The sequence below is a fragment of the Petromyzon marinus genome, unplaced genomic scaffold, assembly GCF_048934315.1.
Source record: "Petromyzon marinus isolate PM22_M1 ecotype Great Lakes invasive population unplaced genomic scaffold, UKy_Petmar_22M1.pri1.0 PM_G_Scaffold_102, whole genome shotgun sequence".
NCBI classification, from domain to species: domain Eukaryota; kingdom Metazoa; phylum Chordata; class Hyperoartia; order Petromyzontiformes; family Petromyzontidae; genus Petromyzon; species Petromyzon marinus.
In genome coordinates this window covers 184388-256476 of record NW_027422654.1, presented here as the reverse complement: position 1 = coordinate 256476, position 72089 = coordinate 184388, and the positions used below count along the sequence as shown (strand labels likewise).

Sequence of the window (72089 nt, the reverse complement as noted above, 5' to 3'; positions counted from 1 at the left end):
GACCTGACCATACTTCACCACGCTGGTCAATGTGTACTGACCATACTTCACCACCCTGGTCAATGTGTACTGACCATACTTCACCACCCTGGTCAATGTGTACTGATCATACTTCACCACCCTGGTCAATGTGTACTGACCATACTTCACCATGCTGGTCAATGTGTACTGACCATACTTCACCACGCTGGTCAAAGTGTACTGACCATACTTCACCACCCTGGTCAATGTGTACTGACCATACTTCACCACCCTGGTCAATGTGTACTGACCATACTTCACCACCCTGGTCAATGTGTACTGACCATACTTCACTACTCTGGTCAATGTGTACTGACCATACTTCACCACGCTGGTCAATGTGACCTGACCATACTTCACCACGCTGGTCAATGTGTACTGACCATACTTCACCACTCTGGTCAATGTGTACTGACCATACTTCACCACGCTGGTCAATGTGGACTGACCATACTTCACCACCCTGGTCAATGTGACCTGACCATACTTCACCACCCTGGTCAATGTGTACTGACCATACTTCACCAACCTGGTCAATGTGTACTGACCATACTTCACCACCCTGGTCAATGTGTACTGACCATACTTCACCACTCTGGTCAATGTGTACTGACCATACTTCACCACCCTGGTCAATGTGTACTGACCATACTTCACCACCCTGGTCAATGTGTACTGACCATACTTCACCACCCTGGTCAATGTGACCTGACCATACTTCACCACTCTGGTCAATGTGACCTGACCATACTTCACCACGCTGGTCAATGTGTACTGACCATACTTCACCACGCTGGTCAATGTGACCTGACCATACTTCACCACGCTGGTCAATGTGTACTGACCATACTTCACCACGCTGGTCAATGTGACCTGACCATACTTCACCACGCTGGTCAATGTGTACTGACCATACTTCACCACCCTGGTCAATGTGTACTGACCATACTTCAACACCCTGGTCAATGTGACCTGACCATACTTCACCACTCTGGTCAATGTGTACTGACCATACTTCACCACGCTGGTCAATGTGACCTGACCATACTTCACCACCCTGGTCAATGTGTACTGATCATACTTCACCACCCTGGTCAATGTGTACTGACCATACTTCACCACCCTGGTCAATGCGACCTGACCATACTTCACCACGCTGGTCAATGTGTACTGACCATACTTCACCACCCTGGTCAATGTGTACTGACCATACTTCACCACCCTGGTCAATGTGTACTGACCATACTTCACCACACTGGTCAATGTGTACTGACCATACTTCACCACTCTGGTCAATGTGTACTGACCATACTTCACCACGCTGGTCAATGTGTACTGACCATACTTCACCACGCTGGTCAATGTGTACTGACCATACTTCACCACTCTGGTCAATGTGTACTGACCATACTTCACCACAGTGGTCGATGTGGACTGACCATACTTCACCACCCTGGTCAATGTGTACTGACCATACTTCACCACGCTGGTCAATGTGTACTGACCATACTTCACCACGCTGGTCAATGTGACCTGACCATACTTTACCACCCTGGTCAATGTGTACTGACCATACTTCACCACGCTGGTCAATGTGACCTGACCATACTTCACCACGCTGTTCAATGTGTACTGACCATACTTCACCACGCTGGTCAATGTGACCTGACCATACTTCACCACGCTGGTCAATGTGTACTGACCATACTTCACCACGCTGGTCAATGTGACCTGACCATACTTCACCACGCTGGTCAATGTGTACTGACCATACTTCACCACCCTGGTCAATGTGTACTGACCATACTTCACCACCCTGGTCAATGTGACCTGACCATACTTCACCACTCTGGTCAATGTGTACTGACCATACTTCACCACGCTGGTCAATGTGACCTGACCATACTTCACCACGCTGGTCAATGTGTACTGACCATACTTCACCACTCTGGTAAATGTGTACTGACCATACTTCACCACCCTGGTCAATGCGACCTGACCATACTTCACCACGCTGGTCAATGTGTACTGACCATACTTCACCACCCTGGTCAATGTGTACTGACCATACTTCACCACCCTGGTCAATGTGTACTGACCATACTTCACCACTCTGGTCAATGTGTACTGACCATACTTCACCACCCTGGTCAATGTGTACTGACCATACTTCACCACGCTGGTCAATGTGTACTGACCATACTTCACCACGCTGGTCAATGTGTACTGACCATACTTCACCACCCTGGTCAATGTGTACTGACCATACTTCACCACAGTGGTCGATGTGGACTGACCATACTTCACCACCCTGGTCAATGTGTACTGACCATACTTCACCACGCTGGTCAATGTGTACTGACCATACTTCACCACCCTGGTCAATGTGTACTGACCATACTTCACCATGCTGGTCAATGTGTACTGACCATACTTCACCACCCTGGTCAATGTGTACTGACCATACTTCACCACCCTGGTCAATGTGACCTGACCATACTTCACCACGCTGGTCAATGTGTACTGACCATACTTCACCACGCTGGTCAATGTGACCTGACCATACTTCACCACCCTGGTCAATGTGTACTGACCATACTTCACCACCCTGGTCAATGTGACCTGACCATACTTCACCACGCTGGTCAATGTGTACTGACCATACTTCACCACGCTGGTCAATGTGACCTGACCATACTTCACCACCCTGGTCAATGTGTACTGATCATACTTCACCATCCTGGTCAATGTGTACTGACCATACTTCACCATGCTGGTCAATGTGTACTGACCATACTTCACCACGCTGGTCAATGTGTACTGACCATACTTCACCACCCTGGTCAATGTGTACTGACCATACTTCACCACCCTGGTCAATGTGTACTGACCATACTTCACCACCCTGGTCAATGTGTACTGACCATACTTCACCACTCTGGTCAATGTGTACTGACCATACTTCACCACGCTGGTCAATTTGACCTGACCATACTTCACCACGCTGGTCAATGTGTACTGACCATACTTCACCACTCTGGTCAATGTGTACTGACCATACTTCACCACGCTGGTCAATGTGGACTGACCATACTTCACCACCCTGGTCAATGTGACCTGACCATACTTCACCACCCTGGTCAATGTGTACTGACCATACTTCACCAACCTGGTCAATGTGTACTGACCATACTTCACCACCCTGGTCAATGTGTCCTGACCATACTTCACCACTCTGGTCAATGTGACCTGACCATACTTCACCACGCTGGTCAATGTGTACTGACCATACTTCACCACTCTGGTCAATGTGTACTGACCATACTTCACCACCCTGGTCAATGTGACCTGACCATACTTCACCACTCTGGTCAATGTGACCTGACCATACTTCACCACGCTGGTCAATGTGTACTGACCATACTTCACCACGCTGGTCAATGTGACCTGACCATACTTCACCACGCTGGTCAATGTGTACTGACCATACTTCACCACGCTGGTCAATGTGACCTGACCATACTTCACCACGCTGGTCAATGTGTACTGACCATACTTCACCACCCTGGTCAATGTGTACTGACCATACTTCACCACCCTGGTCAATGTGACCTGACCATACTTCACCACTCTGGTCAATGTGTACTGACCATACTTCACCACGCTGGTCAATGTGACCTGACCATACTTCACCACGCTGGTCAATGTGTACTGACCATACTTCACCACTCTGGTAAATGTGTACTGACCATACTTCACCACCCTGGTCAATGCGACCTGACCATACTTCACCACGCTGGTCAATGTGTACTGACCATACTTCACCACCCTGGTCAATGTGTACTGACCATACTTCACCACCCTGGTCAATGTGTACTGACCATACTTCACCACTCTGGTCAATGTGTACTGACCATACTTCACCACCCTGGTCAATGTGTACTGACCATACTTCACCACGCTGGTCAATGTGTACTGACCATACTTCACCACCCTGGTCAATGTGTACTGACCATACTTCACCACGCTGTTCAATGTGTACTGACCATACTTCACCACGCTGGTCAATGTGTACTGACCATACTTCACCACGCTGGTCAATGTGACCTGACCATACTTCACCACGCTGGTCAATGTGTACTGACCATACTTCACCACGCTGGTCAATGTGTACTGACCATACTTCACCACCCTGGTCAATGTGTACTGACCATACTTCACCACCCTGGTCAATGTGTACTGACCATACTTCACCACGCTGGTCAATGTGTACTGACCATACTTCACCACCCTGGTCAATGTGTACTGACCATACTTCACCATGCTGGTCAATGTGTACTGACCATACTTCACCACCCTGGTCAATGTGTACTGACCATACTTCACCACCCTGGTCAATGTGACCTGACCATACTTCACCACGCTGGTCAATGTGTACTGACCATACTTCACCACGCTGGTCAATGTGACCTGACCATACTTCACCACCCTGGTCAATGTGTACTGACCATACTTCACCACCCTGGTCAATGCGACCTGACCATACTTCACCACGCTGGTCAATGTGTACTGACCATACTTCACCACGCTGGTCAATGTGACCTGACCATACTTCACCACCCTGGTCAATGTGTACTGATCATACTTCACCACCCTGGTCAATGTGTACTGACCATACTTCACCATGCTGGTCAATGTGTACTGACCATACTTCACCACGCTGGTCAATGTGTACTGACCATACTTCACCACCCTGGTCAATGTGTACTGACCATACTTCACCACCCTGGTCAATGTGTACTGACCATACTTCACCACGCTGGTCAATGTGACCTGACCATACTTCACCACGCTGGTCAATGTGTACTGACCATACTTCACCACCCTGGTCAATGTGTACTGACCATACTTCACCACCCTGGTCAATGTGACCTGACCATACTTCACCACTCTGGTCAATGTGTACTGACCATACTTCACCACGCTGGTCAATGTGACCTGACCATACTTCACCACGCTGGTCAATGTGTACTGACCATACTTCACCACTCTGGTAAATGTGTACTGACCATACTTCACCACCCTGGTCAATGCGACCTGACCATACTTCACCACGCTGGTCAATGTGTACTGACCATACTTCACCACCCTGGTCAATGTGTACTGACCATACTTCACCACGCTGGTCAATGTGTACTGACCATACTTCACCACCCTGGTCAATGTGTACTGACCATACTTCACCACCCTGGTCAATGTGTACTGACCATACTTCACCACGCTGGTCAATGTGTACTGACCATACTTCACCACCCTGGTCAATGTGTACTGACCATACTTCACCACGCTGTTCAATGTGTACTGACCATACTTCACCACGCTGGTCAATGTATACTGACCATACTTCACCACGCTGTTCAATGTGACCTGACCATACTTCACCACGCTGGTCAATGTGTACTGACCATACTTCACCACGCTGGTCAATGTGACCTGACCATACTTCACCACCCTGGTCAATGTGTACTGACCATACTTCACCACCCTGGTCAATGTGTACTGACCATACTTCACCACGCTGGTCAATGTGTACTGACCATACTTCACCACCCTGGTCAATGTGTACTGACCATACTTCACCACGCTGGTCAATGTGTACTGACCATACTTCACCACCCTGGTCAATGTGTACTGACCATACTTCACCACCCTGGTCAATGTGACCTGACCATACTTCACCACGCTGGTCAATGTGTACTGACCATACTTCACCACGCTGGTCAATGTGACCTGACCATACTTCACCACGCTGGTCAATGTGTACTGACCATACTTCACCACGCTGGTCAATGTGACCTGACCATACTTCACCACCCTGGTCAATGTGTACTGACCATACTTCACCACCCTGGTCAATGTGACCTGACCATACTTCACCACGCTGGTCAATGTGTACTGACCATACTTCACCACGCTGGTCAATGTGACCTGACCATACTTCACCACCCTGGTCAATGTGTACTGATCATACTTCACCACCCTGGTCAATGTGTACTGACCATACTTCACCATGCTGGTCAATGTGTACTGACCATACTTCACCACGCTGGTCAATGTGTACTGACCATACTTCACCACCCTGGTCAATGTGTACTGACCATACTTCACCACCCTGGTCAATGTGTACTGACCATACTTCACCACGCTGGTCAATGTGTACTGACCATACTTCACCACCCTGGTCAATGTGTACTGACCATACTTCACCATGCTGGTCAATGTGTACTGACCATACTTCACCACCCTGGTCAATGTGTACTGACCATACTTCACCACGCTGGTCAATGTGACCTGACCATACTTCACCATGCTGGTCAATGTGTACTGACCATACTTCACCACTCTGGTCAATGTGTACTGACCATACTTCACCACGCTGGTCAATGCGACCTGACCATACTTCACCACGCTGGTCAATGTGTACTGACCATACTTCACCACTCTGGTCAATGTGTACTGACCATACTTCACCACCCTGGTCAATGTGTACTGACCATACTTCACCACGCTGGTCAATGTGTACTGACCATACTTCACCACGCTGGTCAATGTGTACTGACCATACTTCACCACCATGGTCAATGTGTACTGACCATACTTCACCACGCTGGTCGATGTGGACTGACCATACTTCACCACCCTGGTCGATGTGTACTGAACATACTTCACCACGCTGGTCAATGTGTACTGACCATACTTCACCACGCTGGTCAATGTGACCTGACCATACTTCACCACCCTGGTCAATGTGACCTGACCATACTTCACCACTCTGGTCAATGTGTACTGCCCATACTTCACCACTCTGGTCAATGTGTACTGACCATACTTCACCACTCTGGTCAATGCGGACTGACCATACTTCACCATGCTGGTCAATGTGTACTGACCATACTTCACCACCCTGGTCAATGTGTACTGACCATACTTCACCACGCTGGTCAATGTGACCTGACCATACTTCACCACCCTGGTCAATGTGTACTGACCATACTTCACCACTCTGGTCAATGTGGACTGACCATACTTCACCACCCTGGTCAATGTGTACTGACCATACTTCACCACGCTGGTCAATGTGGACTGACCATACTTCACCACGCTGGTCAATGTGTACTGACCATACTTCACCACCCTGGTCAATGTGTACTGACCATACTTCACCACGCTGGTCAATGTGTACTGACCATACTTCACCACGCTGGTCAATGTGTACTGACCATACTTCACCACGCTGGTCAATGTGACCTGACCATACTTCACCACGCTGGTCAATGTGTACTGACCATACTTCACCACGCTGGTCAATGTGACCTGACCATACTTCACCACGCTGGTCAATGTGTATTGACCATACTTCACCACGCTGGTCAATGTGACCTGACCATACTTCACCACGCTGGTCAATGTGTACTGACCATACTTCACCACCCTGGTCAATGTGTACTGACCATACTTCACCACTCTGGTCAATGTGTACTGACCATACTTCACCACCCTGGTCAATGTGGGTTGACCATACTTCACCACCCTGGTCAATGTGTACTGACCATACTTCACCACGCTGGTCAATGTGGACTGACCATACTTCACCACTCTGGTCAATGTGTACTGACCATACTTCACCACTCTGGTCAATGTGTACTGACCATACTTCACCACGCTGGTCAATGTGACCTGACCATACTTCACCACCCTGGTCAATGTGTACTGACCATACTTCACCACGCTGGTCAATGTGACCTGACCATACTTCACCACGCTGGTCAATGTGTACTGACCATACTTCACCACGCTGGTCAATGTGACCTGACCATACTTCACCACGCTGGTCAATGTGTACTGACCATACTTCACCACCCTGGTCAATGTGTACTGACCATACTTCACCACCCTGGTCAATGTGACCTGACCATACTTCACCACTCTGGTCAATGTGTACTGACCATACTTCACCACGCTGGTCAATGTGACCTGACCATACTTCACCACGCTGGTCAATGTGTACTGACCATACTTCACCACTCTGGAAAATGTGTACTGACCATACTTCACCACCCTGGTCAATGCGACCTGACCATACTTCACCACGCTGGTCAATGTGTACTGACCATACTTCACCACCCTGGTCAATGTGTACTGACCATACTTCACCACCCTGGTCAATGTGTACTGACCATACTTCACCACTCTGGTCAATGTGTACTGACCATACTTCACCACCCTGGTCAATGTGTACTGACCATACTTCACCACGCTGGTCAATGTGTACTGACCATACTTCACCACGCTGGTCAATGTGTACTGACCATACTTCACCACCCTGGTCAATGTGTACTGACCATACTTCACCACCCTGGTCAATGTGTACTGACCATACTTCACCACCCTGGTCAATGTGACCTGACCATACTTCACCACTCTGGTCAATGTGTACTGACCATACTTCACCACGCTGGTCAATGTGACCTGACCATACTTCACCACGCTGGTCAATGTGTACTGACCATACTTCACCACTCTGGTAAATGTGTACTGACCATACTTCACCACCCTGGTCAATGCGACCTGACCATACTTCACCACGCTGGTCAATGTGTACTGACCATACTTCACCACCCTGGTCAATGTGTACTGACCATACTTCACCACCCTGGTCAATGTGTACTGACCATACTTCACCACTCTGGTCAATGTGTACTGACCATACTTCACCACCCTGGTCAATGTGTACTGACCATACTTCACCACGCTGGTCAATGTGTACTGACCATACTTCACCACCCTGGTCAATGTGTACTGACCATACTTCACCACGCTGTTCAATGTGTACTGACCATACTTCACCACGCTGGTCAATGTGTACTGACCATACTTCACCACGCTGGTCAATGTGACCTGACCATACTTCACCACGCTGGTCAATGTGTACTGACCATACTTCACCACGCTGGTCAATGTGTACTGACCATACTTCACCACCCTGGTCAATGTGTACTGACCATACTTCACCACCCTGGTCAATGTGTACTGACCATACTTCACCACGCTGGTCAATGTGTACTGACCATACTTCACCACCCTGGTCAATGTGTACTGACCATACTTCACCATGCTGGTCAATGTGTACTGACCATACTTCACCACCCTGGTCAATGTGTACTGACCATACTTCACCACCCTGGTCAATGTGACCTGACCATACTTCACCACGCTGGTCAATGTGTACTGACCATACTTCACCACGCTGGTCAATGTGACCTGACCATACTTCACCACCCTGGTCAATGTGTACTGACCATACTTCACCACCCTGGTCAATGCGACCTGACCATACTTCACCACGCTGGTCAATGTGTACTGACCATACTTCACCACGCTGGTCAATGTGACCTGACCATACTTCACCACCCTGGTCAATGTGTACTGATCATACTTCACCACCCTGGTCAATGTGTACTGACCATACTTCACCATGCTGGTCAATGTGTACTGACCATACTTCACCACGCTGGTCAATGTGTACTGACCATACTTCACCACCCTGGTCAATGTGTACTGACCATACTTCACCACCCTGGTCAATGTGACCTGACCATACTTCACCACTCTGGTCAATGTGTACTGACCATACTTCACCACGCTGGTCAATGTGACCTGACCATACTTCACCACGCTGGTCAATGTGTACTGACCATACTTCACCACTCTGGAAAATGTGTACTGACCATACTTCACCACCCTGGTCAATGCGACCTGACCATACTTCACCACGCTGGTCAATGTGTACTGACCATACTTCACCACCCTGGTCAATGTGTACTGACCATACTTCACCACCCTGGTCAATGTGTACTGACCATACTTCACCACTCTGGTCAATGTGTACTGACCATACTTCACCACCCTGGTCAATGTGTACTGACCATACTTCACCACGCTGGTCAATGTGTACTGACCATACTTCACCACGCTGGTCAATGTGTACTGACCATACTTCACCACCCTGGTCAATGTGTACTGACCATACTTCACCACCCTGGTCAATGTGTACTGACCATACTTCACCACCCTGGTCAATGTGACCTGACCATACTTCACCACTCTGGTCAATGTGTACTGACCATACTTCACCACGCTGGTCAATGTGACCTGACCATACTTCACCACGCTGGTCAATGTGTACTGACCATACTTCACCACTCTGGTAAATGTGTACTGACCATACTTCACCACCCTGGTCAATGCGACCTGACCATACTTCACCACGCTGGTCAATGTGTACTGACCATACTTCACCACCCTGGTCAATGTGTACTGACCATACTTCACCACCCTGGTCAATGTGTACTGACCATACTTCACCACTCTGGTCAATGTGTACTGACCATACTTCACCACCCTGGTCAATGTGTACTGACCATACTTCACCACGCTGGTCAATGTGTACTGACCATACTTCACCACCCTGGTCAATGTGTACTGACCATACTTCACCACGCTGTTCAATGTGTACTGACCATACTTCACCACGCTGGTCAATGTGTACTGACCATACTTCACCACGCTGGTCAATGTGACCTGACCATACTTCACCACGCTGGTCAATGTGTACTGACCATACTTCACCACGCTGGTCAATGTGTACTGACCATACTTCACCACCCTGGTCAATGTGTACTGACCATACTTCACCACCCTGGTCAATGTGTACTGACCATACTTCACCACGCTGGTCAATGTGTACTGACCATACTTCACCACCCTGGTCAATGTGTACTGACCATACTTCACCATGCTGGTCAATGTGTACTGACCATACTTCACCACCCTGGTCAATGTGTACTGACCATACTTCACCACCCTGGTCAATGTGACCTGACCATACTTCACCACGCTGGTCAATGTGTACTGACCATACTTCACCACGCTGGTCAATGTGACCTGACCATACTTCACCACCCTGGTCAATGTGTACTGACCATACTTCACCACCCTGGTCAATGCGACCTGACCATACTTCACCACGCTGGTCAATGTGTACTGACCATACTTCACCACGCTGGTCAATGTGACCTGACCATACTTCACCACCCTGGTCAATGTGTACTGATCATACTTCACCACCCTGGTCAATGTGTACTGACCATACTTCACCATGCTGGTCAATGTGTACTGACCATACTTCACCACGCTGGTCAATGTGTACTGACCATACTTCACCACCCTGGTCAATGTGTACTGACCATACTTCACCACCCTGGTCAATGTGTACTGACCATACTTCACCACGCTGGTCAATGTGACCTGACCATACTTCACCACGCTGGTCAATGTGTACTGACCATACTTCACCACCCTGGTCAATGTGTACTGACCATACTTCACCACCCTGGTCAATGTGACCTGACCATACTTCACCACTCTGGTCAATGTGTACTGACCATACTTCACCACGCTGGTCAATGTGACCTGACCATACTTCACCACGCTGGTCAATGTGTACTGACCATACTTCACCACTCTGGTAAATGTGTACTGACCATACTTCACCACCCTGGTCAATGCGACCTGACCATACTTCACCACGCTGGTCAATGTGTACTGACCATACTTCACCACCCTGGTCAATGTGTACTGACCATACTTCACCACGCTGGTCAATGTGTACTGACCATACTTCACCACCCTGGTCAATGTGTACTGACCATACTTCACCACCCTGGTCAATGTGTACTGACCATACTTCACCACGCTGGTCAATGTGTACTGACCATACTTCACCACCCTGGTCAATGTGTACTGACCATACTTCACCACGCTGTTCAATGTGTACTGACCATACTTCACCACGCTGGTCAATGTATACTGACCATACTTCACCACGCTGTTCAATGTGACCTGACCATACTTCACCACGCTGGTCAATGTGTACTGACCATACTTCACCACGCTGGTCAATGTGACCTGACCATACTTCACCACCCTGGTCAATGTGTACTGACCATACTTCACCACCCTGGTCAATGTGTACTGACCATACTTCACCACGCTGGTCAATGTGTACTGACCATACTTCACCACCCTGGTCAATGTGTACTGACCATACTTCACCACGCTGGTCAATGTGTACTGACCATACTTCACCACCCTGGTCAATGTGTACTGACCATACTTCACCACCCTGGTCAATGTGACCTGACCATACTTCACCACGCTGGTCAATGTGTACTGACCATACTTCACCACGCTGGTCAATGTGACCTGACCATACTTCACCACGCTGGTCAATGTGTACTGACCATACTTCACCACGCTGGTCAATGTGACCTGACCATACTTCACCACCCTGGTCAATGTGTACTGACCATACTTCACCACCCTGGTCAATGTGACCTGACCATACTTCACCACGCTGGTCAATGTGTACTGACCATACTTCACCACGCTGGTCAATGTGACCTGACCATACTTCACCACCCTGGTCAATGTGTACTGATCATACTTCACCACCCTGGTCAATGTGTACTGACCATACTTCACCATGCTGGTCAATGTGTACTGACCATACTTCACCACGCTGGTCAATGTGTACTGACCATACTTCACCACCCTGGTCAATGTGTACTGACCATACTTCACCACCCTGGTCAATGTGTACTGACCATACTTCACCACGCTGGTCAATGTGTACTGACCATACTTCACCACCCTGGTCAATGTGTACTGACCATACTTCACCATGCTGGTCAATGTGTACTGACCATACTTCACCACCCTGGTCAATGTGTACTGACCATACTTCACCACGCTGGTCAATGTGACCTGACCATACTTCACCACGCTGGTCAATGTGTACTGACCATACTTCACCACTCTGGTCAATGTGTACTGACCATACTTCACCACGCTGGTCAATGCGACCTGACCATACTTCACCACGCTGGTCAATGTGTACTGACCATACTTCACCACTCTGGTCAATGTGTACTGACCATACTTCACCACCCTGGTCAATGTGTACTGACCATACTTCACCACGCTGGTCAATGTGTACTGACCATACTTCACCACGCTGGTCAATGTGTACTGACCATACTTCACCACCATGGTCAATGTGTACTGACCATACTTCACCACGCTGGTCGATGTGGACTGACCATACTTCACCACCCTGGTCGATGTGTACTGAACATACTTCACCACGCTGGTCAATGTGTACTGACCATACTTCACCACGCTGGTCAATGTGACCTGACCATACTTCACCACCCTGGTCAATGTGACCTGACCATACTTCACCACTCTGGTCAATGTGTACTGCCCATACTTCACCACTCTGGTCAATGTGTACTGACCATACTTCACCACTCTGGTCAATGCGGACTGACCATGCTTCACCATGCTGGTCAATGTGTACTGACCATACTTCACCACCCTGGTCAATGTGGACTCACCATACTTCACCACGCTGGTCAATGTGTACTGACGATACTTCACCACCATGGTCAATGTGGACTGACAATACTTCACCACACTGGTCAATGTGTACTGACCATACTTCACCACCCTGGTCAATGTGTACTGACCATACTTCACCACCCTGGTCAATGTGACCTGACTATACTTCACCACGCTGGTCAATGTGTACTGACCATACTTCACCACGCTGGTCAATGTGTACTGACCATACTTCACCACCCCGGTCAATGTGTACTGATCATACTTCACCACGCTGGTCAATGTGTACTGACCATACTTCACCACCCCGGTCAATGTGTACTGACCATACTTCACCACTCTGGTCAATGTGACCTGACCATACTTCACCACCCTGGTCAATGTGTACTGACCATACTTCACCACCCTGGTCAATGAGACCTGACCATACTTCACCACCCTGGTCAATGTGTACTGACCATACTTACCACCCTGGTCAATGTGTACTGACCATACTTCACCACGCTGGTCAATGTGTACTGACCATACTTCACCACCCTGGTCAATGTGACCTGACCATACTTCACCACGCTGGTCAATGTGACCTGACCATACTTCACCACGCTGGTCAATGTGTACTGACCATACTTCACCACGCTGGTCAATGTGTACTGACCATACTTCACCACCCCGGTCAATGTGTACTGACCATACTTCACCACGCTGGTCAATGTGTACTGACCATACTTCACCACCCTGGTCAATGTGTACTGACCATACTTCACCACCCTGGTCAATGCGTGCTGACAATACTTCACCACTCTGGTCAATGTGTACTGACCATACTTCACCACCATGGTCAATGTGAACTGACCATACTTCACCACGCTGGTCAATGTGTACTGGCCATACTTCACCACGCTGGTCAATGTGTACTGACCATACTTCACCAGGCTGGTCAATGTGACCTGACCGCACTTCACCACGCTGGTCAATGCGACCTGACCATACTTCACCACGCTGGTCAATGTGGACTGACCATACTTCACCACGCTGGTCAATGTGTACTGACCATACTTCACCAACCTGGTCAATGTGTACTGACCATACTTCACCACGCTGGTCAATGTGGACTGACCATGCTTCACCACGCTGGTCAATGTGTACTGACAATACTTCACCACGCTGGTCAATGTATACTGACCATACTTCACCACGCTGGTCAATGTGTACTGACCATACTTCACCACGCTGGTCAATGTGTACTGACCATACTTCACCACCCCGGTCAATGTGTACTGACCATACTTCACCACTCTGGTCAATGTGACCTGACCATACTTCACCACCCTGGTCAATGTGTACTGACCATACTTCACCACCCTGGTCAATGTGACCTGACCATACTTCACCACCCTGGTCAATGTGTACTGACCATACTTACCACCCTGGTCAATGTGTACTGACCATACTTCACCACGCTGGTCAATGTGTACTTACCATACTTCACCACCCTGGTCAATGTGACCTGACCATACTTCACCACGCTGGTCAATGTGTACTGACCATACTTCACCACGCTGGTCAATGTGTACTGACCATACTTCACCACCCCGGTCAATGTGTACTGACCATACTTCACCACGCTGGTCAATGTGTACTGACCATACTTCACCACTCTGGTCAATGTGTACTGACCATACTTCACCACCATGGTCAATGTGAACTGACCATACTTCACCACGCTGGTCAATGTGTACTGGCCATACTTCACCACGCTGGTCAATGTGTACTGACCATACTTCACCAGGCTGGTCAATGTGACCTGACCGCACTTCACCACGCTGGTCAATGCGACCTGACCATACTTCACCACGCTGGTCAATGTGGACTGACCATACTTCACCACGCTGGTCAATGTGTACTGACCATACTTCACCAACCTGGTCAATGTGTACTGACCATACTTCACCACGCTGGTCAATGTGGACTGACCATGCTTCACCACGCTGGTCAATGTGTACTGACCATACTTCACCACGCTGGTCAATGTATACTGACCATACTTCACCACGCTGGTCAATGTGTACTGACCATACTTCACCACCCTGGTCAATGTGGACTGACCATACTTCACCACGCTGGTCAATGTGGACTGACCATACTTCACCACCCTGGTCAATGTGGACTCACCATACTTCACCACGCTGGTCAATGTGTACTGACCATACTTCACCACCATGGTCAATGTGGACTGACAATACTTCACCACACTGGTCAATGTGTACTGACCATACTTCACCACCCTGGTCAATGTGTACTGACCATACTTCACCACCCTGGTCAATGTGACCTGACCATACTTCACCACGCTGGTCAATGTGTACTGACCATACTTCACCACGCTGGTCAATGTGTACTGACCATACTTCACCACCCCGGTCAATGTGTACTGACCATACTTCACCACGCTGGTCAATGTGTACTGACCATACTTCACCACTCTGGTCAATGTGTACTGACCATACTTCACCACGCTGGTCAATGTGTACTGACCATACTTCACCACTCTGGTCAATGTGTACTGACCATACTTCACCACGCTGGTCAATGTGTACTGACCATACTTCACGCTGGTCAATGTGACCTGACCATACTTCACCACGCTGGTCAATGGGAACTGACCATACTTCACCACGCTGGTCAATGTGTACTGACCATACTTCACCACGCTGGTCAATGTGTACTGACCATACTTCACCACGCTGGTCAATGTGTACTGACCATACTTCACCACGCCGGTCAATGTGTACTGACCATACTTCACCACGCTGGTCAATGTGAACTGACCATACTTCACCACGCTGGTCAATGTGTACTGACCATACTTCACCACGCTGGTCAATGTGAACTGACCATACTTCACCACGCTGGTCAATGTGTACTGACCATACTTCACCACGCTGGTCAATGTGGACTGACCATACTTCACCACCCTGGTCAATGTGGACTGACCATACTTCACCACGCTGGTCAATGTGTACTGACCATACTTCACCATGCTGGTCAATGTGTACTGACCATACTTCACCACGCTGGTCAATGTGTACTGACCATACTTCACCATGCTGGTCAATGTGACCTGACCATACTTCACCACGCTGGTCAATGTGTACTGACCATACTTCACCACGCTGGTCAATGTGTACTGACCATACTTCACCACGCTGGTCAATGTGTACTGACCATACTTCACCACCATGGTTAATGTGGACTGACAATACTTCACCACACTGGTCAATGTGTACTGACCATACTTCACTACCCTGGTCAATGTGTACTGACCATACTTCACCACCCTGGTCAATGTGACCTGACCATACTTCACCACGCTGGTCAATGTGTACTGACCATACTTCACCACGCTGGTCAATGTGTACTGACCATACTTCACCACCCCGGTCAATGTGTACTGACCATACTTCACCACGCTGGTCAATGTGTACTGACCATACTTCACCACCCCGGTCAATGTGTACTGACCATACTTCACCACTCTGGTCAATGTGACCTGACCATACTTCACCACCCTGGTCAATGTGTACTGACCATACTTCACCACCCTGGTCAATGTGACCTGACCATACTTCACCACCCTGGTCAATGTGTACTGACCATACTTACCACCCTGGTCAATGTGTACTGACCATACTTCACCACGCTGGTCAATGTGTACTGACCATACTTCACCACCCTGGTCAATGTGACCTGACCATACTTCACCACGCTGGTCAATGTGACCTGACCATACTTCACCACGCTGGTCAATGTGTACTGACCATACTTCACCACGCTGGTCAATGTGTACTGACCATACTTCACCACCCCGGTCAATGTGTACTGACCATACTTCACCACGCTGGTCAATGTGTACTGACCATACTTCACCACCCTGGTCAATGCGTGCTGACAATACTTCACCACTCTGGTCAATGTGTACTGACCATACTTCACCACCATGGTCAATGTGAACTGACCATACTTCACCACGCTGGTCAATGTGTACTGGCCATACTTCACCACGCTGGTCAATGTGTACTGACCATACTTCACCAGGCTGGTCAATGTGACCTGACCGCACTTCACCACGCTGGTCAATGCGACCTGACCATACTTCACCACGCTGGTCAATGTGGACTGACCATACTTCACCACGCTGGTCAATGTGTACTGACCATACTTCACCAACCTGGTCAATGTGTACTGACCATACTTCACCACGCTGGTCAATGTGGACTGACCATGCTTCACCACGCTGGTCAATGTGTACTGACCATACTTCACCACGCTGGTCAATGTATACTGACCATACTTCACCACGCTGGTCAATGTGTACTGACCATACTTCACCACCCTGGTCAATGTGGACTGACCATACTTCACCACGCTGGTCAATGTGGACTGACCATACTTCACCACCCTGGTCAATGTGGACTCACCATACTTCACCACGCTGGTCAATGTGACCTGACCGTACTTCACCACGCTGGTCAATGCGACCTGACCATACTTCACCACCCTGGTCAATGTGTACTGACCATACTTCACCACCCTGGTCAATGATTACTGACCACACTTCACCACGCTGGTCAATGTGACCTGACCATACTTCACCACGCTGGTCAATGTGACCTGACCATACTTCACCACTCTGGTCAATGTGTAACTGACCATACTTCACTACGCTGGTCAATGTGTACTGACCATACTTCACCACGCTGGTCAATGTGGACTGACCATACTTCACCACGCTGGTCAATGTGTACTGACCATACTTCACCACCCTGGTCAATGTGACCTGACCGTACTTCACCACGCTGGTCAATGCGACCTGACCATACTTCACCACGCTGGTCAATGTGTACTGACCATACTTCACCACGCTGGTCAATCTGTACTGACCATACTTCACCACCCTGGTCAATGTGGACTGACCATACTTCACCACGCTGGTCAATGTGACCTGACCATACTTCACCACGCTGGTCAATGTGTACTGACCATACTTCACCACGCTGGTCAATGCGACCTGACCATACTTCACCACGCTGGTCAATGTGGACTGACCATACTTCACCACCCTGGTCAATGTGTACTGACCATACTTCACCACGCTGGTCAATGTGGACTGACCATACTTCACCACGCTGGTCAATGTGTACTGACCATACTTCACCACGCTGGTCAATGTGTACTGACCATACTTCACCACGCTGGTCAATGCGACCTGACCATACTTCACCACGCTGGTCAATGTGGACTGACCATACTTCACCACCCTGGTCAATGTTTACTGACCACACTTCACCACGCTGGTCAATGTGGACTGACCATACTTCACCACGCTGGTCAATGTGTACTGACCATACTTCACCACGCTGGTCAATGTGTACTGACCATACTTCACCACGCTGGTCAATGTGACCTGACTATACTTCACCACGCTGGTCAATGTGGACTGACCATACTTCACCACGCTGGTCAATGTGTACTGACCATACTTCACCACTCTGGTCAATGTGTACTGACCATACTTCACCATCCTAGTCAATGTGGGTTGACCATACTTCACCACTCTGGTCAATGTGTACTGACCATACTTCACCACCCTGGTCAATGTGTACTCACCATACTTCACCACGCTGGTCAATGTGACCTGACCATACTTCACCACTCTGGTCAATGTGTACTGACCATACTTCACCACGCTGGTCAATGCGTGCTAACCATTGTGCCACCGCTCCCCCCTTTGCCCAAAACGTGCTCAACCTGCGCAAATATTAAATGCCGTGTATATTACGATGATAAAATAAACATTGGGCGTGTAATTTAAGAGTTGTGTTTAATTAAAAGTTTACCTCACGCGAGCCCCCAGCTCAGCCGTTTCCACTTTTTCCGCCAAAAACAAACCGTCACCAAAACCAACACCGCAAACTCTTCACGTTCCCACTTGGACGGCTAACTTCAGCTTAATTATTAATTATCTATCACTCGTGACTCACTCTCTCTCTATACACACGCGTGTGTACATTTACACGATGAGGAGATTATTTACTTTGTTAAAACAACCTCGCGGTGGCCTTCAGAGACTGAGAGGCGCTGCCGAGGGCGCGAGGGGGGGGGCAGCCGGGGCCACGTGACCCGGAGTCAATAAAAGCGCGGGAAATTTGAAAAACCTCGCCTGGTCTACAGGAGGTCGTAGTTCATAGTTTCATTTATTTGGTATAGCCCTGTGAGCCATTCTGCTCTTGAATCGGGTGCAACCTCAACAAACAAAAAAACATGAACATGAAAACATCTTAAAGTGATTATGTGTGACTGTGCAAACAGAAAATACAGGAAAAAAAAAACATCAAAAATATTCCTGAAATAGCACCGTACACCAACGCTGTGTGCAAAAAATCCCAGTGGGATGCAAGTCAAACAACAACAACAACCACAAGACAACTAAGATTAAGGCCATCAGTCTAACTCCGTACTACAATAAACAAAAACATGGCCAAAAATAAAATAAAAACTTTTCGAAATCACCAAAATAAAAGCCATAAATGCAATGTAACAGTGATCATAGGGACTGTGACCGAATTTTTAACAATAAACTACATAAATAAATTATAACACCAAAATCTAGAGCCATATTTTAGGCCACTGAATAGCAGTGGCAGCTAGGGGTGTACAACTCCTCTAGAGCAGTTTTGAGTGAAGATCTCATAGGTAGTGATTCAAGTTGCAGTTTATTGGCAATAGCATTCCAGACCCTGGGGGCATCAATAGCAAAGGCCCTTCCTCCTGTTTTTGTACGGCAATAGGGAATGTGAAGCTGGTAAATGAGCGAAGACCTGAGGTCAAATTTGTTCTTTGAAACAGAGAGGAGATCCAGTAGGTAGTCTGCGGAATTTTTTGTAAGTACATCGTGAATAAATAAGATCTGGTGCACAAGCCGTCGAACATTAAGATATGTTAAGTTTGACCCAATGTAGAGATCACAGTGGTGAGTCTATGGGCAGTGTTGAGTATATGGGCAGTGTTGAGTCTACGGGCAGTGTTGAGTCTACGGGCAGTGTTGACTCTACGGGCAGTGCTGAGTCTATGGTGCAGTGTTGAGTCTATGGTGCAGTGTTGAGTCTATGGGGAGTGTTGAGTCTATGGGCAGTGCTGAGTCTATGGGCAGTGTTGAGTCTATGGGCAGTGTTGAGTCTATGGTGCAGTGTTGAGTATATGGTGCAGTGTTGAGTCTATGGGCAGTGTTGAGTCTATGGGCAGTGTTAAGTCTATGGGCAGTGCTGAGTCTATGGGCAGTGCTGAGTCTATGGGCAGTGTTGAGTCTATGGGCAGTGCTGAGTCTATGGGCAGTGTTTATCAATTCTACAGAATCTGAGCCTCGCTCGCACTGCGTGTTCGCCTATCCACACTACGATTTATAAAAGCGCCCTGCTAAGGCCTCACGTGATAACAGCCCCGCCGAGTCGCCTGCCCGTGATTCGAGGCACGGAACGTCGAATCTCCTCCTCCACCACGACCACACGAGGACATTGTTTTGTTTGTAACCTCACCACGAAGGAGGATATAGCTCAAGACCCCCTCCCCAGCACCTACGCAGCGTTGCGCTGGTGAGTGCCGCGTTGAGGCCTATTCCGGGAGTGTCACCGGTCTCGGCTAGATTGCCCAGCCGGCCGAGGCGGCACTTTGGCCGGCTACAGATGCCGCTGTCATGCGATGGTCTCCATGGAGACCTGGAAGATGGTCTCTAGGTTATGTTGTGGGTTAGCAAGCTTCCAAAGGATGCGTGAAGGCTGCCGCTCGGCTTTTTGTAACGAATCTTTGCTGCGTGTTTTAAACTTTAATTGTTTGCGATGCACGCGTGTCAACGTGGTGATGCGTCGCTCAAAGACTTCACTCGAGCGCGTCGTGTTCAAGCTCACTTTGTCTACCTTAGCAGCTTACAAAGTGCCGCCCAATAATTTACCGTGCGTCTGCCTCTTAGGCTGAGTGAACCGCTTGAACAAGGGCACATTCAGAAGCGTAAACTCTGTGAGTATCTCGTTTTAAATTTTGATTTGAAGCTTTCGTGACTGCAGTAATTCATATTCTTAGCTCTTTCGGTAAAGTCACGTTGAAGGGAAACAATAAAATAATAAAAAATATATAAAATAATTAAAATTCTCACGACGTTTCGACCTGATGACGACCGTTTGTGTTATGGTCGAAACGTCGTGAGAAATTTTATTGTTTTATATATATTTTTTTATTTTATTGTTTCCCTTCAACGTGACTTTACCGAAAGAGCTAAGAATATCTCGTTTTATTCATAGTTCGTGTTTCCAAGGACAAAAACAATTGCACATTCTCATTACCAATACATCGACCTGGCTGGTGGTCACACTTGCCAGGAGCCCCTTTCCCTGTCGGCTTGACATTTTTTTCAACTCAATTGTTTTTTTACACAGCTCTTGGACAGACGTGCGGCAGTGTTGGTTTATACCCTGGGAGGTGCTCTCACTTCAGGGGCTGTTTCATTTATGGGAAAAAAACCTGAGCTGGGGCTGTAATCAATGTTGTTTTATTGATCTAGTTTAAAACAATCAGTACGAACATCGGTGCCAAACTAACACGATGTGAGGCGCTAGATTTGAAGCTTTCGTGATGTGCAAGGATTCATACTCTTTGGATTTTTTTCGGTAAAGCCGCGGAGGTAAAAAAAATAAAGTTAAACCCAAGTTAAACTTTAGCAGCCTTATAGTTTACAGCAGTATGCTCTGCAAGGCAACCAGTTTGTCGGCTTAACTACTGCCTCCTGCCTCCGGTTCACGTGTGTAACGCTCTTCAACCTGCACACGGCCATCTCTCCGTCCCCCCCAACCCCCTGCAGCATAACAGAAGGCGGCTTAACTTAGCCCCCCCCCCACGGCCCTTCTTATCTCCCCCCCCCTTCTTAACCTGTATACAATCTCGGGTGTCTTAGAGTTCTCTTCACTTGATGCAGCAATTTTGCCGTGACGGTTTCCACCTCAAGACGGAAGCTTGTGCTGCTGCCTCCGAAACGTCGTGATTTTAATTGAGTTGTTTTTTTCATTTATTTATTTTATAGATTTTTTTTTACCTACGTGACCTTAGCAAAAAAAAAAAGAAAGAGTCCGATGCGAGGAGGCGTTTCCCCCAACGTTCGTTTTCTGCGGTGGCAAAAAATGCAGCCTCTGCGAAACGATGAGAACCTAAACATTTTGCTCAACACAGGAGGAACGTGTCCATCAGTGATGGAGCCTTAGGCATGCATCCAATTGTCCCGTTGTGAAGGAGGAGGTCTTTAACCCGGCATGGTTGTCACCTGGTGTACAGGAGGTCGTGGGGTTTGATACCGACCCTGACACTCCCTGCTCTATCTTTGGAGTTGACGTTTCTCGCGCCCCGCGGCCGCGTGGATTTCTCTCCCAGAGTCCTCCGATTTTTTCCCCTCCACATTCAGAAACGCCACGCGTTTAGAGTATTTTGCCCTGAATGTCCACTTGATATCAGCCCACCGTTTATGGTTCAATGTCTCTTCTTAAAAAGAGCTATGTAGCACGGTGGTGTGCTTCGCGTGGCAAGATTAAACATTGGTTAGTTTTATTAGTATATATATTTTTTAAAGTTATTTGTTTTACTCTTCCTGTAACTCTGCACTCACGCCGTGTTTTTGTTTTGTGTTTGTTGTCATGTTTCTGACCCAGCGCCACAGCTGGACACCTGTGACAAAAAGAGCTTCGTAGCGCTTTGGATTCCTCCTCTTGCAGTCTAAATAAATATAATTCCCACTGCTCCTCCTACTCCCTCCCCTTCACCCCTCCTAGCCAAGTGAAGGAAGCCGCCAGGCCGACCATCTGCCACCCCCCCCCCCCCAATGGAGACTTTCCACACCACCCGTTTAGTGGCCTTGCTGGTCGTTGTGCTGGGCGACCGTCACAACCCCTTCGCCCTGCCCCTTGACCGTGAGTAGCAAACAGCGCCGCTACCCCACTTGAGACGATGCCCCCTCTCAACGCTACTCCCAGTAAAGGCCATCGACTAAACTCGACTCTTTTGACTTCACCAGGCAATGCCCACTGAGCTTCGTGGCTCTTTTTTTTTTCAGAAGCGCCCCGGCTCCTGCAAATGATGGCTTCAACGAAGCACTTCGACGTTCAAGCGGGGCCGAGTACTCGAAACACTTGTGGGTATCTGTGTGAGTAGTGTGTGGGTATCTGCGTGAGTAGTGTGTGGGTATCTGTGTGAGTAGTGTGTGGGTATCTGTGTGAGTAGTGTCTGGGTATCTGTGTGAGTAGTGTGTGGGTCTCTGTGTGAGTAGTGTGTGGGTCTCTGTGGGTCTCACACAGAGACACACAGACTACTCACAGAGAGACCCACAGACTACTCACAGAGAGACCCACACACTACTCACAGAGAGACCCACACACTACTCACACAGAGACACACACACTACTCAGAGAGACCCACACACTACTCACACAGAGACCCACACACTACTCACAGAGAGACCCACACACTACTCACACGGAGACCCACACACTACTCACACAGAGACCCACAGACTACTCACACAGAGACCCACACACTACTCACACAGAGACCCACACACTACTCACATAGAGACCCACAGACTACTCACACAGAGACCCACACACTACTCACAGAGAGACCCACACACTACTCACACAGAGACCCACACACTACTCAGACAGAGACCCACACACTACTCACACGGAGACCCACACACTACTCACACAGAGACCCACAGACTACTCACACAGAGACCCACACACTACTCACACAGAGACCCACACACTACTCACATAGAGACCCACAGACTACTCACACAGAGACCCACACACTACTCACAGAGAGACCCACACACTACTCACACAGAGACCCACACACTACTCACACAGAGACCCACACACTACTCACACAGAGAGACCCACACACTACTCACACAGAGACCCACAGACTACTCACACAGAGACCCACAGACTACTCACACAGAGACCCACACACTACTCACAGAGATACCCACACACTACTCACACAGAGACCCACACACTACTCACACAGAGACCCACACACTACTCACACAGAGACCCACACACTACTTACAGAGAGACCCACACACTACTCACATAGAGAACCACAGACTACTCACACAGAGACCCACAGACTACTCACACAGAGACCCACAGACTACTCACACAGAGGCCCACACACTACTCACACAGAGACCCACAGACTACTCACACAGTAGACCCACAGACTACTCACACAGAGACACACAGACTACTCACACAGAGACCCACACACTACTCACACAGAGACCCACAGACTACTCACACAGAGACCCACAGACTACTCACACAGAGACCCACAGACTACTCACACAGAGACCCACAGACTACTCACAGAGAGACCCACACACTACTCAGAGAGAGACCCACAGACTACTCACAGAGAGACCCACACACTACTCACACAGACACCCACACACTACTCACATAGAGACCCACAGACTACTCACACAGAGACCCACAGACTACTCACACAGAGACCCACAGACTACTCACACAGAGACCCACAGACTACTCACAGAGAGACCCACACACTACTCAGAGAGAGACCCACGGGCTACTCACAGAGAGACCCACACACTACTCACACAGAGACCCACACACTACTCACATAGAGACCCACAGACTACTCACACAGAGACCCACACACTACTCACAGAGAGAAACCCACACACTACTCACACAGAGACCCACACACTACTCAGAAAGAGACCCACACACTACTCACACGGAGACCCACACACTACTCACACAGAGACCCACAGACTACTCACACAGAGACCCACACACTACTCACACAGAGACCCACACACTACTCACATAGAGACCCACAGACTACTCACACAGAGACGCACACACTACTCACAGTGAGACCCACACACTACTCACACAGAGACCCACACACTACTCACACAGAGACCCACACACTACTCACACAGAGAGACCCACACACTACTCACACAGAGACCCACACACTACTCACATAGAGACCCACAGACTACTCACACAGAGACCCACACACTACTCACAGAGAGACCCACACACTACTCACACAGAGACCCACACACTACTCAGACAGAGACCCACACACTACTCACACGGAGACCCACACACTACTCACACAGAGACCCACAGACTACTCACACAGAGACCCACACACTACTCACACAGAGACCCACACACTACTCACATAGAGACCCACAGACTACTCACACAGAGACCCACACACTACTCACAGAGAGACCCACACACTACTCACACAGAGACCCACACACTACTCACACAGAGACCCACAGACTACTCACACAGAGACCCACACACTACTCACAGAGATACCCACACACTACTCACACAGAGACCCACACACTACTCACACAGAGACCCACACACTACTCACACAGAGACCCACACACTACTCACAGAGAGACCCACACACTACTCACATAGAGAACCACAGACTACTCACACAGAGACCCACAGACTACTCACACAGAGACCCACAGACTACTCACACAGAGGCCCACACACTACTCACACAGAGACCCACAGACTACTCACACAGTAGACCCACAGACTACTCACACAGAGACCCACAGACTACTCACACAGAGACCCACACACTACTCACACAGAGACCCACAGACTACTCACACAGAGACCCACAGACTACTCACACAGAGACCCACAGACTACTCACACAGAGACCCACAGACTACTCACAGAGAGACCCACACACTACTCAGAGAGAGACCCACAGACTACTCACAGAGAGACCCACACACTACTCACACAGACACCCACACACTACTAACAGGGAGACCCACACACTACTCACATAGAGACCCACAGACTACTCACACAGAGACCCACACACTACTCACAGCGAGACCCACACACTACTCACACAGAGACCCACACACTACTCAGACAGAGACCCACACACTACTCACACGGAGACCCACACACTACTCACACAGAGACCCACAGACTACTCACACAGAGACCCACACACTACTCACACAGAGACCCACACACTACTCACATAGAGACCCACAGACTACTCACACAGAGACCCACACACTACTCACAGAGAGACCCACACACTACTCACACAGAGACCCACACACTACTCACACAGAGACCCACACACTACTCACACAGAGAGACCCACACACTACTCACACAGAGACCCACAGACTACTCACAGAGAGACCCACACACTACTCACACAGAGACCCACACACTACTCACATAGAGACCCACAGACTACTCACACAGAGACCCACACACTACTCACAGAGAGAAACCCACACACTACTCACACAGAGACCCACACACTACTCAGAAAGAGACCCACACACTACTCACACGGAGACCCACACACTACTCACACAGAGACCCACAGACTACTCACACAGAGACCCACACACTACTCACACAGAGACCCACACACTACTCACATAGAGACCCACAGACTACTCACACAGAGACGCACACACTACTCACAGTGAGACCCACACACTACTCACACAGAGACCCACACACTACTCACACAGAGACCCACACACTACTCACACAGAGAGACCCACACACTACTCACACAGAGACCCACACACTACTCACATAGAGACCCACAGACTACTCACACAGAGACCCACACACTACTCACAGAGAGACCCACACACTACTCACACAGAGACCCACACACTACTCAGACAGAGACCCACACACTACTCACACGGAGACCCACACACTACTCACACAGAGACCCACAGACTACTCACACAGAGACCCACACACTACTCACACAGAGACCCACACACTACTCACATAGAGACCCACAGACTACTCACACAGAGACCCACACACTACTCACAGAGAGACCCACACACTACTCACACAGAGACCCACACACTACTCACACAGAGACCCACAGACTACTCACACAGAGACCCACACACTACTCACAGAGATACCCACACACTACTCACACAGAGACCCACACACTACTCACACAGAGACCCACACACTACTCACACAGAGACCCACACACTACTCACAGAGAGACCCACACACTACTCACATAGAGAACCACAGACTACTCACACAGAGACCCACAGACTACTCACACAGAGACCCACAGACTACTCACACAGAGGCCCACACACTACTCACACAGAGACCCACAGACTACTCACACAGTAGACCCACAGACTACTCACACAGAGACCCACAGACTACTCACACAGAGACCCACACACTACTCACACAGAGACCCACAGACTACTCACACAGAGACCCACAGACTACTCACACAGAGACCCACAGACTACTCACACAGAGACCCACAGACTACTCACAGAGAGACCCACACACTACTCAGAGAGAGACCCACAGACTACTCACAGAGAGACCCACACACTACTCACACAGACACCCACACACTACTAACAGGGAGACCCACACACTACTCACATAGAGACCCACAGACTACTCACACAGAGACCCACACACTACTCACAGAGAGACCCACACACTACTCACACAGAGACCCACACACTACTCAGACAGAGACCCACACACTACTCACACGGAGACCCACACACTACTCACACAGAGACCCACAGACTACTCACACAGAGACCCACACACTACTCACACAGAGACCCACACACTACTCACATAGAGACCCACAGACTACTCACACAGAGACCCACACACTACTCACAGAGAGACCCACACACTACTCACACAGAGACCCACACACTACTCACACAGAGACCCACACACTACTCACACAGAGAGACCCACACACTACTCACACAGAGACCCACAGACTACTCACACAGAGACCCACAGACTACTCACACAGAGGCCCACAGACTACTCACACAGAGACCCACAGACTACTCACACAGAGACCCACACACTACTCACACAGAGACCCACACACTACTCACAGAGAGAACCACACACTACTCACACAGAGACCCACACACTACTCACTCAGAGACCCACGCACTACTCACACAGAGACCCTCACACTACTCACATAGAGACCCAGACACTACTCACTCAGAGACCCACACACTACTCACACAGCGACCCACAGACTACTCACACAGAGACCCACACATTACTCACACAGAGGCCCACACACTACTCACACGGAGATCCACACACTACTCACACAGAGACCCACAGACTACTCACACAGAGACCCACACACTACTCACAGAGATACCCATAGACTACTCACACAGAGGCCCACACACTTCTCACACAGAGACCCACAGACTCCTCACACAGAGACCCACAGACTACTCACACAGAGACCCACAGACTACTCACACAGAGACCCACAGACTACTCACACAGAGACCCACACACTACTCACATAGAGACCCACACACTACTCACAGAGAGACCCACACACTACTCACACAGAGACCCACAGACTACTCACACAGAGACCCACAGACTACTCACACAGAGACCCACAGACTACTCACAGAGAGACCCACACACTACTCAGAGAGAGTCCCACAGACTACTCACAGAGAGACCCACACACTACTCACACAGACACCCACACACTACTCACATAGAGACCCACAGACTACTCACACAGAGACCCACAGACTACTCACACAGAGACCCACAGACTACTCACACAGAGACCCACAGACTACTCACAGAGAGACCCACACACTACTCAGAGAGAGACCCACAGACTACTCACAGAGAGACCCACACACTACTCACACAGAGACCCACACACTACTCACATAGAGACCCACAGACTACTCACACAGAGACCCACACACTACTCACAGAGAGACCCACACACTACTCACACAGAGACCCACACACTACTCAGACAGAGACCCACACACTACTCACACGGAGACCCACACACTTCTCACACAGAGACCCACAGACTACTCACACAGAGACCCACACACTACTCACACAGAGACCCACACACTACTCACATAGAGACCCACAGACTACTCACACAGAGACCCACACACTACTCACAGAGAGACCCACACACTACTCACACAGAGACCCACACACTACTCACACAGAGACCCACACACTACTCACACAGAGAGACCCACACACTACTCACACAGAGACCCACACACTACTCACATAGAGACCCACAGACTACTCACACAGAGACCCACACACTACTCACAGAGAGACCCACACACTACTCACACAGAGACCCACACACTACTCAGACAGAGACCCACACACTACTCACACGGAGACCCACACACTACTCACACAGAGACCCACAGACTACTCACACAGAGACCCACACACTACTCACACAGAGACCCACACACTACTCACATAGAGACCCACAGACTACTCACACAGAGACCCACACACTACTCACAGAGAGACCCACACACTACTCACAGAGATACCCACACACTACTCACACAGAGACCCACACACTACTCACACAGAGACCCACACACTACTCACACAGAGACCCACACACTACTCACAGAGAAACCCACACACTACTCACATAGAGAACCACAGACTACTCACACAGAGACCCACAGACTACTCACACAGAGACCCACAGACTACTCACACAGAGGCCCACACACTACTCACACAGAGACACACAGACTACTCACACAGTAGACCCACAGACTACTCACACAGAGACCCACAGACTACTCACACAGAGACCCACACACTACTCACACAGAGACCCACAGACTACTCACACAGAGACCCACAGACTACTCACACAGAGACCCACACACTACTCACAGAGATACCCACACACTACTCACACAGAGACCCACACACTACTCACACAGAGACCCACACACTACTCACACAGAGACCCACACACTACTCACAGAGAGACCCACACACTACTCACATAGATAACCACAGACTACTCACACAGAGACCCACAGACTACTCACACAGAGACCCACAGACTACTCACACAGAGGCCCACACACTACTCACACAGAGACCCACAGACTACTCACACAGTAGACCCACAGACTACTCACACAGAGACCCACAGACTACTCACACAGAGACCCACACACTACTCACACAGAGACCCACAGACTACTCACACAGAGACCCACACACTACTCACACAGAGACCCACACACTACTCACATAGAGACCCACAGACTACTCACACAGAGACCCACACACTACTCACAGAGAGACCCACACACTACTCACACAGAGACCCACACACTACTCAGACAGAGACCCACACACTACTCACACGGAGACCCACACACTACTCACACAGAGACCCACAGACTACTCACACAGAGACCCACACACTACTCACACAGAGACCCACACACTACTCACATAGAGACCCACAGACTACTCACACAGAGACCCACACACTACTCACAGAGAGACCCACACACTAATCACACAGAGACCCACACACTACTCACACAGAGACCCACACACTACTCACACAGAGAGACCCACACACTACTCACACAGAGACCCACAGACTACTCACACAGAGACCCACAGACTACTCACACAGAGGCCCACACACTACTCACAGAGAGACCCACACACTACTCACACAGAGACCCACACACTACTCACAGAGAGACCCACACACTACTCACACAGAGACCCACAGACTACTCACACAGAGACCCACAGACTACTCACACAGAGGCCCACACACTACTCACACAGAGACCCACAGACTACTCACACAGTAGACCCACAGACTACTCACACAGACACCCACACACTACTAACAGAGAGACCCACACACTACTCACACAGAGACCCACGCACTACTAACAGAGAGACCCACACACTACTCACACAGAGACCCACATACTACTCACACAGAGACCCACACACTACTCACACAGAGACCCACACACTACTCACACAGAGACCCACACACTACTCACAGAGAGACCCACACACTACTCACATAGAGACCCACAGATTACTCACACAGAGACCCACAGACTACTCACACAGAGACCCACAGACTACTCACACAGAGGCCCACACACTACTCACACAGACACCCACAGACTACTCACACAGTAGACCCACAGACTACTCACACAGAGACCCACAGACTACTCACAGAGAGACCCACATACTACTCACACAGAGACCCACACACTACTCACAGAGAGAACCACACACTACTCACACAGAGACCCACACACTACTCACTCAGAGACCCACGCACTACTCACACAGAGACCCTCACACTACTCACATAGAGACCCAGACACTACTCACACAGAGACCCAAAGACTACTCACACAGAGACCCACACACTACTCACAGAGATACCCATAGACTACTCACACAGAGACCCACACACTTCTCACACAGAGACCCACAGACTACTCACACAGAGACCCACAGACTACTCACACAGAGACCCACAGACTACTCACACAGAGACCCACAGACTACTCACACAGAGACCCACACACTACTCACATAGAGACCCACACACTACTCACAGAGAGACCCACACACTACTCACACAGAGACCCACACACTACTCACATAGAGACCCACACACTACTCACACAGAGACCCACACACTACTCACACAGAGACCCACACACTACTCACAGAGATACCCACACACTACTCACATAGAGACCCACACACTACTCACACAGAGACCCACACACTACTCACACAGAGACCCACAGACTACTCACACAGAGACCCACGCACTACTAACAGAGAGACCCACACACTACTCACACAGAGACCCAGACACTACTCACTCAGAGACCCACACACTACTCACACAGCGACCCACAGACTACTCACACAGAGACCCACACATTACTCACACAGAGGCCCACACACTACTCACACGGAGATCCACACACTACTCACACAGAGACCCACAGACTACTCACACAGAGACCCACACACTACTCACAGAGATACCCATAGACTACACACACAGAGACCCACACACTTCTCACACAGAGACCCACAGACTACTCACACAGAGACCCACAGACTACTCACACAGAGACCCACAGACTACTCACACAGAGACCCACAGACTACTCACACAGAGACCCACACACTACTCACATAGAGAACCACAGACTACTCACACAGAGACCCACAGACTACTCACACAGAGGCCCACACACTACTCACACAGAGACCCACAGACTACTCACACAGTAGACCCACAGACTACTCACACAGACACCCACACACTACTAACAGAGAGACCCACACACTACTCACACAGAGACCCACGCACTACTAACAGAGAGACCCACACACTACTCACACAGAGACCCACATACTACTCACACAGAGACCCACACACTACTCACACAGAGACCCACACACTACTCACACAGAGACCCACACACTACTCACAGAGAGACCCACACACTACTCACATAGAGACCCACAGATTACTCACACAGAGACCCACAGACTACTCACACAGAGACCCACAGACTATTCACACAGAGGCCCACACACTACTCACACAGACACCCACAGACTACTCACACAGTAGACCCACAGACTACTCACACAGAGACCCACAGACTACTCACAGAGAGACCCACACACTACTCACACAGAGACCCACACACTACTCACAGAGAGAACCACACACTACTCACACAGAGACCCACACACTACTCACTCAGAGACCCACGCATTACTCACACAGAGACCCTCACACTACTCACATAGAGACCCAGACACTACTCACTCAGAGACCCACACACTACTCACACAGCGACCCACAGACTACTCACACAGAGACCCACACATTACTCACACAGAGGCCCACACACTACTCACACGGAGATCCACACACTACTCACACAGAGACCCACAGACTACTCACACAGAGACCCACACACTACTCACAGAGATACCCATAGACTACTCACACAGAGACCCACACACTTCTCACACAGAGACCCACAGACTACTCACACAGAGACCCACAGACTACTCACACAGAGACCCACAGACTACTCACACAGAGACCCACAGACTACTCACACAGAGACCCACACACTACTCACATAGAGACCCACACACTACTCACAGAGAGACCCACACACTACTCACACAGAGACCCACACACTACTCACACAGAGACCCACACACTACTCACACAGAGACCCACACACTACTCACACAGAGACCCACACACTACTCACAGAGATACCCACACACTACTCACATAGAGACCCACACACTACTCACACAGAGACCCACACACTACTCACACAGAGACCCACAGACTACTCACACAGAGACCCACGCACTACTAACAGAGAGACCCACACACTACTCACACAGAGACCCAGACACTCCTCACTCAGAGACCCACACATTACTCACACAGAGGCCCACACACTACTCACACGGAGATCCACACACTACTCACACAGAGACCCACAGACTACTCACACAGAGACCCACACACTACTCACAGAGATACCCATAGACTACTCACACAGAGACCCACACACTTCTCACACAGAGACCCACAGACTACTCACACAGAGACCCACAGACTACTCACACAGAGACCCACAGACTACTCACACAGAGACCCACAGACTACTCACACAGAGACCCACACACTACTCACATAGAGACCCACACACTACTCACAGAGATACCCATAGACTACACACACAGAGACCCACACACTTCTCACACAGAGACCCACAGACTACTCACACAGAGACCCACAGACTACTCACACAGAGACCCACAGACTACTCACACAGAGACCCACAGACTACTCACACAGAGACCCACACACTACTCACATAGAGAACCACAGACTACTCACACAGAGACCCACAGACTACTCACACAGAGGCCCACACACTACTCACACAGAGACCCACAGACTACTCACACAGTAGACCCACAGACTACTCACACAGACACCCACACACTACTAACAGAGAGACCCACACACTACTCACACAGAGACCCACGCACTACTAACAGAGAGACCCACACACTACTCACACAGAGACCCACATACTACTCACACAGAGACCCACACACTACTCACACAGAGACCCACACACTACTCACACAGAGACCCACACACTACTCACAGAGAGACCCACACACTACTCACATAGAGACCCACAGATTACTCACACAGAGACCCACAGACTACTCACACAGAGACCCACAGACTATTCACACAGAGGCCCACACACTACTCACACAGACACCCACAGACTACTCACACAGTAGACCCACAGACTACTCACACAGAGACCCACAGACTACTCACAGAGAGACCCACACACTACTCACACAGAGACCCACACACTACTCACAGAGAGAACCACACACTACTCACACAGAGACCCACACACTACTCACTCAGAGACCCACGCATTACTCACACAGAGACCCTCACACTACTCACATAGAGACCCAGACACTACTCACTCAGAGACCCACACACTACTCACACAGCGACCCACAGACTACTCACACAGAGACCCACACATTACTCACACAGAGGCCCACACACTACTCACACGGAGATCCACACACTACTCACACAGAGACCCACAGACTACTCACACAGAGACCCACACACTACTCACAGAGATACCCATAGACTACTCACACAGAGACCCACACACTTCTCACACAGAGACCCACAGACTACTCACACAGAGACCCACAGACTACTCACACAGAGACCCACAGACTACTCACACAGAGACCCACAGACTACTCACACAGAGACCCACACACTACTCACATAGAGACCCACACACTACTCACAGAGAGACCCACACACTACTCACACAGAGACCCACACACTACTCACACAGAGACCCACACACTACTCACACAGAGACCCACACACTACTCACACAGAGACCCACACACTACTCACAGAGATACCCACACACTACTCACATAGAGACCCACACACTACTCACACAGAGACCCACACACTACTCACACAGAGACCCACAGACTACTCACACAGAGACCCACGCACTACTAACAGAGAGACCCACACACTACTCACACAGAGACCCAGACACTCCTCACTCAGAGACCCACACATTACTCACACAGAGGCCCACACACTACTCACACGGAGATCCACACACTACTCACACAGAGACCCACAGACTACTCACACAGAGACCCACACACTACTCACAGAGATACCCATAGACTACTCACACAGAGACCCACACACTTCTCACACAGAGACCCACAGACTACTCACACAGAGACCCACAGACTACTCACACAGAGACCCACAGACTACTCACACAGAGACCCACAGACTACTCACACAGAGACCCACACACTACTCACATAGAGACCCACACACTACTCACAGAGAGACCCACACACTACTCACACAGAGACCCACACACTACTCACACAGAGACCCACACACTACTCACACAGAGACCCACACACTACTCACACAGAGACCCACACGCTACTCACAGAGATACCCACACACTACTCACATAGAGACCCACACACTACTCACACAGAGACCCACACACTACTCACACAGAGACCCACAGACTACTCACACAGAGACCCACGCACTACTAACAGAGAGACCAACACACTACTCACAGAGAGACCCACACACTACTCACATAGAGACCCACACACTACTCACAGAGAGACCCACAGACTACTCACACAGAGACCCACAGACTACTCACACAGAGACCCACAGACTACTCACACATTAGACCCACAGACTACTCACACAGAGACCCTCACACTACTCACAGAGAGACCCACACACTAACACAGAGACCCACACACTACTCACACAGAGACCCACGCACTACTAACAGAGAGACCCACACACTACTCACTCAGAGACCCACACACTACTCACATAGAGACCCACAGACTACTGACACAGAGACCCACACACTACTCACTCAGAGACCCATACACTACTCACATAGAGACCCACAGACTACTCACACAGAGACCCACACACTACTCACAGAGAAACCCACACACTACTCACACAGAGACCCATACACTACTCACACAGAGACCCACACACTACTCACATAGAGACCCACAGACTACTCACAGAGAGACCCACACACTACTCACATAGAGACCCACAGATTACTCACACAGAGACCCACAGACTACTCACACAGAGACCCACAGACTACTCACACGGAGGCCCACACACTACTCAGACAGACACCCACAGACTACTCACACAGTAGACCCACGGACTACTCACACAGAGACCCACAGACTACTCACACAGAGACCATCACACTAGTCACAGAGAGACCCACACACTACTCACACAGAGAGCCACGCACTACTAACAGAGAGACCCACACACTACTCACACAGAGACCCACGCACTACTAACAGAGAGACCCAGAGATTACTCACACAGAGACCCACACTAACACAGAGACCCACACATTACTCACACAGAGACCCACGCACTACTAACAGAGAGACCCACACACTACTCACTCAGAGACCCACACACTACTCACATAGAGACCCACAGACTACTCACACAGAGACCCACACACTACTCACTCAGAGACCCACACACTACTCACATAGAGACCCACAGACTACTCACACAGAGACCCACACACTACTCACAGAGAGACCCACACACTACTCACACAGAGACCCATACACTACTCACACAGAGACTCACACACTACTCACATAGAGACCCACAGACTACTCACAGAGAGACCCACAGATTACTCACACAGAGACCCACAGACTACTCACACAGAGACCCACAGACTACTCACACAGAGGCCCACACACTACTCACACAGACACCCACAGACTACTCACACAGTAGACCCACGGACTACTCACACAGAGACCCACAGACTACTCACACAGAGACCATCACACTAGTCACAGAGAGACCCACACACTACTCACACAGAGAGCCACGCACTACTAACAGAGAGACCCACACACTACTCACACAGAGACCCACGCACTACTAACAGAGAGACCCAGAGATTACTCACACAGAGACCCACACTAACACAGAGACCCACACATTACTCACACAGAGACCCACGCACTACTAACAGAGAGACCCACACACTACTCACTCAGAGACCCACACACTACTCACATAGAGACCCACAGACTACTCACACAGAGACCCACACACTACTCACTCAGAGACCCACACACTACTCACATAGAGACCCACAGACTACTCACACAGAGACCCACACACTACTCACAGAGAGACCCACACACTACTCACACAGAGACCCATACACTACTCACACAGAGACTCACACACTACTCACATAGAGACCCACAGACTACTCACAGAGAGACCCACAGATTACTCACACAGAGACCCACAGACTACTCACACAGAGACCCACAGACTACTCACACAGAGGCCCACACACTACTCACACAGACACCCACAGACTACTCACAAAGTAGACCCACGGACTACTCACACAGAGACCCACAGACTACTCACACAGAGACCATCACACTACTCACAGAGAGACCCACACACTACTCACACAGAGACCCACGCAATACTCACACAGAGACCCTCACACTACTCACACAGAGACCCACACACTACTCACACTGAGGCCCACACACAACTCACAGAGATACCCACGCACTACTCACATAGAGACCCAGACACTACTCACTCAGAGACCCACACACTACTCACTCAGAGACCCACACACTACTTACACAGCGACCCACAGACTACTCACACAGAGACCCACACACTACTCACACAGAGGCCCACACACTGCTCACACGGAGATCCACACACTACTCACACAGAGACCCACAGACTACTCACACAGAGACCCACACACTACTCACACAGAGACCCACACACTACTCACACAGAGACCCACACACTACTCACAGAGATACCCACACACTACTCACAGAGAGACCCACACACTACTCACATAGAGACCCACACACTACTCACACAGAGACCCACACACTACTCACACAGAGACCCACAGACTACTCACACAGAGACACACAGACTACTCACACAGAGGCCCACACACTACTCACACAGAGACCCACAGACTACTCACACATTAGACCCACAGACTACTCACACAGAGACCCTCACACTACTCACACAGAGACACACACACTACTCACACAGAGACCCACGCACTACTAACAGAGAGACCCACACACTACTCACACAGAGAGCCACGCACTACTAACAGACAGACCCACACGCTACTCACTCAGAGACCTACACACTACTCACATATAGACCCACAGACTACTCACAGAGAGACCCACACACTACTCACACAGAGACCCACACACTACTCACACAGAGACCCACGCACTACTAACAGAGAGACCCACAGACTACTCACACAGAGACCCACGCACCACTAACAGAGAGACGCACACACCACTCACACAGAGACCCATGCACTACTCACATAGAGACCCACAGACTACTCACACAGAGACCCACACACTACTCACAGAGAGACCCACACACTACTCACACAGAGACCCATACACTACTCACACAGAGACCCACACACTACTCACATAGAGACCCACAGACTACTCACAGAGAGACCCACACACTACTCACATAGAGACCCACAGATTACTCACACAGAGACCCACAGACTACTCACACAGAGACCCACAGACTACTCACACGTAGGCCCACACACTACTCACACAGACACCCACAGACTACTCACACAGTAGACCCACGGACTACTCACACAGAGACCCACAGACTACTCACACAGAGACCATCACACTGCTCACAGAGAGACCCACACACTACTCACACAGAGAGCCACGCACTACTAACACAGAGACCCACACATTACTCACACAGAGACCCACGCACTACTAACAGAGAGACCCACACACTACTCACTCAGAGACCCACACACTACTCACATAGAGACCCACAGACTACTCACACAGAGACCCACACACTACTCACTCAGAGACCCACACACTACTCACATAGAGACCCACAGACTACTCACACAGAGACCCACACACTACTCACAGAGAGACCCACACACTACTCACACAGAGACCCATACACTACTCACACAGAGACCCACACACTACTCACATAGAGACCCACAGACTACTCACAGAGAGACCCACACACTACTCACATAGAGACCCACAGATTACTCACACAGAGACCCACAGACTACTCACACAGAGACCCACAGACTACTCACACAGAGGCCCACACACTACTCACACAGACACCCACAGACTACTCACACAGTAGACCCACGGACTACTCACACAGAGACCCACAGACTACTCACACAGAGACCATCACACTACTCACAGAGAGACCCACACACTACTCACACAGAGACCCACGCAATACTCACACAGAGACCCTCACACTACTCACACAGAGACCCACACACTACTCACACTGAGGCCCACACACTACTCACCGAGATACCCACGCACTACTCACATAGAGACCCAGACACTACTCACTCAGAGACCCACACACTACTCACTCAGAGACCCACACACTACTCACACAGCGACCCACAGACTACTCACACATAGACCCACACACTACTCACACAGAGGCCCACACACTGCTCACACGGAGATCCACACACTACTCACACAGAGACCCACAGACTACTCACACAGAGACCCACACACTACTCACACAGAGACCCACACACTACTCACACAGAGACCCACACACTACTCACAGAGATACCCACACACTACTCACAGAGAGACCCACACACTACTCACATAGAGACCCACACACTACTCACACAGAGACCCACACACTACTCACACAGAGACCCACAGACTACTCACACAGAGACCCACAGACTACTCACACAGAGGCCCACACACTACTCACACAGAGACCCACAGACTACTCACACATTAGACCCACAGACTACTCACACAGAGACCCTCACACTACTCACACAGAGACACACACACTACTCACACAGAGACCCACACACTACTAACAGAGAGACCCACACACTACTCACACAGAGAGCCACGCACTACTAACAGAGAGACCCACACACTACTCACTCAGAGACGTACACACTACTCACATAGAGACCCACAGACTACTCACAGAGAGACCCACACACTACTCACACAGAGACCCACACACTACTCACACAGAGACCCACGCACTACTAACAGAGAGACCCACAGACTACTCACACAGAGACCCACGCACCACTAACAGAGAGACCCACACACTACTCACACAGAGACCCACGCACTACTCACACAGAGACCCACAGACTACTCACACAGAGGCCCACACACTACTCACACAGACACCCACAGACTACTCACACAGTAGACCCACGGACTACTCACACAGAGACCCACAGACTACTCACACAGAGACCATCACACTACTCACAGAGAGACCCACACACTACTCACACAGAGACCCACGCACTACTCACATAGAGACCCAGACACTACTCACTCAGAGACCCACACACTACTCACTCAGAGACCCACACACTACTCACACAGCGACCCACAGACTACTCACACAGAGACCCACACACTACTCACACAGAGGCCCACACACTGCTCACACGGAGATCCACACACTACTCACACAGAGACCCACAGACTACTCACACAGAGACCCACACACTACTCAAACAGAGACCCACACACTACTCACACAGAGACCCACACACTACTCACAGAGATACCCACACACTACTCACAGAGACCCACACACTACTCACATAGAGACCCACACACAACTCACACAGAGACCCACACACTACTCACACAGAGACCCACAGACTACTCACACAGACCCACAGACTACTCACACAGAGGCCCACACACTACTCACACAGAGACCCACACACTACTCACAGAGAGACCCACACACTACTCACACATTAGACCCACAGACTACTCACACAGAGACCCTCACACTACTCACACAGAGACACACACACTACTCACACAGAGACCCACGCACTACTAACAGAGAGACCCACACACTACTCACACAGAGAGCCACGCACTACTAACAGAGAGACCCACACACTACTCACTCAGAGACCTACACACTACTCACATAGAGACCCACAGACTACTCACAGAGAGACCCACACACTACTCACACAGAGACCCACACACTACTCACACAGAGACCCACGCACTACTAACAGAGAGACCCACAGACTACTCACACAGAGACCCACGCACCACTAACAGAGCGACCCACACACTACTCACACAGAGACCCACGCACTACTAACAGAGAGACCCACAGATTACTCACACAGAGACCCACACTCACACAGAGACCCACAGACTACTCACACAGAGTCCCACGCACTACTAACAGAGAGACCCACACACTACTCACACAGAGACCCACACACTACTAACAGAGATACCCACACACTACTCACACAGAGACCCACACACTACTCACACAGAGACCCACACACTACTCACAGAGATACCCACACACTACTCACAGAGAGACCCACACACTACTCACATAGAGACCCACACACTACTCACACAGAGAGACCCACACACTACTCACACAGAGACCCACACACTACTCACAGAGAGACCCACACACTACTCACACAGAGACCCACAGACTACTCACACAGAGACCCACACACTACTCACACAGTAGACCCACACACTACTCACACAGAGACCCACAGACTACTCAAACAGAGACCCACACACTACTCACAGAGAGACCCACACACTACTCACACAGAGACCCACACACTACTCACACAGAGACCCTCACACTACTCACACAGAGACACACACACTACTCACACAGAGACCCACGCACTACTAACAGAGAGACCCACACACTACTCACACAGAGAGCCACGCACTACTAACAGAGAGACCCACACACTACTCACTCAGAGACCCACACACTACTCACACAGAGACCCACAGACTACTCACACAGAGACCCACACACTACTCACACAGAGACCCACACACTACTCACACAGAGACCCACGCACTACTAACAGAGAGACCCACAGACTACTCACACAGAGACCCACGCACTACTAATAGAGAGACCCACACACTACTCACACAGAGACCCACGCACTACTAACAGAGAGACCCACAGATTACTCACACAGAGACCCACACACTACTCACAGAGAGACCCACACACTACTCACATAGAGACCCACAGATTACTCATACAGAGACCCACAGACTACTCACACAGAGACCCACAGACTACGCACACAGAGGCCCACACACTACTCACACAGACACCCACAGACTACTCACACAGTAGACCCACGGACTACTCACACAGAGACGCACAGACTACTCACACAGAGACCATCACACTACTCACAGAGAGACCCACACACTACTCACACAGAGACCCACACACTACTCACACAGAGACCCTCACACTACTCACACAGAGACCCACACACTACTCACACAGAGACCCACACACTACTCACACAGAGACCCACGCACTACTAACAGAGAGACCCACAGACTACTCACACAGAGACCCACGCACTACTAATAGAGAGACCCACACACTACTCACACAGAGACCCACGCACTACTAACAGAGAGACCCACAGATTACTCACACAGAGACCCACACTCACACAGAGACCCACACACTACTCACACAGAGACCCTCACACTACTCACACAGAGACCCACACACTACTCACACAGAGACCCACACACTACTCACACAGAGACCCACGCACTACTAACAGAGAGACCCACAGACTACTCACACAGAGACCCACGCACTACTAATAGAGAGACCCACACACTACTCACACAGAGACCCACGCACTACTAACAGAGAGACCCACAGATTACTCACACAGAGACCCACACTCACACAGAGACCCACGGACTACTCACACAGAGACGCACAGACTACTCACACAGAGACCATCACACTACTCACAGAGAGACCCACACACTACTCACACAGAGACCCACACACTACTCACACAGAGACCCTCACACTACTCACACAGAGACCCACACACTACTCACACAGAGACCCACACACTACTCACACAGTAGACCCACGGACTACTCACACAGAGACGCACAGACTACTCACACAGAGACCATCACACTACTCACAGAGAGACCCACACACTACTCACATAGAGACCCACACACTACTCACACAGAGACACACACACTACTCACATAGAGACCCACACACTACTCACACAGAGACCCACACACTACTCACACAGAGACCCACACACTACTCACAGAGAGACCCACACACTACTCACATAGAGACCCACAGATTACTCACACAGAGACCCACAGACTACTCACACAGAGACCCACAGACTACGCACACAGAGGCCCACACACTACTCACACAGACACCCACAGACTACTCACACAGTAGACCCACGGACTACTCACACAGAGACCCACAGACTACTCACACAGAGACCATCACACTACTCACAGAGAGACCCACACACTACTCACACAGAGACCCACGCACTACTCACACAGAGACCCTCACACTACTCACACAGAGACCCACACACTACTCACACAGAGACCCACACACTACTCACACAGAGACCCACGCACTACTAACAGAGAGACCCACAGACTACTCACACAGAGACCCACGCACTACTAATAGAGAGACCCACACACTACTCACACAGAGACCCACACACTACTAACAGAGAGACCCACAGATTACTCACACAGAGACCCACACTCACACAGAGACCCACAGACTACTCACACAGAGTCCCACGCACTACTAACAGAGAGACCCACACACTACTCACGCAAAGACCCACACACTACTAACAGAGAGACCCACACACTACTCACACAGAGACCCACACACTACTCACACAGAGACCCGCACACTACTCACATAGAGAAGCACAGACTACTCACTCAGAGACCCACACACTACTCACAGAGAGACCCACACACTACTCACACAGAGACCCACACACTACTCACATAGAGACCCACACACTACTCACACAGAGACACACACACTACTCACATAGAGACCCACACACTACTCACACAGAGACCCACACACTACTCACACAGAGACCCACACACTACTCACAGAGAGACCCACACACTACTCACATAGAGACCCACAGATTACTCACACAGAGACCCACAGACTACTCACACAGAGACCCACAGACTACTCACACAGAGGCCCACACACTACTCACACAGAGACCCACATACTACTCACACAGTAGACCCACAGACTACTCACACAGAGACCCACAGACTACTCACACAGAGACCCTCACACTACTCACAGAGAGACCCACAGACTACTCACAGAGAGACCCACACACTACTCACTCAGAGACCCACGCACTACTCACACAGAGACCCTCACACTACTCACACAGAGACCCACACACTACTCACACAGAGACCCTCACACTACTCACACAGAGACCCACACACTACTCACACAGAGACCCACACACTACTCACAGAGAGACCCACACACTACTCACACAGAGACACACACACTACTCACTCAGAGACCCATGCACTACTAACAGAGAGACCCACACACTACTCACACAGAGACCCACAGACTACTCACACAGAGACCCACACACTACTCACACAGAGACCCACACACTACTCACATAGAGACCCACAGACTACTCACACAGAGACCCACACACTACTCACACAGAGACCCACACACTACTAACAGAGAGACCCACAGACTACTCACACAGAGACCCACGCACTACTAACAAAGAGACCCGCAAACTACTCACACAGAGAGCCACGCACTACTAACAGAGAGACCCACACACTACTCACACAGAGACCCACGCACTACTAACAGAGAGACCCACACACTACTCACACAGAGACCCACAAACTACTCACACAGAGACCCACACACTACTCACATAGAGAAGCACAGACTACTCACTCAGAGACCCACACACTACTCACACAGAGAGACCCACACACTACTCACACAGAGACCCACGCACTACTAACAGAGAGACCCACACACTACTCACACAGAGACCCACAAACTACTCACACAGAGACCCACACACTACTCACATAGAGAAGCACAGACTACTCACTCAGAGACCCACACACTACTCACACAGAGAGACCCACACACTACTCACACAGAGACCCACACACTACTCACACAGAGACCCACAGACTACTCACACAGAGACCCACGCACTACTCACACAGAGACCCACACACTACTCACACAGAGACCCACACACTACTAACAGAGAGACCCACACACTACTCACACAGAGACCCACACACTACTCACATAGAGAAGCACAGACTACTCACTCAGAGACCCACACACTACTCACAGAGAGACCCACACTCTACTCACACAGAGACCCAGTCACTATTCACAGAGAGACCCACACACTACTCACACAGAGACCCACAAACTACTCACACAGAGACCCACACACTACTCACATAGAGAAGCACAGACTACTCACTCAGAGACCCACACACTACTCACACAGAGAGACCCACACACTACTCACACAGAGACCCACACACTACTCACACAGAGACCCACAGACTACTCACACAGAGACCCACGCACTACTCACACAGAGACCCACACACTACTCACACAGAGACCCACACACTACTCACACGGAGACCCAAACACTACTCACAGAGAGACCCACACACTACTCACACAGAGACCCACACACTACTCACACAGAGACCCACAGACTACTCACACAGAGACCCACACACTACTCACACAGAGACCCACACACTACTCACACAGAGACCCAGACACTACTCACAGAGAGACCCACACACTACTCACACAGAGACCCACACACTACTCACACAGAGACCCACAGACTACTCACACAGAGACCCACACTCACACAGAGACCCACAGACTACTCACACAGAGAGACCCACACACTACTCACACAGAGAGACCCACACACTACTCACACAGAGAGACCCACACACTATTCACACAGAGACCCTACTAACACTCTGCTGTATTTTCGCCCGCAGCTGCGGTTATCATCTCTGGCCACGTACGGTACCAAAGAAGCTCAAATCTGGCGAATGCAGCAAAGCAGCAACCTCCGGACACACGACGGAAAGGTGCACGGTTGCGACATCACACACACACGTACAGGGCCCAGTTGAGTACGCGGTTTGTTAAGGTGCAGCACTGCAAGTACTTGCTCGTGCCCCTGTTGGCGGAAGGAGGAATAGGAGGGAGGAGGATGAGGAGGGGGAGCAGGAGGGGGAGGAGGATGAGGAGGATGAGGGGGAGGAGGTAGAGGAGGATGAGGAGGATGAGGAGGAGGAGGATGAGGAGGAGGGGGAGGAGGATGAGGAGGATGAGGAGGAGGAGGGGGAGGAGGATAAGGAGGAGGTCCTTCACTGCACAGAGGGCTGTAGGTAGCTCCCCTCTAGGCAGGTGCACGTTGGACCCCACTCCTCCACCACGCCAGCCAAACCTCTTGAAGTGCCCCACACTTCACCCCCACCACGTGCCACCCGCCTAGACGGGAAGCACCGCGGTGAGCTCACTCCCACCGCCGGGTGGACAACAACGGAGTCGTCGCTCACGACCCGCGACCCCGGCGTGACCCCCCCACGAAGACCCCCGGGGGCCGGGCTGGCGTCCCCTCGTTAGGAAAACTAAAACTGCGAAAAACTTTGTTTTTGTGTTTGACCGGCAGGTAAGGGCCCCACCGAGCTACGTGGCGCTTTTTCACCGGCGACCGGGCCGTCGCCGTCGTCAGCGCGAGTGGACATTTTTCGTTTTGCGGCCCAAACGCTTTGAAACGCGCGACGTCGATTCTGAGCGCGGCGCACGGGGAGAGACGCCCGGAAGGACCCGGAGAAAGAAATCCACGCGACCGCCACGGTGACGAGAGGCCAACGCGAGAAACCACCACTCCGAGCCGCAGAACCTCGCAGGCGAGAGGGAGAGAGAGAGAGGGTTCTGAAAATCGATTTTTTTATATTTTTTTTAAAAACCCACTTTGTGCGAATCGCCTTCTACGACCCCCCCCCCCTCCACGACTCGTAGGAGGGACGCGGCAGCCCCCCGACGTCCCGGAGCGACCCCACCACCCCCCCCCCCCTCGGGAGCGACCTCTGCCCGCGCGCTGTCTCTGCCCCCCCACCACCGCCTCACACAGCCAGCGCCCCGCAGATGCTGTCGGAGCCAGACAGGATGTACAGGGCGAGAGAGGGAGAGGCGGTGTACATGGAGTGCTCGGTGTTGGCGTGGCCGCCCGCCACCATCCTGTGGTGAGACCGAATGCCGCACCTGAGCGTCCGTCCCTCTCCGCCTCTCCTCTCGCTCTCCGCTCGCTGGAGACTCTTTTTGTTTATTTCACCGCCTGATGCCCACCGAGCCGTGCAGCTGTTTTTCAGAAGCTACCCGGGCCATGTCGCAAACGACGGCCCTGACGACGAAGAGGCTCCTCGTTCGTTCGGCACGCCGTCACCGCGCCTCGACACTCCCTGTCGCGAGGGCTGTACGTGCCCTGAACTTCTTTCGCACCCTACGTGGCCAACCGTGCTAATCTGTGCCTCCGTGGAGCTGGGTGTCCGTGGGTCTCTCTGTATGTGTACGTGCCCTGAACTTCTTTCGCACCCTACGTGGCCAACCGTGCTAATCAGAGGCACGGGAGCTGAGTCTGTTTTGTGAATGCCGCCAGCGGGTTTGCATGGCTGGCTACGTACGGAGCGAAAGAAGTTCAACATAGAACACTCCCATAGACTTCAATGTTAAAGGCTCCCATAGACTTCAATATTAAAGGCTCCCATAGACTTCAATGTTAAAGGCTCCCATAGACTTCAACGTTAAAGGCTCCCATAGACTTCAATGTTAAAGGCTCCCATAGACTTCAATGTTAAAGGCTCCCATAGACTTCAGTGTTAAAGGCTCCCATAGACTTCAATGTTGAAGGCTCCCGTAGACTTCAATGTTAAAGGCTCCCATAGACTTCAATGTTAAAGGCTCCCATAGACTTCAATGTTAAAGGCTCCCATAGACTTCAATGTTAAAGATTCCCATAGACTTCAATGTTAAAGGCTCCCATAGGCTTCAATGTTAAAGGCTCCCATAGGCTAACATTTATAATTTCGCGCGCGCGGGGCGGGGTTGGGCGACTGTCGATGGCCGCCACACGGACGTGGCTCAGAGCGAGAGAGCGAGAGGGGCACTCAACGCGGCGGAGGGCCGCGTGAACCTCGCCGCTCCAACGTCCCGCGGGACGTTCGCCTCCGCGTCTCCCGAAGCCGCCGACCCCGGATCTCAAAACCCCCGACGGCATCGCCGTCAAACCTCAACGGTTCACGCCCCCCGCCTGCCCCCCCCCCCATGCCTTCCCGCGCACCGCCAGGTTCAGGAACTACCGGAGCTTGAATGTTGAGGGCGAGCGCTTCCAGATCTTCGAGAACGGCACCCTTCACATCGTGGACTTGCGGCGCGAGGACACGGACACTTACACCTGCTTCGCCACCAACAACCTGAACACCGGCCAGCTGCGGGCGCACCTCTCCGTCGAAGGTGAGCAAAGTCGCCGCCGGCAACAAACCCGTCGGCCGGAATCCCTCTCCGATCCGGCGCCGAGCCGTTAACCGCCGCCGCACCGCAACCGCCGCCATCGAAGATGAAGATCCCCCACCGTGTAGCCCAGGGGTGGGCAAATGTTTTGACTCGCGGGCCACAGTGGATTCTAAAATTTGACAGAGGGGCCGGGCCAGGAACAGATGGATGGAGTGTTTGTGTGAACTAAATATAAATGACGTGTTAAAAATCATTACGTGAAAGGATTTGGCCTTTAACAGGTAGCAAAGCATTTATTTGCAAGGCAATTTAACAAATTGCACGAACATGAACAATACAAAAACATGTCGAAACGTGACTGATCAAACATCGTGAAAACAGCGCCGTCTAATGGGGAAACGGGGGCATTACAGGAGAAAGGTCAAATTTAATTTAATAATAATAATATTTGGACAAGTTCGGCGGGCCAGATTAAAAAGCCCAACGGGCCCTAGAAGGCCCGGGGGCCGTACTTTGCCCACGTCTGGTGTAGCCTCAACAGGCCGCAGGGGCAAGTGCTGTTAGCAAGTAGCACCTGTGAAGGCCGGCACGGCGCACGAGGGGGTGGGTGGCCAGCGCCACGCCCGACCGCCTTTGTCTCCCCGGTGCTGGCGATGTTCGCAACACACCGCGCCGGGTGCTCGTTTGAGGCCGAGTCGACCTAGGGGAGGCCCAATACCGGTTCAGATAATCGTCACCGCATGTTGGTGGACGTGAGCGGGAATCGAACTCGGGTTCGGCCGGGTTCGTAGCGCGGCGTAGCGCGGTGTAGACCGCTACACCCGCCGCCGCCGCCACCACCACCACCATTAACTACCACCACCATCACCCCCACAACCACCCCCACAGTGGCGTCGGACGGTGAGGAGGACGAGGAGGAGGACGAGGAGGGGGCCGAGGAGGAGGACGAGGAGGAGGACGAGCAGGAGGAGGAGGACGAGGACAAGGAGGACGAGGAGGAGGATGAGGAGGAGGACGAGGAGGACGAGGAGGACGAGGGCCAGGACGATGGCAAGGAGGCCTCTACGTCCTCGCCATCGGCCCCCAACGCCGGTAGCGGCCGTGACGGCGGTGCTGACGAGGGCGAAGATGACGACGACGAGCTGTTAGCTACCTCGCCAGGTACGCGGGAGGGCGGCGGCTTGGATCGTCTGACCACCCTGACGATGCAAATGGCCCTGGTCAGCCCAATGAGGTCGGCGGCGCGGAAAGTCCTGGGTTTAAAAAAAACTGGGTTTCTGGCCACTCCGTGAATCTCCATTGGCTGCTCGGGTTTCCAAGTGCTTGCCCCATTCATGTTTGGATTCAATGTTAAAGGCTCCCATAGACTTCAATGTTAAAGGCTCCCATAGACTTCAATGTTAAAGGCTCCCATAGACTTCAATGTTAAAGTCTCCCATAGACTTCAATGTTAAAGGCTCCCAAAGACTTCAATGTTAAAGGCTCCCATAGACTTCAATGTTAAAGGCTCCCATAGACTTCAATGTTACAGGCTCCCATAGACTTCAATGTTAAAGGCTCCCACAGACTTCAATGTTAAAGGCTCCCACAGACTTCAATGTTAAAGGCTCCCAAAGACTTCAATGTTAAAGGCTCCCATAGACTTCAATGTTAAAGGCTCCCATAGACTTCAATGTTACAGGCTCCCATAGACTTCAATGTTAAAGGCTCCCACAGACTTCAATGTTAAAGGCTCCCACAGACTTCAATGTTAAAGGCTCCCATAGACTTCAATGTTAAAGGCTCCCACAGACTTCAATGTTAAAGGCTCCCATAGACTTCAATGTAAAAGCCTCCCATAGACTTCAATGTTACAGGCTCCCATAGACTTCAATGTTAAAGGCTCCCATAGACTTCAATGTTAAAGGCTCCCACAGACTTTAATGTTAAAGGCTCCCATAGACTTCAATGTTAAAGGCTCCCACAGACTTCAATGTTAAAGGCTCCCACAGACTTCAATGTTAAAGGCTCCCATAGACTTCAATGTTAAAGGCTCCCACAGACTTCAATGTTAAAGGCTCCCATAGACTTCAATGTTAAAGGCTCCCATAGACTCACGGAGGTGCACACATCGAGGGCAGTCAACCAATTTGCGGTCAAACGGAGATAAAAGAACACTTTGACATTAAAAATATTCTCAGCATCGCAACTCTGGGCAGGGGTTTGCTGTTTTGGCAAAGAGCGTTGTTGACACGCGGGGGGTGGTGGTGGTGGTACACCGCTCACCGCAGAGGAGTTACAATCGGGCACCCGACGTCGATGATGTGACAGTCGGCGTTTTAATTTCCCAAATAGTTTTAAACGTAGTGTGATGGATCGTCTCTCTGAATGAGTGATTGGGTGGGTGGGTGAGTGGCTGAGTGAACAAGTGAGGAAGAGGTTTCAGTCTCAACTAACAACAACCTCCAACAAATCTTCCATCCCCTAGGAGGTGGTGGCGGTGGTGGTGTTGGTGGTGGTGTTGGTGGTGTTGGTGGTGTTGGTGGTGTTAGTGGTGTTGGTGGTGTTGGTGGTGTTGGTGTTCGTGGTGTTGGTGGTGTTGGTGGTGTTGGGGGTGTTGGTGGTGTTGGTGGTGATGGTGGTGTTGGTGGTGTTGGTGGTGGTGGTGGTGTTGGTGGTGGTGGGGTTGGTGGTGTTGGTGGTGTTGGTGGTGGTGGTGTTGGTGGTGTTGGTGGTGGTGGTGTTGGTGGTGATGGTGGTGTTGGTGGTGGTGTTGGGGGTGTTTGTGGTGGTGTTGGTGGTGTTGGTGGTGGTGGTGTTGGTGGTGATGGTGGTGTTGGTGGTGTTGGTGGTGGTGTTGGTGGTGGTGGTGTTGGTGGTGTTGGTGGTGTTGGTGGTGGTGTTGGTGGTGGTGTTGGTGGTGTTGGTGGTGATGGTGGTGTTCGTGGTGGTGTTGGTGGTGTTGGTGGTGATGGTGTAGGTGGTGTTGGTGGTGTTGGTGGTGTTGGTGGTGGTGGTGTTGGTGGTGTTGGTGGTGGTGTTGGTGGTGTTGGTGGTGTTGGTGGTGGTGGTGTTGGTGGTGTTGGTGGTGTTGATGTTGGTGGTGTTGGTGATGTTGGTGGTGGTGGAGATGGAGGAGGAGGCGGAGGGTTGTAAGAGGCCCCCCGGTACTCGTACATCGCTCTCATCGTAGCGATGGCGACTGACGTCTCGTTTCTCCGCTTGCCCCTTTGCAGCGGCGACGACGTCATCAGCAGCGGCGACGACGTCAGCGGCGACGACGTCAGCGGGGCGGGCGTCCGCCACCAGCAAGGCGTCTTGCTGCCCCGGTGCCGCTTGGCCCACGGCGCTTCTGCTCGCGCTGGTGCCGTCGTTGGCGCGCGGCGGCGACGTCTAGAAGGAAGCTTTTCTTTCTCGCTCTCGCAAAAATCTTTACGATTTGCGATGCCCCGTTGCGTTCCGACATCGTTTCTCGTTTCCACGCATTCACGTTGTCCCGAGTTTTATTCGGGGAAAAAAGTAACTCGCCGTGTGCCCGCGACGTCTCGCGGAGAGCCGTCTTGCGTGACGATTTTAAACGCGAGTTGCGACTGAGTCATGCCCTGAAGTTGTTCCGTGCTGCTGCTGCTGCCGTGCTGAAGACGTAATGATAAAGGCGCCAAGTTAGCTGTTGCTGCTGTTGTTGACACAAATGTTGCCGTTGTTGATGGTCCAGCTGAGGCAGGGAGAAGCTGCCTTAGTCTTGCGGGGCGAACGCTGTTGTGGATCTGGTGGGGGGGGGGGGGGGGGCGCTGTGGTGCTCTGTGAGTGATGTACAGCAAAGGGAGACTAGAGTCTTGTGCGTCCGTCTCGTCTCACACGCTTAGGTGAGGACATCACTGATTAAGAATATTATTTTGTTACCAGGTTAAGAAGGGCCCACAACTGGGGCCTATCGTTGGCTTCCGATTTCACCGATTTTCCTCGAGTCGAAATAAAAACATCTGATTGTGAATATAACAGCACGAGCTTTAACTACCCGGCTTCGCCCGGGACTTGGATTCACCACGTCCGGCCGCCTTTGTCTCCCGATGTTCACACCACAACATTTACACGTTTGAGGCTGAGTCGACCTAGGGGAGGCCCAGGACCGGTTGAAATAATCGTCACCGGTGGTGGCCGTGAGCGGGAATCGAACTCGGGTCGCCGGGTTCGTAGCGCAGCGTAGCGCTAACCACTACACTACCGCTCCCCCCCCCACACACAGACACACACAGACACACACACAGCCACACACAGACACACAGACACACACAGACACACACAGACACACACACAGACACACACAGACACACACACAGACACACACAGACACACAGACACACACACAGACACACAGACAACGCTAACCGCTACACTACAATGCGTTACGCTTCCACGTGCGCGGGTCACGTGACAGATTTGATGTCACAGCTCACTTGCCGTGCAAAAAATAAATGCATTATTGAGCTCCCCCCCCCCCCTAAAATAGAAGCTAAAAGTGTATTTTTATAATGTTTGCACGGTGTACAGTCTGGAAAGTACCCACATGGCAAATTTAAAGTTTGTTGCATGTCGGGAAGTACGCTAAACATTTTGAACAGACACACATAATCACAACTTTGCCTTTTATATATCTGGAGATAAGGGAAACTACCGTTCGCAAACTATCACGGTTTGAAAGAGACGCTTAACGACGCCTCGGTGGTGTTTAAAGAAGTTGTTACCACGTAAAATCTCCACATTCTATGGGGAGCAAAATAAACATCATGCTCCAGTTTAAATGCCCCGACCACCCGTGAGATCACCACGGAGCTTAGGCCAAGTTCGCTGACAGGTCACGGGACAGACCCAGATGCCATGGGTTGACTCACTTGAGACAATTGGCAGATGCATCACAGTACACATCCACACCCACCCTCCCACTCACCCACCAACCGATTCACCCACCCTTTCACTCACTTACCCACTCACCTACCCAGCCACTCATCTACTCATCCAGTCATTCGCCCACTCACCTACCCACCCACCCACTCATCTACCCATCCAGTCATTCGCCCACTCACTCACCTATCCACCCACTCACCTACCCACCCACTCACCTACCCACCTACTCACCTACCAACCCACCCACTCATCTACCCATCCAGTCATTCGCCCACTCACTCACCTACCCACCCACTCATCTACCCACCCACTCACCTACCTACCCACTCACTCACCTACCCACTCGCTCACCTACCCACTCACTCACCTACCCACCCACCTACCCACCCACTCACCTACCCATCCACTCACCTACCTACCCAGTCATTCGCCCACTCACCTACCCATCCACTCACCTACCCACCCTGTCATTCGCCCACACACCTACCCATCCACTCACCTACCCACCCACTCACCCACCCACTCACCTACCCACTCACCTACCCATCCAGTCATTCGCCCACTCACCCCACACCACACCGCACCGTTTGAACCTCTTCCTCCTGCGCTGATACGAGCCGTCATCAAAGATGTTCGCAGCCGCCGGGTCCACGACCCAGTGATTGCTTCTGCCCGGCCGGCCCGGCCTTCTGGGCACTTTAACGAAGCAGTCTTCAAACGTGAGGCAGCGACGGACAGAGTTTCCCCGCTTCTTGTCATTGTTCTGATAGAAGGGGAAGTTCTCAGTAATGAAGCGACGGATGTCCCTCGCTGTCAGGCGCCCCTCGGCCGGGATGACAATTGCCATTGTGGTGCCACAACAGAGAAGCCGCTCCGTCGAAACCGGGGCAGTCGCTGTGCTGCTGCGACCGAGAAGCCACCTGGCTCCCATCACAGCACTTCCCCTGCCCCCCCCCCCACCTAAACACACACACTCAAGTAGGGCCTCATGGGGAGGGGGGGGGCACCTGCCCTGAGTTGTTACCCGAGAGGCCCCCTCGTGGGGGTGCTCCACGGTTTCTCAGGGTTAGGGAATTGGCAGGCACCCCCCCCCCCCAGGCCAAATGGCACTGCGGCGCCGTGGCTTAACTTAGAATTAAATGACCATGGAGAACTCGCTGAGAACTGCAGTGAGGAGATGCCTAGGACACACGCGGACCAGCAGACAGGTGGGGAGCGGGGCAGCGCGGGTTAAGCGTCTCTACCCATGGTGCACCGCGGGTTAGCGTCTCTACCCATGATGCACCGTGGATTAACGGCCCTACCTATGAGGCACCGCGAATTAACGGCCCTACCCATGATGCACCGCGGATTAACGGCCCTACCCATGATGCACCGCGAATTAACGGCCTGACCCGTGATGCACCGCGGATGGGCGGTGTGAGGGCTTTGAAAGGAGGATAAAAAGGGACGCTTTGGGGAAGCACGGGGAGAGAAAATAGAGGGCAGACAGGTCGATTAAGTATCAGGCAGTAGCGAGATAGGTTAGACCTGTCCTGCTGGTCCGTACTGACACGCACAGTCTAGTTCGTTTATTCGTGGGGAATAAACCGTCCGTAGGGTATAAACCGTATCGTGTTGTCTCTGTGAGTACGGAGGGGCGGTGCGTGGTGTGGCGAGCCTGCCCGCGGTGATTCTTTTGTTTGCGCGTGAGTGAGTAATTTTACCCACGTGTTTACGCTCGCACGGGTGAGTCCACTCGGGGCTTGACACGCATGCCGGGGCAGCAGCAACGTGCTATCGCCCTGGGAATTAAAGTACGGGTCCTTCGATCATTAAATGCACTCGTGCGTGGTGTGGTGAGCCTCTGCATTGTGTGGTACTGGTTGCACTTCGCCCGCGCCAGTACGGGGACGTGCAGGAGCAGCGGCGCTCACGGCACACGCCGCGCGTTCCGGGAATTGCGCAGCGCGGCCTAATTAGTTGCTTCCGACCGGCTGCGAAGGTAAATGAAACAAGATTACACAATTCAAGTACGCGATGCTGCTGGCGGTGGTTACCGCGTGAGTAGAGCTGCGCCGTGAGGTACACGGGTACCCACGGGCATAATCATACAACGGGTGTTGTAGTTGTGGTAGTGGTATGAATTTAACGGGGGAGTCGGGGGCCAACGGCCCCGACAATTCGGTGATGGCGGGGGACGGTAGCCCCCACAAATGCATTTTTCTGTTTCCACCACCATAACCACAACCTTATTAATGTGTGAACAACAGATCAATGTTGGTGAACTGATATACATGGGTTATCTCCACTGTAATGAAGGTGAGTGGTGCTGTTCAACAAAGCTGTAAGTATATTTGTACAACCACTATACTGCAGTCTTTTTTCGGGGAGACTGGTTCCCATTAAGTGAAAAATGGATCTCCCCTTCTCACGCATCAAATTAGAGCAGAAATGTAAATATACACACACAGCAGATTGAGCAGTTGCTAACGTTCATCATCCATATTTCATTAGAATATTTACCCAGGAAAGCACCACCGAGACTGAAGACTACGTGCATAGATAAAAATGAATGCTCTTACAGACACCACAGTGCTGCCCTGCAAGTCGGGAGTGCAGAGTTTTACGATCTCTGCGTGATCCATAACTCAAAGAGTTGCTGTGTAAGAGGAGTGTGGGCACCGTACTCCGCTGATGAAAAAAGAGCTCCATCCTCTGCTTTCACAGATACCATTAAAACATTAACCTTGTTTATATAAAGTGTTTTAGAAATGCTTGACAAGTTTCTTCACTTCCTGGGAAAACTGTTAGAAAGTTCACAGACCTTCAATAATGCACACCATACATTTCATCAATGTGGTATACTTTCATAAAACATATATTTGAGCTTATTTCCATTCACATTAATGAATGGCATCTCGGCTTAAATAAAATTAACGTTATGCACACTTGAAGGTCAGAAGCTGTATTCCTGTATAAGCATGTTTGAATGCAAAATGCAACCTATATGTTAACCTTATCCAGAAACACAAATCAAAGTGTCACCATTGTCAAATATACATTTGACGGCTCTCATCTGAGCTTGAGGGTGGAAATTATACATTTATTGGCAGGCACCGGCCTCTGCATAGAATGACTCTTCTATTTAGGATGTATAGCAAGGTTTGCTACGTACTGTGCGAAAGAAGTTCAACATACACACATGAGGATTACAATAATAATAAGAATAACGCGAATGAATTTGTCCAGAATAGCCTCCTTGAGTCTCGAGATATTCGTGTCGAGAATACTGCCATTGGGATGCTGTGATGACGGTGATAGGCGCCTGCAAACGTGGGAGGAGGAGCACCCGGAGAAGATTCCTGACCTTCACGCTTCAGGGTCGCCCCTTCTTCATATTTCACCGTCACTCGTGGCCACGTAGCGAAGCGTTTTTTCTGGATTTTGTTGTTATTCTGTCTCTCACTGTTCAAATAAACCTACCATTAAAATTATAGACTGATCATTTCTTTGTCATGGGGCTAACGTACAAAATCAGCAGGGGATCAAATACTTTTTTCCCTCACTGTAGACTCAACACTACCATAGACACAACACTACCACCCATAGACTCAACACTACCATAGACACAACACTACCATAGACTCAACACTACCACCCATAGACTCAACACTACCACCCACAGACTCAACACTACCATAGACTCAACACTACCATAGACTCAACATTGCCCATAGACTCAACACTGCCCATAGATTCAGCACTACCCATGGACTCAACACTGCCATAGACTCAACACAGCCCATAGACTTATGGACCACAACGCCTCTGTCACCAGACTTATGGACCTCAACGCCTCTGTATCACCAGACTTATGGACCACAACGCCTCTGTGTCACCAGACTTATGGACCACAACGTCTCTGTCACCAGACTTATGGACCACAACGCCTCTGTGTCACCAGACTTATGGACCACAACGTCTCTGTGTCACCAGACTTATGGACCACAACGTCTCTGTGTCACCAGACTTATGTTTGTTGCGGTTGCACCCGACTTATGAGCCGCATGGCTCACAGGGCTATACCTAATAAATTAAACTTCTGTGTCACCAGACTTATGGACCACAACGCCTCTACGTGTACAAATATATATATTTTTCTACCAATTCCACTTTACAATAAAATTGTAGACACGGCACAATATATATTTCTGAATCTTTATTTTTACCAACATTTAAAAAAAAATATTCTCCATTAAGGCAAAATTCTGAAATATTGGATTTTTTACAAAGCCTTGTGAATTCACCTTGTATCTGAACAAGTTCAATTTGTGCAAATATTTTTTTGTCAAACGTATAAATAACAAAGACATTGCTTACAAATATCAGCTCCTATGTTTTCAAGTCAATACAGTTTGGGTAGTGAATGAGTTATAGTCTAAATAAGCTACACAATACGAATTGTAGGCAAATATAGTTATAATCAAAGACATTTTTTTTAACAATCACGTGGTCCCTGTAGTCGCTGTTAGAGACGAAATATGCTTGAAAGAAGCTTTTAATGAAGAAATAACAATCATCTAATTCAAAACACAACACGATTCAAAGATGTTTCATTTTAAAACTTGAAAACGGAGCATGGGCCGCTTGCGTGAATGCGTCCTTCGTGTGCCGTAAATGTTGTGACTTTCCTGGCCGAAGGCCCTAAAATGCTTGGACCCTCATTGGTGCACAGCGTCTCAGCAGCAGCAGCAGTGGGGCTTGCTTCAACCGATAGGTACGAACATCCAGACGTGAATCAGCAAAGGGCATTTCTAGTCCTAGTTAGACAAAATCTACATCAACACGTAACAAAACTACAATTCGTGTTGTAGAGAATGTACCTCCCCCTATACGTGTAACTTTTAAGTGGTATGCCTTGTAACTGATGAATGATCCGAGCGTGCTCCCTATTGCAAAGACGATGAGTTACTTCAGAGGCCGACGCTTCGTGAAACACAAAAGTACCCTTTGACCCGTATCACAAGAACAACAGGTCTCACCCGAGTTCTCTGTACAGGTTACTTCCAAACAGACACACTTTGTCCTAACATCACTTATTCAATGTTTAGCCCTCAGACAAAATGTTACATGCACACGCACAATCAGACAAGCATTCATTCTAAATTATTGACAGGCATTTTAACAAAATTTAATTACAGCAGTGAAATATACTGCATCAGGTTACATCGTATTAACAATAAGCTATTTTTAAAAAATATGCACCGTCTACTTAACAGTGTATGTACAACGTACTATTGCCATTTGCACGCTGGCGTCTCGGTCAAAATTAATAACATTCTAAACATTTTCTTTGGTTCTTTCGGTAAAGTCACGTAGAATGAGAATAAAATGATAAATTGATAAAATAAAATAACACAATAATATTCTCACGACGTTTCGGCCACAGCACAAGCGGCCTTCATCAGGTGAAGGGGGCGAGACTGTCTGGTAGGACAGCGCTGGAGTGAGAGAGCCACGTTCAGATCACGGCTTTTAAGCTGTGTGAGAGGAACAAAGAGCCTTGACAAAGGAATTAGCATAAAATTTAGCATTGAAATGGCTGAATGATTAGCTTGTGACTGGTCACAGAAATAGCTATGTTAAAAGTTAAAGCATACACATCCGCAGAGGCACCCATTGTTAAAAGGAATTAGCATAGAATTTAGCATTGAAATAGCTAAGTTAAGGCATACACATCCGCAGAGGCACCCCTTGACAATGGGATTAGCATAGAATTTAGCATTGAAATGGCTGAGTGATTCGCTTGTAACTGCTACAGAAATAGTTACGTTGAAGTCAGAGCATACACATTCACCGAGGCACTTAGTACAAATCAAACAGGAGAATTTAGCATTGAAATAACTAGGCGAATTTAGCATTGAAATAACTGGGTGATTTGCTAGTGACTGGTCACAGAAATGACTACACATCTGAGCTATTCACAGTACTATATAGTGAACCAATAAAAACTAAAATATAAATTACCTTCATGTTATCAATAAACTCTATATTCTCCAATCAGCTAAGCTACCAACCATAAGTCGTTATATATCACAATGCTATATGGCGAAAAAATGGGTGGATTCTTATATAACGACTTATGGTTGGTAGCTTAGCTGATTGGAGAATATAGAGTTTATTGATAACATGAAGGTAATTTATATTTTAGTTTTTATTGGTTCACTATATAGTACTGTGAATAGCTCAGATGTGTAGTCATTTCTGTGACCAGTCACTAGCAAATCACCCAGTTATTTCAATGCTAAATTCGCCTAGTTATTTCAATACTAAATTCTCCTGTTTGATTTGTACTAAGTGCCTCGGTGAATGTGTATGCTCTGACTTCAACGTAACTATTTCTGTAGCAGTTACAAGCGAATCACTCAGCCATTTCAATGCTAAATTCTATGCTAATCCCATTGTCAAGGGGTGCCTCTGCGGATGTGTATGCCTTAACTTAGCTATTTCAATGCTAAATTCTATGCTAATTCCTTTTAACAATGGGTGCCTCTGCGGATGTGTATGCTTTAACTTTTAACATAGCTATTTCTGTGACCAGTCACAAGCTAATCATTCAGCCATTTCAATGCTAAATTTTATGCTAATTCCTTTGTCAAGGCTCTTTGTTCCTCTCACACAGCTTAAAAGCCGTGATCTGAACGTGGCTCTCTCACTCCAGCGCTGTCCTACCAGACAGTCTCGCCCCCTTCACCTGATGAAGGCCGCTTGTGTCGTGGCCAAAACGTCGTGAGAATATTATTGTGTTATTTTATTTTATCAATTTATTATTTTATTCTCATTCTACGTGACTTTACCGAAAGAACCAAAGAAGATTAATCATTGCAGTCACGAAAGCTTTAAATCGAAATTCTAAACATTACCTACAAATTCTTAGTTTTTTCGGTAAAGTCACGTTGAAGAGAAACAACAAAATAACAAAATTTTGTTATTTTGTTGTTTCTCTTCAACGTGACTTTACCGAAAAAACTAAGAATATGAATTACTGCAGTCACGAAAGCTTTAAATCAAAAATTACCTACAAAGTCACGTAGAAGGGAAATAATAAGAGAATAATAATCAAATAAATTCTCACGACGTTCGCAAGTAGCCAAAACGTCGTGAGAATTTTATTTCATGTTTTATTTTTATTACCTTATTATTTCCCTTCTACGTGACGTTACCGAAAGAACCAAGAAGATGAATCCCTGCAGTCACGAAAGCTTTAAATCGAAAAATTACCTACAAACTCCACAACTAAGATGCCACATCAACCAATGCCCCCTACTGACAGGCTCTTGCCAACATGCAGGCCGGTGCAGGGTCACCACCTTGTGCCACACAGGGGCAGCTGCTACTTGGGGGTGCTCTTCGAGTGTTTGAAACGGGATACAAAACTTCGAATTGCTGAGACAATCTAGATTTGAAGTTTGTGACTGCAGGGATCCATACTCCTTGGTTCTTTCGGTAAAGTCACGTAGAGGCGATTAAGCAGGCACCATATAAATGCAATTGATAAAATAGTGAATGCTTGGGAGCTTATTGGCTCTCGCTCCTGGTTAGAGATCAACCCAACCCACAGGTCCACAAAGACTGGCCGTCCTTACTCTGCAGGTTGAACCTAGGAGCTGAGTGTTCAACTTCACATTCTTGTCATTAAAGGCCTGTGACAAAGGTGCATCTATTGTAGCGACATCGTCTCTGGCTCTCACATCTACCGGGTCTCCACTTGACGTTGTATTGTCTAGGAGTAAGTCCACCCACACTTCCACAAACTGCTGGGATCCATACTCGTTGGTTCTATTCGGTAAAGTCACGTAGGTAAAAAATAAAACAAAAATCACAACGTTTCGGCCACAACACAAGTGGCCTTTTTTGTTGTTTTATTTTTTACCTACGTGACTTTACCGATTAGAACCAAATAGTATGGATCCTTTCAGTCACGAAAGCTTCAAATCTAAAACTGCTGGGAGTTGCCTCGCTCTGCCTCACAGTCAGAATTCTCCTCCTGCTTCACGTTGCCTCTATCAATATGAAGGTCCCATTTTGGAGTTGAATCTTCATCTTCACATTTCACCTTCACTTCTTTGCTCTTCACCATCACTTCTTCCCTCTTCACCTTCACCTCTTCATATTTCACCTCAGTTCCTTTTCAGTGTCAAAGCTGGGATTTTCCTCCGGTTCTTGTATCATGAGGGATGGGCTTATTGTGGCACTTTGACTTTCACAAGCTGATTTCAAACTCCACTCCTTGTGGATCTTCTGATGCTTCTGTGTTCTCTGGTGTACTTGAAGATTTTGTTGCTGTGAAAACGCCTTCCCGCACAGAGTGCACCAGAAGGGTTTCTCTCCCGTGTGTGTTCTCTGGTGTTTTACAAGATCAGATGAATGTGCAAACGCCTTCACGCACACACTGCACTTGAAGGGTTTCTCTCCTGTGTGTGTCCTCTGGTGTATTACAAGAGCAGATGACTGTGCAAACGCCTTTGCACACACACTGCACCTGAAGGGTTTCTCTCCCGTGTGTGTTCTCTGGTGTATTACAAGAGCAGATGAACGTGGAAACGCCTTCCCACACACACTGCACTTGAAGGGTTTCTCTCCCGTGTGTGTTCTCTGGTGTATTTTAAGAGCAGATGGCCATGCAAAAGCCTTCCCACACACACTGCACTTGAAGGGTTTCTCTCCTGTGCGAGTTCTCTGGTGCCGTGTCAAATTTCCAGTCCGGTCCGTGCTGTATGCACGCTGGTCGCATTGTTGACTTGTCGTACCGAGCTGTGCCGACTGCCTTTGCTCCATCAGACCAGCGTCAGCTGCAGACAGAAAAAAATAATATCCACACCATCGACACGTCAGTATCGATGCACAGAGGAATGCATATATAGTCACATGTGACTTACACGTCTATACTTATTCATATATTCAGGATGTAGTATAAAAGTGTCCCAAATTCATCACAGGGCTGTTATGGCACACAATGAGAGGGCAAATTATTATAAACATGCATGGAAGCCCTCGTATCTTCAAAATGAATGTTCACCCAAAACTCTGAGTACACAATTTCAGCTGTCTGGCTACAAAAGGAATATTTATGAGAGCTAAATTCAGCTGACATAGCAAAAAGTGTTGAAAAAATACTATTTGTGTTATGCAGAAATTCATAAATTAACGTTCAATCGCAACTTAGAGGTGTGAATCCAGGCTCAGATGTCCTTGAATGCTGGGATGAACAGTTCCGACTTCAGCTGAATGTGTGTGCTGTGTAAACTTCCTGTTTCCAATCTTATAAAGAGTTCCAGAGGAAAACAAAAGCAAACTATTGTTATGCTATAACCTCCGTGTTCAACAGAGTTAATAGACGTTACTGCAAACACAAACTGTACACTGTCACTGGTTAAACAGTTGGTGGCGTGTCTAGAATCATGCCTGGCCACCTTTCATCTGCTTGGCATGAATGCTTCCTCACTCCACCAAGTAAGTAATTGAGGCTCAACGAACACAGCCGAGGCTAACTGGAGTTTGCGTGTCTCTCTCTGTGGTGAGATGTTAACTACCTCACCTGGTGTACAGGAAGTCGTGGGTTCGATCCCGACCCTGACGCCTGCTGTATATTTGGAGTTTGCGCGTCTCTCCGTATAGCGTCTTTGACCGATAGACATTTACACACGTATTCTTGTTGATTTCGGTAAAGTTACGTAGACAGAAAATAACAATAACAGATAATACAATTGAATTAAATAAAGACCACTTGTGTTGCGATCAAAACGCGAGTTTTTTTGCTTTATTTACTATTTTTTATTTTTATTACGTTATTTAATTTTCTATCTACGTGACTTTACCGAAAGAACCAAGAATATTAATTCCTGCAGTCACCAAAGTTTTAAGTCAAAACATTCACACACGTTGACAAAGTCTCACCTTGTGTTGTTGTGGGCAGGTCGCTTCTGATAACAAGAGCGGTATAGCAGCTCAAGCGGGCTTGGCCTGCTAACAAAAGAAAATAAAAACTGCGTGAATATTTACAATAAAACAAAGTTACAAAGTAGCGAGCCGGGTGAAGACAAATTAAACTTAAGCGAGATAATTAAAGTGAATGCAATCAGGCGAGGGCAGGAGGCAAGGCCCCGCGTGGCTAGGCCCCGCGTTGTAAAGTTCCAACCTGGACATCGATTCCCATGCTCGCTGCTACTCAACTGACATCCCTACGAGAGAGAGAGCGAGGCTCTACCTTGGTAAACAACCACCACCACAACAACCACCACCACAACGATGAGAATTTCTCACCTCGGATTTCAGTGCAAGCGCGCAAACGGCAACTTCCTGTTACCTCGCGACAGCAGGAAGTAGTATGACGTCACTGCCCTTCCACGAGCGGCTAAGTGAATAAATTATGTTAATGAGGCCGGCCCATACGTCGCGGTATGGGGGCGTGGGCGCTGAACCCGTCGCAATAAACTCGCGACGGCTTTAACGGTCACATTATGTTAATGGGCCACCGGTCACTGGGCGTAGCTTTGCCCAAATACGGATTGCCACTGGAACGATATCGGCGGTAACCCGAGCGGAGGTGACGTCACGCTCAAGAGCGCGGTGGACGGGGGAGGGGTGAAAACCTTGGTGACATGACGTCACTAGCGAGGTACACCTTACCCTGGCGTTTCACGCCGATGAGGTAATTAAGAGTGGGGACGTAACAGAGTTGGAGTTTAAGTTGATTTAGATTCATTTTCCATTGCTCCCTCGGGTGTGTGAGCTCAGCAACAACGTGGACATTATTGTGTATACACTGTGTGTGTGTGTACACTGTGTGTGTGTGTACACTGTGTATGTATGTACACTATGTGTATACACTGTGTATACACTGTGTGTGTACACTGTGTGTGTACACTATGTGTGTACACTGTGTGTGTGCATTGTGTGTACACTGTGTATATACACTGTGTATGCTGTGTGTGTACACTGTGTTTACACAATGTGTGTGTATACTGTGTGTGTACACTGTGTGTGTACACTGTGCAGTGTGTACACTGTGTGTGTACATTGTGTGTGTACACTGTGTGTATACACTGTGTGTGTGCACTGTGTGTGTGTACACTGTGTGTGTGTACACTGTGTGTGTACATTGTGTGTGTACACTGTGTGTGTACACTGTGTGTGTGTACACTGTGTGTGTACATTGTGTGTGTGTACACTGTTTGTGTCCGCATTGAACCGAACCCCCGGCAAGGCCATCTACTTAATGACGAGAGAAAATTCACCCGAAATGTCCTTTTCAATGAAGTCTTCCAGATGTAAATTGATATAAGCTTTTAATGAAGAAATAAAATCATCTAACTCAAAACACAACACAATTCAAAGATGTTTCATTTTAAAACTTCAAAACGGAGCATGGGGTACTTGCGTGAATGCGTCCTTCGTGTGCAAATGTTGTGACTTTCCTGGCCTGAAGGCCGTCAATGTGTTGGACCATTATTGGTGCACAGCGTCTCAACAACAGCAGTGGGGTTTGCTTCAACCGATGGTTACGAACATCCAGACGTGAATCAGCAAGGAGCATTTCTAGTCCCAGTTAGACAAAATCTACGTCAACACGTAAGACAAAACTACAATTCGTGTTGTAGAGAATGTACCTCCTCCTATACGTGTAACTTTTAAGTGGTATGCCTTGTAACTGATGAATGATCCGAGCGTGCTCCCTATTTCAAAGACAATGAGTTGCTCCAGAGGCAGACGCTTCGTGAAACACAAAAGTACCCTTTGACCTGTATCACAAGAACAACGGGTCTCACCCGAGTTCTCTGTACAGGCTACTTCCAAAACACACACATTGTCCTAACATCACTTATTCAATGTTTGACCCTCAGACAAAATGTTACATTTACGCGCACAATCAGACACGGTATTCATTCTAAATCATTGACGGGCATATTAACAAAATTGAATTACTGCAGCGAAATTGACTGCATCACGTTACATCATATTAACAAGAAGTTATTTTACAAATACGCACCGTGTGCTTAACAGTATATGTACAACGTACTATTGTTGCGTCATTCAAAACGAGTAGGCCGTTGCATGCTGGCATCTGGGTCAAAATGTAGCAAATTCTAAACATTACGCTACAAATAATATATGAGGGCGCTTCGATGGCAACACAAGCAATCGTCATCAGGTGGGACAAGCACAGCAGCAATAAGAGGAAACTGCTGGAGTAGGCGCCTACTACTTCAGCAGTTTCTCTTGCTGTGGTTGTCCAACCTGATGACGATTGTTCGTGTTGTGATCTAAACGCCGTGATCTGTTGTGTTTCTACCCACGTGGTGACTTTACCGAAATAACTCAAGAGTTTGGATTCCTGCAGTCACGAAAGCTTCGAATCAAGATTGCCTACAAACTACATAACTGAGATGACGCATCAATCATCGCCCCCTACTGACAGGCTCTTGGTCACATGCAGGACGGTGCAGGGCCACCACCTTGTGCCACACAGGGGCAGCTGCTACTTGGGGATGCTCTTCGAGTGTTTCAGACGAGGTACGACACAAAACTGTGAGTTGCCGAGGCGGTTAAGCAAGCACCGTGTAAATGCAATTATTATAACATAGAGAATTTCGATTTAAAGCTTTCGTGACTGCAATGATTCATCTTCTTTGGTTCTTTCGGTAAAGTCACGTAGAATGATAATAAAATAATAAATTGATAAAATAAAATAACACAATAATATTCTCACGACGTTTCGGCCACAACACAAGCGGCCTTCATCAGGTGAAGGGGGCGAGACTGTCTGGTAGGACAGCGCTGGAGTGAAAGAGCCACGTTCAGATATGGCCTTTAAGCTGTGTGAGAGGAACAAAGCGCCTTGACAAAGGAATTAGCATATCATTTAGCATTGAAATGGCTGAATGATTAACTTGTGACTGGTCACAGAAATAGCTATGTTAAAAGTTAAAGCATACACACCCGCAGAGGCACCCATTGTTAAAGGAATTAGCATAGAATTTAGCATTGAAATAGCTAAGTTAAGGCATACACATCCGCAGAGGCACCCCTTGACAATGGAATTAGCATACAATTTAGCATTGAGATAGCTGAGTGATTAGCTTGTACCTGCTGCAGAAATAGAGCTTGTACCTGCTGTAGAAATAGCTACGTTAAAGTCAGAGCATACACATTCACCGAGGCCCTTAGTACAAATCAAACAGGAGAATTTAGCATTGAAATAACTAGGCGAATCCAGCATTGAAACAACTGATTGATTAGCTAGTGACTGGTCACAGAAATGACTACACATCTGAGCTATTCACAGTACTATATAGTGAACCAATAAAAACTAAAATATAAATTACCTTCATGTTCATATTCTTAGTTTTTTCGGTAAAGTCACGTTGAAGAGAAACAACAAAATAACAAAATATATATAAAACAATAAAAAATTCTCACGACGTTTCGACCATAACTCAAACGGTCATCATCAGGTGTGTCGGTTTGCATAAATTTATTTTGAAAACGGCATGTCTATTTATTTATTTATATAAAAAAATAACGTTTGCGTCACGCGCAACGATTGGCAGTTTGCCAGGACTAGTCCATCTATTTTTTTAAAAGAGGAGGGGGGAGACGAAATTTGTTTTTATGTATGCTGTCTGAAAGCCACTGTAAGCGTGAACAATCAATCAAGAACTGAAATGATTTATCAAATCTTTCCAATGATTGCTAAGATAGAATCCATCTTCTCGGTTGAAATTGTCTCTGTGCTTGTATATGTGGATAGCCTCATGAACGAATCTCTCATGGAAGCCAGATGGCTTACAAAGAACCTCCGTCTTGGAAAAGTCAATGGCATGTGAGCCTACTGAATTAGAACAATGATCTGCTACGGCCGAGGTGTTGGTCCTACCGTGTTTAAGGTCTGCTTTATGTTCACGAATGCGGTCCGAGATATGGCGTTTGGTTTCTCCAATGTAACTACTACCACAGAGGCAACTTAGTTTGTAGACACCAGGGTATTGTATGTCCGGAATCACATCTTTTACAGACGGAACCAGATCACGGATTTTATGTAATGTGTTGAAACGGACCTGGATCTTGTGTTTATTCAAGATTTTGGAGATCTTTTTTGTGATCCCAGCAATGTAGGGTAAAGTGATGGTTTTGAAAGGCTCCTCAAGAGGGTTTTTCTTCATGGTTTGAGTGATAGCTTTGCGGATTGTATAGTCGGAGTAACCATTAGCCCTAAGAGCTTGGTGTACGTGCTTGAGTTCACTGCTTATGTGTTCCTGGTCGGATATGCATTGGGCTCTATGATACAGAGTCTTGATGAGAGAATTCTTCTGTGATGGATGGTGGTGGGAATCCGGTTTCAGATAAGCATCCGTATGGGTAGCTTTCCTGTAGACAGAGTGGCTCATTGAACCATCAGGTCTCTTTTTAATTAGGACATCCAAAAAAGGTATCTTGCCATCTATTTCGACTTCCATGGTAAATCTGATGGCTGGGTGTATGGAATTGATGTGGTCGAAGAATTGGTCTAGAGCAGGCCGGCCATGTGGCCAGATGACAAAAGTGTCATCCACGTACCTCTTCCATAAGGTTGGGCGCAGAGTGGCAGTCTGGATGGCGTCAGTCTCAAATTTCTCCATGAAAATGTTAGCTATAACTGGAGAAAGGGGGGAGCCCATTGGGGTGCCCTCAGTTTGTTTGTAGAAAGTTCCATTCCAAGTGAAGTATGTATTGGTTAAACAGTGTCTCACCAGGGGGGGTACCTCAGTGTTTAGTCCTTGATGAACCAAGTCTTCAATGATTGCAATGGTGTCAGGTACAGGAACCTTGGTGAATAAGGAAACTACATCAAAACTGACAAGCAGGTCATCTGGGGACAGGGAAATACCCTTGATTGTTGATACCAGGTGAGTAGAATTTTGTACCGCAGAGGTAGTTTTTCCAGTGAAAGGACGCAGGATTTCAGACAAAAAACGAGCTAGTTTGTAGGTGGGGGAGCTGATAGTAGAGACTATGGGACGAAGAGGTGTATCAACTTTATGTATTTTTGGTAAGCCGTATAATCTTGGTGGCCTGGCAGCAGAAGGTTTCAACGAAAACTGTTTAGATTGATCAATTAATGCGGTTGAATCAGAAATTATTTTGTTGGTTTGTGTGACGAGGCTGTTGGTGGGATCTCTTTTTATTTTTGTATAACTACCATCGTCGAGTAATTCTTTAATTTTGTTGTTGTATTCTATTTTATCCATGATAACAGTAGCGTTGCCTTTGTCAGCTGAGAGAACTACAATATCATTCCTCTTTTTTAATTTATATGATTCAAAACGCTCATCTTTGCTGAGGTTGCTAGCTGGCATCTTAGCGTTTTTGAGGGTTGCAGCGATTTCAGATCTTGCTACGTCTGCAGCGATGTGACCCAGGCCCCTGAGAGCAACGTCTACTTGGGCAATTATATCATTAACTGGTATGTGTTTAGGTGTGACTGCAAAGTTTAGACCTTTAGCTAAAACGGATTTCAGACCATCGGAAATAGAACTGTTACTGCGATTAATTACGACTTTATTAACGTCTAACTTTTTGGTGTATGGGTCCGGTCTTTTGTTGAAGAGGAGGTTAAATTTGGAAATCAGGTTTTCCTTACATTTGGTCGACATAGTAGCAGCTGAAGAGGCAGTCATATTGTCTACATGTTCCCAATCCGATGTGGACATTATTGCCGTCAATGATAAGTGTGATTTGTAGAGTGTCTTGTCTAACTGATCTAGTTGTGTGCGTATAAGTCTGATTTTTTCTGAGATAAGAGCTAAGCTAGTTTTGAAAAGAATTCGTTTCGCATTAGAAGAAGTTACAGTAGCAGAGGTGAGTGTAAATGCGATTGGTATTACCCCAGAGTCGCGGCATCTCTTCAGGAAGGTGAGAGACTCGATCAGCTGAGCTTTCTTATCCCGGAGTTTGTTGAACGATCTTAAAGTTATGTGAAAACCCTCCCCGTAGAGGCGATTAAATTTTGATTTAAAGCTTTCGTGACTGCAGTAATTCATATTCTTAGTTTTTTCGGTAAAGTCACGTTGAAGAGAAACAACAAAATAACAAAATATATATAAAACAATAAAAAATTCTCACGACGTTTCGACCATAACTCAAACGGTCATCATCAGGTGTGTCGGTTTGCATAAATTTATTTTGAAAACGGCATATTTATTTATTTATTTATATAAAAAAATAACGTTTGCGTCACGCGCAACGATTGGCAGTTTGCCAGGACTAGTCCATCTATTTTTGAAAAGAGACTTATACGCACAGAACTAGATCAGTTAGACAAGACACTCTACAAATCACACTTATCATTGACGGCAATAATGTCCACATCGGATTGGGAACATGTAGACAATATGACTGCCTCTTCAGCTGCTACTATGTCGACCAAATGTAAGGAAAACCTGATTTCCAAATTTAACCTCCTCTTCAACAAAAGACCGGACCCATACACCAAAAAGTTAGACGTTAATAAAGTCGTAATTAATCGCAGTAACAGTTCTATTTCCGATGGTCTGAAATCCGTTTTAGCTAAAGGTCTAAACTTTGCAGTCACACCTAAACACATACCAGTTAATGATATAATTGCCCAAGTAGACGTTGCTCTCAGGGGCCTGGGTCACATCGCTGCAGACGTAGCAAGATCTGAAATCGCTGCAACCCTCAAAAACGCTAAGATGCCAGCTAGCAACCTCAGCAAAGATGAGCGTTTTGAATCATATAAATTAAAAAAGAGGAATGATATTGTAGTTCTCTCAGCTGACAAAGGCAACGCTACTGTTATCATGGATAAAATAGAATACAACAACAAAATTAAAGAATTACTCGACGATGGTAGTTATACAAAAATAAAAAGAGATCCCACCAACAGCCTCGTCACACAAACCAACAAAATAATTTCTGATTCAACCGCATTAATTGATCAATCTAAACAGTTTTCGTTGAAACCTTCTGCTGCCAGGCCACCAAGATTATACGGCTTACCAAAAATACATAAAGTTGATACACCTCTTCGTCCCATAGTCTCTACTATCAGCTCCCCCACCTACAAACTAGCTCGTTTTTTGTCTGAAATCCTGCGTCCTTTCACTGGAAAAACTACCTCTGCGGTACAAAATTCTACTCACCTGGTATCAACAATCAAGGGTATTTCCCTGTCCCCAGACGACCTGCTTGTCAGTTTTGATGTAGTTTCCTTATTCACCAAGGTTCCTGTACCTGACACCATTGCAATCATTGAAGACTTGGTTCATCAAGGACTAAACACTGAGGTACCCCCCCTGGTGAGACACTGTTTAACCAATACATACTTCACTTGGAATGGAACTTTCTACAAACAAACTGAGGGCACCCCAATGGGCTCCCCCCTTTCTCCAGTTATAGCTAACATTTTCATGGAGAAATTTGAGACTGACGCCATCCAGACTGCCACTCTGCGCCCAACCTTATGGAAGAGGTACGTGGATGACACTTTTGTCATCTGGCCACATGGCCGGCCTGCTCTAGACCAATTCTTCGACCACATCAATTCCATACACCCAGCCATCAGATTTACCATGGAAGTCGAAATAGATGGCAAGATACCTTTTTTGGATGTCCTAATTAAAAAGAGACCTGATGGTTCAATGAGCCACTCTGTCTACAGGAAAGCTACCCATACGGATGCTTATCTGAAACCGGATTCCCACCACCATCCATCACAGAAGAATTCTCTCATCAAGACTCTGTATCATAGA

General features: G+C 48.9%; 1 protein-coding gene across 3 annotated transcripts; it reads left to right on the top strand.

Moving 5' to 3' along the window:
* The first annotated feature begins 20968 nt into the window (after positions 1-20968).
* Positions 20969-53391, top strand: LOC142908815 (uncharacterized). Of its 3 annotated transcripts, XM_076059440.1 has the most exons (9): positions 20969-21191; positions 21566-21612; positions 23409-23546; positions 23690-23767; positions 46890-46982; positions 48035-48146; positions 49247-49413; positions 50302-50574; positions 52629-53391. In XM_076059440.1, the coding sequence occupies exons 3-9, from the start codon at positions 23459-23461 to the stop codon at positions 52787-52789; spliced, it is 972 nt and encodes a 323-aa protein (XP_075915555.1). In that variant the 5' UTR covers positions 20969-21191; positions 21566-21612; positions 23409-23458; the 3' UTR covers positions 52790-53391. The 3 variants fall into 3 exon arrangements, with proteins under 3 accessions (XP_075915555.1, XP_075915556.1, XP_075915557.1); XM_076059441.1 differs by lacking the exon at positions 21566-21612 and having other exon boundaries at positions 20970-21191; XM_076059442.1 differs by lacking the exons at positions 21566-21612; positions 23409-23546 and having other exon boundaries at positions 20971-21191.
* Positions 53392-72089: the final 18698 nt, after the last annotated feature.

What these genes read in the sequence shown, in the direction of transcription:
- LOC142908815 (XM_076059440.1), top strand. Translation starts at nt 23,459, where the DNA reads ATGGAGACTTTCCACACCACCCGTTTAGTGGCCTTGCTGGTCGTTGTG. An exon ending in CTTCGCCCTGCCCCTTGACC is followed by an intron (nt 23,547 to 23,689) that starts GTGAGTAGCAAA and finishes TTTTTTTTTCAG; the next exon opens with AAGCGCCCCGGCTCCTGCAA. An exon ending in GGCGCACCTCTCCGTCGAAG is followed by an intron (nt 49,414 to 50,301) that starts GTGAGCAAAGTC and finishes CCACCCCCACAG; the next exon opens with TGGCGTCGGACGGTGAGGAG.